At 46.4% G+C, this 58462-nt stretch overlaps 1 protein-coding gene across 1 annotated transcript; it reads left to right on the top strand.

Moving 5' to 3' along the window:
• Positions 1-5137: 5137 nt before the first annotated feature.
• Positions 5138-32167, top strand: LOC116980134 (leucine-rich repeat-containing protein 15-like). The gene is given in 5 exon segments (XM_033032245.1): positions 5138-5507; positions 5661-6388; positions 24272-24387; positions 28998-29305; positions 30397-32167. Coding segments are annotated over 5 exon segments (2781 nt in total). The 3' UTR covers positions 31656-32167.
• The last annotated feature ends 26295 nt before the right edge of the window (positions 32168-58462 follow it).

Here is a 58462-nt window from a genome sequence, read left to right as displayed (position 1 = left end):
TGTACTAACCACCCCAACTACTCCAGAACCAACAAGCACACCTGAAGTTTCAACTACAACCAGGTCTACAGGTGTAGTCACCGCAAAGATCTTTACAACCGCCCCCAGTGTCATAACTCATGCTGCAACTTGGACCACGTCTCTGACCACAACACAGGGAGTGAAGCCACTCACTAGCACAACGCCAAAGCTCAGCCTGGCCTTTGATTCAGTGAATCTTACACAATACACCTCAAACACAGTATGTGGACAGACCCCTAATCCAGAATTCTCCACAAGACCACAAGAAATTGCAGAGAATTGTGGACGCACCCAGACCATCGCACAAACCAACCTCCCCTCCATCAACTCCATCTACACCTCACGCAGCCTCGGCAAGGCCAGCAGCATAATCACAGACGAGTCACACCATGGCCACTCCCTCTTCTCCCCTCTCCCATCAGACAAAAGGTATAGAAGTGTGAAAATGTACACCTCCAGATTCACGGACAGTTTCACCCAGCTGTTATCAGGCAACTGAACCATCCTACCACAACTAGAGAGCTGTCTTGAACAACTATCTACCACATTGGTGACCCTCGGACTTTGTTTGATCAGGCTTTGCTGGCTTTACCTTGCACTAAATGTTATTCCCTTGTCATGTATCTGTAGACTACGGATGAATCGATAGTAATCATGTATTGTCTTTCTGCTGACTGGTTTGCTCACAACAACAAGCTTTTCACTTTACCTCGGTACACATGACAATAAACTAAACTTAACTCTCAACCGAGAAACATCAACATCTCAGGAAGAGACGCCCACATTCTGGCCACTCTGCGATTAACACAGTGAGACAGGATCTTGTTGCCGTGTTCAGATGCACTGTCTATCCTTCACAGTCGTGTGGAAGCTCAACGTGACATGGTCACTTCAATCTCTCTGCTCTGCACACTTCAATAAGGCAAGTACAGTCACTGCACCAATTGTTGTTTAAAGTCGGAAACAATTATAAATTGACGACTTTTGAGCTTCAGCGTGAATGTCGGATAAACGTGGGTTTAAAATTGAAAAGGATCCTAAAGTGTTAAATTCAAAACTCATTAATTGTACATTTCTGACTCTTTATAAATTCACGAATATTAATTCCCGTGGTTTGTGACTTCAGCATTTATCTTAAACATTGTGGCGGCTCCCAAGGGTCGTGCCATCATACTGTCGAACCCCTCGGCACGGGAGTGGTTCAGTCCAGAGGCGGCCCTTAGCCAGAGGGTTTAAAGGCAGGGGTTTGGGTGCCATCTTTCTCTTGTTTGGTCTTCCCTACAACCGGGAGGAACATAATAAAAGGTGCCTCTCAAAACACTGGACTTCGTGCTTCCTTTTGAGACCCACGCACCACATTGGTGACCCCGACGCTCCATTGGCGTCATGATGGAGAGTAGAGAAAGCCCTACCTCCTCACAGGCCGGCCCGGCCCTGTCTCTGGACGCGGTGAAACTGCCTAACTTCTGGACCACCCGGCCGCTCATCTGGTTCCAGCAGGCGGAGGCCCAGTTCAACCTGCGGGGCATCACGGTCGATGCCACCTGCTTCTATTACCTGGTGGGGGCCCTCGACCAGGACACGGTTGAAGAGGTCACGGACTTCCTCGCAGCCCCCCCCGGAGACTGATAAATATCTCGGCCTTAAGGAGCTCCTGCTCCAGATTTATGGCCTAAGCAGGATGGAGCGTGCTGCTAGGGTCCTGCATATGGAGGGCCTAGGCGACCGACGGCCCTCTAGCCTCCTAAAGGAGATGGTGGCTCTACTGGATGGGCACACGCCATGCCTGTTGTTCGAGTACACCTACCTGCATCTGCTGCCGGCCTACATTCGTCTGCAGCTCACAGACGCCTCCTTTGCTGACCTCAGGGCCCTCGGGAGGCGCGCCGTCGTGCTGTGGATGGTGCGCCCTGATGATGTCAGCGCGCTGGCCGTCAGCAGAGACGGGGTCGCGCTGAGGCCGACGCGACCTGATGACGTCAACGCGCTGGCCGTCGGCAGGCGCGCCGATGACGTCACCCCGGCAGCTCCCGATTTCCTCCAGTGGGGCGGGGGAGCTGTGGAAGGAGTGACAGCTCCAGCCCGACGGCCCGTACTATCGCCCCCAGCGGCAGTGAGGGGTACTGCACCTGCAGTCCAGCGCCAGCAAGCTGCAGGCACCACCAGCGGGAGCAGGCAAGCTCCAAGTAACACCAACATGAGGCGCTGGTGCTATTTCCATCAGCGCTGGGGTGCTGCAGCACGACAATGCCGCCAGTCGTGCACGTTTCCGGGAAACGCCTGGGCCGGCTGCCAATAGTCCCCGCGGCGGCCGGCCAAATTCACCGCCTCTTCGCCTGGGATCGGCACTCCGGGACCCGCTTCCTCGTTGATACTGGAGCGGAGCTCAGCGTCCTGCCCCACCTTCGCTGGCCGACATTCGTTCCGGTAAGCGGGGGCCCGTCCTCACCGCGGCGAATGGCAGCCCCATCCGCACATATGGAGTGCGCATGGTTCCGATAGACATTGTAGGGCCTCTCCCGCCGTCCCGGGGCATCACCCACCTTCTTACAATGGTGGACCGCTTCACGTGGTGGCCGGAGGCCATTCCGCTGGCCGATACTTCAACGGCTACGTGTGCTCGTGCGTTGCACTGGATTGCTCGCTTCGGGGTGCCGGCGCACATCTCCTCAGGCCGGGGGCCACAGTTCACCTCCGAGCAGTGGTCAGCCATGGCTCGCTTGCTGGGGGTGCGGCTACACCACACCACGGCTTACCACCCGCAAGCTAACGGTCTGGTGGAGAGGTTCCACCAGCAGCTAAAGGCAGCACTGAAGGCACGACTCTCCGGCCCGGACTGGATGGACGAGTTGCCGTGGGTCATGCTTGGCATCCGGACTGCTCCCAAAGAGGACTTGGCCTCATCATCGGCGGAACTCGTGTACGGGTCGCCACTCATGGTGCCCGGGGAGTTCGTGCCGTCGGCGCCGGGGCAGCAGGGAACGCCCTCATCCACCCTAAAGCGCCTTCGCAGGCTCGCACCCGTCCCGATGTCCCACCATGGGACATTTCGCCCACACGTGCCATCAGCCCTCAGGGACTGCCCATACGTCTTCCTGCGCCGTGATGCCCACCGGACACCACTCCAGAGGCCGTACGAGGGCCCGTTCTGGGTGCTGGAACACGGGCAGTCGACTTTTGTCCTGGACATGGGGGGCCGGCCGGAGGCAGTGTCGATTGACCGTTTGAAGCCGGCACACCTGGACATTGACCAGCCAGTGCTGGTTGCCCAACCTCGGCCTCGAGGGCGCCCCCCTTCACGGCTCCCTCCGCCTGTCACTCCACCTGTCCTCCCGCCGGTCCCTCGACCATTCCCTCGACCTGTCCCTCCACCTATGCTTCCGCAAGCCCCACGATCGGCTGACTTCTGCACGCGGGCCGGCCGGGTTGTGCGCCCACCAGTGCGTTTCGTGCCTCTGCTTCTGGGGGGGGGGTCCTGTGGCGGCTCCCAAGGGTCGTGCCATCATACTGTCGAACCCCTCGGCACGGGAGTGGTTCAGTCCGGAGGCGGCCCTTAGCCAGAGGGTTTAAAGGCAGGGGTTTGGGTGCCATCTTTCTCTTGTTTGGTCTTCCCTACAACCGGGAGGAACATAATAAAAGGTGCCTCTCAAAACACTGGACTTCGTGCTTCCTTTTGAGACCCACGCACCACAACATAGTTATTGTTACCAAGAAAACGACAATCTGCACTGTTAGATGCTGTTGGTGTGTAAAGTGTCGGAGTGAATGTGTACGTCCAGTAATGTGCCTGACAGTAGTCCGACCTAATCCCAGTCTACATTTGCCCACGGTGACAACCTTTACTAATTAATCTACGAGTTGGAGCTGTTCCAAATGATACTGGGGAAGATGCCATTGATGCATTAATGGTTCCCCTGTGACCTATTGATTACGGAGATCTCTTTCTTTCTTCACCTGCTTCTGATGAAGCACAAGGCCGTTGGGTTCAAAGACATTTGGCCGGCGAGCGAGCACAGCATAAGTGCCGAGAGAACAAGTGCAGGGAATTGGGAGAGGGAGCTGCCAGTGAGGGCTTTGATAAGAGCTGGCCGACAGAGAGGCTAAGAAGAAACATATAACATTGTTAAGGGCTTGGACACGCTAGAGGCAGGAAACATGTTCCCGATGTTGGGGGAGTCCAGAACCAGGGGCCACAGTTTAAGAATAAGGGGTAAGCCATTTAGAACGGAGACGAGGAAACACTTTTTCTGACAGACAGTGGTGAGTCTGTGGAATTCTCTGCCTCAGAGGGTGGTGGAGTCCGGCTCTCTGGATGCTTTCAAGAGAGAGCTAGATAGGGCTCTTAAAAATAGCGGAGCCAGGGGATATGGGGAGAAGGCAGGAACGGGGTACTGATTGGGGATGATCAGCCATGATCACATTGAATGGCAGTGCTGGCTCGAAGGGCCAAATGGCCTACTCCTGCACCTATTGTCTATTGTCATAAGTCCAAGGTGGGTTAATGGCAAGACCTTTTACACCATTGATGTACAGAGTGATCTCGGGGACCAAGTCTATAACTCTGTGAAACTGGCAGCAGTGGTAATGAAGGCATACATAACCAGGCTTTCATCGGTCGGGGCATTGAGTATAAGAGTCACGTTGCAGCTATATAGTCGAGGCTACACTTACTGTATTGTGTGCAGCATTTATAGTTTTAGCTTTTAGCATTAGCTTGAGAGTTATAGCAGTCCGTTTGACCAGAGTCCACACCAACCATCGATCACCCATTCACACTAGTTCTATGTTACCTCACTTCTGCATCCACTCCTTACACGCTAGGCTAACAGATCTTTATCTGCATTTTAAAAATCTGATTAAAACTTAAATTGTGAATTTTTATTCTATTAGCTGTCCACTATATAAATGTGAAGTATTTATTATTTAAAAAGTATTGTTTTTTTTAAAACTTTACAGGATAATGTCTTCGAAATATGTGCTGTGTGTTGTAGTTATAACACAGCTCTGTGTCTGTGGACTTTACTCTTGGGGATGTGACTTCCAGTCCGAGGTCCTTGTGTGTAATGTAGAAACCGTTATAGAGATGCTAGCCCACATCCCGTCTAACACAACGGAAATGAGCATCATAAAAACCAATGTTTCCTCACTCAGGGCTGGCGTATTCAAGGATTATCCAATGTCACTGAACAGGTTGGACTTTGATAACAATTTGTTAAGTACGATAGAAATTGGAGCTCTGGATGGATTGACAAATCTGACAGTCCTTGACATTGCCAGCAACCCACTGGAAACACTGGATGTTGGGGTCTTTGACAACCTTCCACAGCCAACGAATCTTTACCTCACCACAAACAAGATCGAGAAACTAGAAAAAGGATTATTTGATAAACTTTTCAAATTAGTGGAATTGCGGTTGTTTGGAAACAGAAGGGAGTTGCCGGATGGAATATTTGACAAGCTTACACAGCTGCAGAAACTTCACCTGGGTACAAACAAGATCCAGCATCTATCACCACAAACATTTCACAAACTTGCTCAACTCCAGATTCTCAAACTTTACGAAAATCAGATCACTGATCTCCCAGTGGGTATTTTTGACAATCTCTTAGAATTAAGAGAATTATGAATTAAGAATTAAGAGCTGTCTTTGGTAAAGAATAAAATTTCACATCTCCCATTTGACATTTTTTCAAAGCTTAACAAGTTAGAAAAGTTGTACGTGGGAAATAACGTCATCACAGAAGTTCCTGAGCAGCTGTTGACCAATTTGACAAAGCTAACTCGCCTGAGACTAGAGTCCAACTTGCTCTCAAATCTTCCTGGCAATTTATTTGCATCAACGCCAGCCCTCAAAGAACTTTGTTTGACTGAAAACCAATTGCTTGCTCTTGCTGATGATGTCTTCAGTAAAGTGCCCATCCTGACGAAGCTGGAACTGAACAAGAACCAGATCACGTTTATTGGAAAGAAACTTTTCCGTGGCCTCACACATTTGAGCGAACTTAATCTCCAAGGAAACAAAATCAGTGTGCTGCACAGTGAAGCTTTTAAAGATTTATCTAAATTGAAGAAGCTGAATCTTGCTAATAACCTTTTGTCTAATATACCTAATGGAGTCTTTGACAATTTGACATCGCTGTCTCCCTCTGGTCTCAATCTGCTGAATAATCATCTTGTTTGTGACTGTCAGTTGAAATATCTCAGAGATTGGATCAAACGGAACGTACGCAAGGTGAAGTCAGCCAACAAGTTGCTGTGTCACAGTGCTGCTCATGTCAACATGATGGTTATTGATGCAAGCGATGATGACCTGAACTATGTGATGACAACAGCCTCAACCACCACTCCACACGTTCCCACACCGACAACTTAATTGTCAACAGAACCACCTCGAGACCGACCACCACACAAGTCTCAACGCCTGTATTGTCCTCCCGCACTACCCACCCACACCTGTGACGACTGTACTAATCACCCCAATTACCCCAGAACCAACGAGGACACCTGAAGTTTCAACTACAACCAAAAGCTCTACAGGTGTAGTCACCACAAAGATCTTTACAACCTCCCCCAGTGTCACAACTCATGCTGCAGCTTGGACAACGTCTCTGACCACAACACAGGGAGTGAAGCCACTCACTAGCACAACGCCAAAGCTCAGCCTGGCCTTTGATTCAGTGAATCTTACACAATACACCTCAAACACAGCATGTGGACAGACCCCTAATCCAGAATTCTCCACAAGATCACAAGAAATTGCAGAGAATTGTGGACGAATCCCAGACCATCACACAAACCAACCTCCCCTCCATCAACTCCATCTACACCTCACGCAGCCTCAGCAAGGCCAGCAGCATAATCACAGACAAGTCAGACCATGGCCCTTCCTCTTCTCCCCTCTCCCATCAGGCAAAAGGTATAAAAGTGTGAAAATGTACACCTCCAGACTCACGGACAGTTTCTTCCCAGCTGTTATCAGGCAACTGAACCATCCTATCAGAACTAGAGAGCGGTCTTGAACTATCTACCAAATTGGTGACCCTCTGACTTTGTTTGATCGGACTTTACTGGCGTTACCTTGCACTAAATGTTATTTCCTTGTCATGTATCTGTACACTACGGATGAATCAATAGTAATTATGTATTGTCCACTTCCGGTGGCGCTATAGAGTAAGGGAGACTCGCGCCGACTAGCTCCGCAAAAATTTGTTTGAAAACGGAGAAAAGAATGGGACTTACCTGCAGACAACAGCACCGGCTGTTTGCATCAAGCGTGTGACGTCATCAGACGCGCGACAACGGTGGTATGGTTATGCAACATACCCCCCCCAAGACGAGAAAAAACGGTAAGGCCAAAGAAGTAGGCCCGACTGAAGCCACGGGCTCAGTTTTAACATTTTCCCAGGAAGATGTCTCAAAGAAGAAAAAAACAGATGTAGAAGAACTAAGAAGTTTCCTCGCACAAGAAATCACAAATATAATGGAAGAATTTAAAAAACTTTAACAGAACTTTAAGGAAGAGCTGCAATCTTTTAAAGAAGAAATTAAAGAAGAAGTCACAGCCTCTGTACACGAAGTACTGGAAGCCTGGAAGTTAAACATGGAAGAAAATCTTAGTAAAAAGATTGAAGAGGTGAATGTTAAATTCAATTCGATGGAATCCAGATTTAATTCTAAGTTGGATCCCATCTTCCAGGCACTAAATGAAAAACATACAGTTATAACTGAATTAGAGGAAATTGCCGATACAAGTTCTAAAACTACAAAACAGCTTCTCTCCGAGAACGCGTTTATCAGACTTATTGCATAAAATAACTGAAAAATGTATTGACTTGGAGGGACGTCAGAGACACCAGAATTTAAGAATCGTGGGCGTTCACGAAAGCAGAGAGGGGAACCGTGACCCCCGTGAATTTGCTGCAGATCTATTAAAAAAAGTCTTAAATCTGGATCAAGAACCTTTACTTGCTCGGGCACACAGAGCACTGGGACGCCGTCCAAGGCCGGACGCCCCACCAAGACAACTGATAGTGAAGGTGCAATATGATCATGTTTTGGAGGATACGATGAAGAAAATCGTTCGCAGCAGAAATCTCGTATTTGAAGGAGATAAGATCAGTATATTTAGAGATTATCCTGTGGAGGTCGCCAGGAAAAGAGCGCTGTTTACAGACACAAGAAGAATACTTAAGAATATAAAAGAACTGAGATATGGACTGATGTTCCCCGCAACACTGAGAGTCACCTACAAGGGGCAGGAATATTTCTTCATCAAACACACAGAAGCACTGTGTATGTCTAGGAATTGTCTTTGTTTGTATGGCTGTGGAAACAGAATTTCGTTTGAGCCTCACTGAGGCTCAAATGACAATAAATTGTATTGTATTGTATTGTATATTGTATTCGCCAAGAACATCGAGAATAAGACCGAGGATTGAACAACATGCAACATACACCTGACGGTACCGGACATCGTTACCCCGCAGAGAAGAAATTGAACTTTAAATTCCTATACTTAAGGACTGCTCAAAATTTATAATGAGATTTGAGCAGTTATTTTGCTATTGATATATATAACATTTATATTTTAGTACTAATCATTACTAATTACTACTAATCATGATTACTAATTATTATTAATTATTGTTAACTGGATCAACTTAGAATTAGCTAAAAGTATGAATTATAAGTAATATGTGATTCAGGCAATTTATTAATAAAGATTTAGGTTTTTTCTTTGATACTTTTGACTAATCTTTGATTAATATTTTTGCTATACGAGACTATTATCTTACTACGAGACTAATAATTATTTCACTAATGGAATATAACTATTGTTTCCCTTCCCCCATAAATTGTTTTTATTGAAATTGAAACTTTTCTCCTACGGAAAGTACGGAACTAGTATTATTATTTTTTTACCAAAGTCTACGGAAGTCCTTAGATGTCTAGCCACATTAGGCTGGCTATCACTAACTGCACCAACTATAGATGTAGTTTTTTTCTTTCTTTTACACTTTACTAACATAGCATTCTTTTACTCTTTCTATTTTATATTATATTATCATTTTTATTTTGAATGGAATTATAAGTTTTATTTAAGGAGATATGTCCGGGAGGAAAACCTACGAGATCTAAAATTAATCTACCTGATGTTCGGGTGTAAGGTAGGGTTTAATGTGCTGAACCATTTGCTCTATTATCGACCACCCTAATCATAAAATGCAAGACGTTAATATGAAAATTGGGGGTGAAGGAATTACATTCTGTAGCTGGAATGTTAAGGGAATTAACGAACCAATCAAGAGAGGTAAATTATTAGCTCATTTAGAATCACTTAAAGCAGATATAATATTCCTCCAGGAAACACATCTTAAAAAGGATGCGCAGCATAGATTGAAAGCAAAATGGATTGCTAAAGCGTATCACTCTTCATTCTCACACAAATCTAGAGGGGTTGTAATATTAAGAATAGAATAGTAGAATAGTCATTGTCATTGTAACATGAACCATGTACAACGAAATTAAAAAATGTCAGCCAGTCAGTGCACCATTCAAACATTTCTAAAAGCTAACGATACATACAAGGTAAAATATTAAAAAAGATAAACTAAAATAAATATCATGAAAATAGCACGCATAAACACCCAACCCCACATCCTTCTGTCGATTTCAGTGTACCACAGTCCCTTAGTATGTAACCATATAACAATTACAGCACGGAAACAGGCCATCTCGGCCCTACAAGTCCGTGCCGAACAACTTTTTTCCCTTAGTCCCACCTGCCTGCACTCATACCATAACCCTCCATTCCCTTCTCATCCATATGCCTATCCAATTTATTTTTAAATGATACCAACGAACCTGCCTCCACCACTTCCACTGGAAGCTCATTCCACACCGCTACCACTCTCTGAGTAAAGAAGTTCCCCCTCATGTTACCCCTAAACTTCTGTCCCTTAATTCTGAAGTCATGTCCTCTTGTTTGAATCTTCCCTATTCTCAAAGGGAAAAGCTGGTCCACATCAACTCTGTCTATCCCTCTCATTATTTTAAAGACCTCTATCAAGTCCCCCCTTAACCTTCTGCGCTCCAGAGAATAAAGACCTAACTTATTCAACGCCCCTGCGTTCCTTGGCGGCTACATTTAGTGTCTTTATAGCAGTGGGGTAAAAACTGTTTTTAAGTCTGTTTGTCCTTGTCCTTGTAGATCTGTACCGTCTGCCTGACGGCAACAGTTCAAACAGGGAGTGTCCGGGCTGGGAAATGTCCTTTATAATACTCTGGGATTTTTTGATGCAGCGTGAACTGTGTAAGTCCTCCAAGGTAAGGAGAGGGCAGCCGACAATCCTCTGGGCGTTGTCAATGGCCCTCTGGAGCGCTTTCCTCTGAGCCGCTGTGCAGCTGGTGTACAATACGCATACACAGTATGTTAGGATGCTCTCAATGGAGCACCGATAAAAGGACAGCAGCAGTCTCTGATTGATGTTATTCTTCCTGAGCACCCTCAGGAAGTGCAGTCTCTGCTGGACCTTTTTCAGCAGCGCAGAGGTGTTCACGCTCCACGTCAGGTCCTCCTAAATATGGATTCCCAGGAAGCGGAAATCCGCCACCCTCTCCACACAGTCCCCTCTGATAATTAATGGTACCATGTCCGTTTTATTCTTCCTGAAGTCTATTATTATTTCCTTTGTCTTTAAGGTGTTGAGGAGCAGGTTATTTTCTCCACACCACACTGTCAGCTGCTCCGCCTCATCCCGGTAGGCGTACTCGTCCCCCCCGGAGATGAGTCCCACCACCGTAGTGTCATCCGCAAATTTGACAATGGTGTTGCTGTGGTGGGCGGGGGTGCAGTCATGTGTGTAGATGGTGTAGAGCAGGGGGCTCAGCACGCAGCCCTGTGGAGAGCCGGTACTGAGGCTGAGGGCCGTGGATGTGTGATGTGTGATCCCCTGCCACACCTGCCTGCTGTTGTTACTGTCCAGGTGGTCCTCTAACTTCCTCCTGTGGTCTGATTTGGCCTCTCTGATGCCTCTCTTCAGGTTAGCTCGGGCCGTGCTGTATAAAGCCCTATCGCCAGACCTAAAAGCGGTGTTCCTCTCTTTTAACAGCCGCTGGACCTCCCGGGTCATCCAGGGCTTCTGGTTGGGGTAGACCCGGATGCGTTTGTCCACTGTGACCGTGTCCATGCAGTCCGTAATGCAATCCGTAAAGGTATACCTTTTAAACATATATCAACTATAGAAGATATTGACGGCAGAGATATTGTATTAGTAGGTGAGTTATACTCAAAAAAAGTAACTCTTCTTAATGTATATGGACCAAATTTTGATAGTCCCTTGTTTTTTAAGAGAATATTCAATACTAGAGAATATTCAATTCATACAACATAACTTAATAATTGGCGGAGACTTAAATTGTACACTAGATTCTTATTTAGACAGATCATCAACTCAAAGAAAATAAAAATCTCAGTCAAGTGAATTTCTAAACTCATATATTAACACTACCAACATCAAGGATGTCTGGAGAATTGAAAATCCATCCGGACGAGAATATTCATTTTACTCACCGGTGCATAAAACCTACTCAAGGATAGACTATTTCTTAGTAGACTCCAAACTTATTCCATTTACCTACAACTCGAAATATCATATTATAATCTCGGACCATGCACCACTTTATGATTAAACTAAACAGAATAGTAAGATTAAACGAAAACTTACCAGTTTGAAGTTTGATCTGTATTTTACGAGGAGTCACGTGAGTGACTACGTGAAGAACCCGCTCAGCACGCATGCGCGGCGGCATACTTCAAAGCAGCGGTGTGGAATCACAGATAGACAGTTATTGAAGTAAACATAGTAAAGAAAAGGAGACATCAGTTTATCAGTTTGACCCATATTATTGAGGGTGCGAGCGGAGGGCACGTAATCCCTCATCGTAACTCCTCATAAAATACAGATCAAACTTCAAACTGGTAAGTTCTTGTTTAATCTTACTATTTTACTTCGGAGTCACGTGAGTGACTACGTGAAGACTTCAAAGCTCTGTGATTTCAAACCGTGTAACAGTTATTACTTCACTCACTGCCGAAGTCCTTGAGGGAGGAAGTGTGTTATCGTAATCAACCAATCTACACTGTTTGTAGAAAAACACAAAGGTATTTGTTAACAATAACAAGAATTAAACTGCTCCCCTGGGCTTAAATTAAGTATTTGCAGTCTGTAAAATCTTTTCTGCAAATAAAACAGGTTTTGCCAACGGCTTATTATAAAATTTCTGAACGGTCTTTCCCCCGACCATCCTGCTGTAGCCAGGATGTGGTCTATAGGCACGTCCATTCTTTTAGCCGTCGACGTGGATGCTGCCCTGGTGGAGTGAGATTTGTACATGTTAGTGTTTATCCCAGCAGCTTTTAGCACCTGCTTGAGCCATCTCGCAATGGTTTGGCTCGTCACCCGACCATAAGGTTTTTTATGACTGACCCACAAGGCTTTTCATCTCCCTCGAATATTTTTGGTTGTGTCTATGTAGGATAGTAGGTGGGTCATAGCACATAACCGTGGTTCTGGCGGGTAAGCCCGGAATTCCACGACTGGATTAGGTGTTCCTGGTCTGCTCTGTTTGACCAGTCCCTGGATAACGACAGAGATCTGGTCTGGAGCTGTGAGCATGCTGTCCAGTCGCAATAGGTGTAGTGACTGGACCCTCTGTGCAGATACAAGTGCCATCAACATGAGTGTTTTGAGCATAGATTGTTCCAGGTTGAGGGATCTGGCTGGTGGCCATCCCCTGAGGTATGTCAGGACCAGACTGACATCCCATATATGGGTGTACCTTGGTCTAGGGGTTAGAGTTGTAAATACCCTTCATTAATTTGACCACCAGCGGGTGGGACCCCATGGCCTATTGTCCTGGAGCTGGTTTTAAATAGACAGGCAGGGCACTTCTAGCTGTGTTGATCGCTCTGTAGCTGAGTCCTTCATCGTGGTGAAGGTTCGCCAGGAATTCCAGTACGTTGGTAACTGTAGCGGTTGAGTGGGTGGTCCCTGTATCCAAGCAGTATTTCTCCCATTTTTGATGCTGGACAAGTGCTGTTTTTTAGTGGATGTTTGGAGGGATGCTGACATGGTGTTGACGGTTTGTTCTGATAATCCCAGTCCCAGAAGTGGTTTGTGCAGAATCTGCAACCCAGGAGTTTGATTTTTTCATGGCACGGGTGGCTTGTGCCTGACACTGGGTGTTAATAACTCTGGGTCACTGGGGAATACCATCGGAGTTTCAACAACCATGTCATGGAGTATTGGGAACCATGGCTGCGTAGGCCAGTCGGGTACTATCAAAATACCTGAAGCAGAGTCCATTTGTATTGTGCGTAGTCCCCGACTGATGAGGCAGAAGGGAGGAAATGCATAGAAGAAGAATTTTCCCAATCCAGCGCGAACGCATCTACCGCTGCTGCCTCAGGGTCTGGTTCCCAAGCGACATACATAGGTACCTGGTGATTTAGCCTTGATGCAAATAAATCGATATCTGGCGTGCCATATTGCTTGATAACTTTTGCAATTTTTTGGGGGTTTAACATCCATTCGATGTTGTCATTAAATTTACGTGACCTGGTGTCTGCCACTGTATTTAGCTTACCTGGCAGGTAAGTTGCTGATATCCAAATATGTCTTTCGACACACCATTGCCAAATTGTGTTGACCAACTTGTCGCATGATACCGATTTTATGCCGCCCATATGGTTAATGTGGGCCACCACCGTAGTATTATCTATTTTTAACCGTACATGCAAGTGATGCATATTTGTGCATATGCTTTTAAACCATAAAAGTCACCCAACATCTCTAGATAATTAATGCCCAGTGTAAGTGGTAATGATGACTCTGGGTTAGTCCATCTACTACCTGTGCTGGATATAGAGTTAGTTGCTCACCAGTCTTGAGCACTGGTATCTGTTTGGATAACTAACGTAGGGTTAGTGATGATAATAGGGCTGAAACTATGCCAAACGTTTTTTGCCCACCACTGTAGTTCTGATATTGCTTCAGTGGGTAACTTCATGACACGATCATAATGACCTGTATGTCGTTTTGGTGCCTGTACCTTTGCTCTTTGTAAGTTTTGACAGTGCAAAGGTCCGAATTGTGTAACCGGAAATGCTGCTACCATTTTCCCAATTACTCTGCTACTTGTCGAATAGTTGGTCGTTCGTTGACCATTAAATTGTTGCATGATTGTGCCAATTCAACTGTTTTGTCTCTTGGCAATGTTACAGTCACGTAGTCTGAATTAATTGTGAAGCCCAAGTAGTCCATGATTGTGGATGGCTTCAACTTAGATTTATCTGGATGTAAGACAATCCCAGGTTTTCGAACAACTGTTTGGTAGCTGATACAGCTAACATAGTCAATTCCATGGTCTTGCCTACTATTTAAGATATCATCAAGATATGCCATGACAATATGTTTTTGTCTTCTGAATATTGCCAGAGCTGGTTTTAGTATCTTGGTGAATAATCTTGGGCTGATGTGAATCCATTGGGTAACGCTTTAAACTGCCATAGCTGCCCCATCCAGGTAAATCTCAGGTATCTGCGATGATCCTTGTGAATGGTACTAAATAGTAAACATCTTTAAGATCAATGCTTGCCATGAAGTATCCTTTGGAAATTAGTTGTTTGGCAGTAACAACCATTTCCATTTTGAAATGTATATACTTAACAAACATATTTAGTGAAGTTAAGTCAATGATGATGCGACATCCACCATCTCTTTTGGGTTTAGTGAATATATTTGATACGAATTCCAAGGGTTCATGTTTTGTTTTCCCATGATACCCTTTGTAATTAGTCTCACCAGTTCAGCTTGTCCCTCTCGTTTCTTTAACAGAGAGGGAAAATACCCTCTGGGTGAATGTTGAACTGGTGGCAATTTTTCTAGTATGAATTGTATTTTGTATCCACTAATGCCATTGAGTATATACTGATCACTCGTGATAGACTCCCGTGCTTCTTTAAACAGGTGTAATCTCCCCCCTGTTAGTATTAAGCCCCTATTTTCTATACGCTGGTAGGAACCAGACCCACCTACCTCCATGGTTATGGGTATTCTTCTGTTTCCGGCCGGTCCAACGAGTCTTGCACGTTGTCTGACGTGGTGGTGATGTTGGGGGGTGGCGCATTTTCCATGGGGTCCGCTCTGGGCCCTGGTCTAAAGAAGACTTCCGGGGATAGAATGCGGACCCCGAGCTTTACACCAGTCCCATATGGTAGACGTCGACTGATGGACGCGATGGGGTGCTGCTGCTTAGGAATTATTGTTTTTGGTTTGCTCGTCCCCGGGCCTGCCCTCTTCCATATCCTTCATATGCTTTGTGAGGTTTTTGCCAAAGAGCAGTAAGTGGGTCTGGCTCAGTGGCTGGGGTATGGAATTGAAGAATGCAGTTGAACAGAGGGATCTGGGAATAACCGTGATTATAGTTCCTTGAAGGTGGAATCTCATATAGACAGGGTGGTAAAGAAAGCTTTTGGTATGCTAGCCTTTATAAATCAGAGCATTGAGTATAGAAGCTGGGATGTAATGTTAAAATTGTACAAGGCATTGGTGAGACCAAATCTGGAGTATGGTGTACAATTTTGGTCGCCCAATTATAGGAAGGATGTCAACAAAATAGAGTTGCCTGGGTTTCAACACCTAAGTTACAGAGAAAGGTTGAATAAGTTAGGTCTTTATTCTCTGGAGCGCAGAAGGTTAAGGGGGGACTTGATAGAGGTCTTTAAAATGATGAGAGGGATAGACAGAGTTGATGTGGACAAGCTTTTCCCTTTGAGAATAGGGAAGATTCAAACAAGAGGACATGACTTCAGAATTAAGGGACAGAAGTTTAGGGGTAACATGAGGGGGAATTTATTTACTCAGAGAGTGGTAGCGGTGTGGAATGAGCTTCCAGTAGAAGTGGTGGAGGCAGGTTCGTTGGTATCATTTAAAAATAAATTGGATAGGCATATGGATGAGAAGGGAATGGAAGGTTATGGTATGAGTGCAGGCAGGTGGGACTAAGGGAAAATAATTGTTCGGCACGGACTTGTAGGGCCGAGATGGCCTGTTTCCGTGCTGTAATTGTTATATGGTTATATGCACAACCCCGCAAATTTAGGATTTTATGGCAGGTCTTATGATTTGTTTACGAAGGTTGTGGTCATCTCCGTATTTGTCCACGGAACGAGCAAACGATGTGATGGCTGACGTCAGGAGCCTGAGGATCCGCTGCAGTTTTAGCTCCTGGTTCCGAATATTTACCCCAACGTGCCCCCACGTTTGGCTGTTTACAACCGGCACTTTAAGGGACTCACAGTTCTCTGGAGCTGTATATGTTTCTAAGGCCTCATTGACCACCTCTCCTGTAGGGGCCTGTTGGAGAGGTGGTTAATGCTGGCCGCTGGTTTGGCCTTTAACGGCCACCTGCACGTGGGGTTGCCACGTAGCGGTCCACCACACCTAGCAGCTCTTCCTGTTCCTGCACCCCTTGCATACTCCCGACATCTTCAGCCAGTCCTGGTCACCAAAGCTACCCTCGGGTAAGGAGGAAGTGATGGCCAGTGCACAAGACACTGTGGGGGGAGTGCCTGAACTCCCCCTGCGAGAGTGCCCCTCACGAAGCGCGTCTCGCTGGATCTCCTGCTCCAGGAGCCGCTCCATGCGGCTCAGGCGGCTGTCTCCCCTCCCCGTGCGGGTGGAGAGACGTGCCTGTCCGACAAGTCGGAAGCCACCGGCCGGACGCCTCTTCCGTGGCTTTACTTCCAGCCCGCTGCTCAGGCGCTAGCGGGCTGGGCTCGGCACGGTGTCGGGGATAGCGGAGCGCCCGGTAAGCGGTCCTACCGCCTTGTTGCTGCCCCCCCCCAGATGGAACGCTCCTCCGTGGAGTCGAGCGGGGACAGGTTTGTTCTAGAGCCTTTCTTCTCTGCCTGAAAAGCAGAAGGCTCCTCCTGTGAAAGAAAACCCGACCTCAGAGCTTACCTGACGGTCCGTTCTTTCACCCCGTAGCGGGAGCGCCTGACTCCCGATGTGGGCGCTGTTGCACTGCTGAACGCAATGGCACGCATGCGTGCTGAGCGGGTTCTTCACGTAGTCACTCACATGACTCCGAAGTAAAATGGCCGAGAAACAGACACAATGGAGACTTAACCCCCAAATTTTAAATGAAAAGGTATGTCATAAATACCTTATAAAACAGATTAATATGTTTTTTGAGGCTAATGACCGTCCTGGAACTTCTGCCTCCCTTCTTTGGGAAACATTTAAAGCATTTGTACGAGGAGCATTAATCTCCTCCCAAGCATTTCATAATAAAGAGATTTGGGCTAAACAACAGACATTAGAAATGGAAATAAGGCAATTAGACATAGAAAACGCATTAGCACCATCTATGGTAAAACACAATAAAATTGCAGTACTGAAATACAAGTTAAATAAAATATACTCAGACCAAGTTATAAAACTTTATCAACATTCAAAACAATTAAACTTTGAATTTGGTGATAAACCACAAAAACTATTAGCACGTCAACTTCGTAAACTGGACGGGGAAAAAACAATTTATAAAATTAGATCAGATAAGGGAGAAATATTAACACTGCCCAAAGATATCAATGACAGATTTTTACAATACTATCAAAAACTTTACTCAACTAAAGTGACAGAACAATCAGCAGGAATGGAAGCATTTTTACAGAAATGTAATCTTATGGGTTTAGATCTGAGAGAGAATTATTAGGTGCTGAAATAACGGTAAAAGATATCGAAGAGTCAATTAGATCTTTAAAAAACGGAAAGGCCGCAGGTCCTGATGGCCTAAGCTCTGAATTTTATAAAGAAATTTATGATCTGATCTCCCCACGCTAACAGACACTGTAGAAATACTCTTACTCAACAGAAACTGCAGATACTTTAATCAAATCTACAATAACACTTATTCCAAAAACTGATAAGGATCTTGAAGACCCAGGTTCATATAGAGCAATAGCTCTCTTAAATAGTGATCAGAAAATATTAACTAAAATCCTACCTCATAGATTGAGTTTAGTGATTAACAAATTAATACACCCCGACCAAACAGGTTTTATTCCAAAATGTTACTCATTTTATAATCTGAGACGCTATTCAAAATTATATACTCAAATAGAATTGCTAATGCAGACCTAGCAATCATTTCGTTAGATGCTGAAAATGCATTTGATCAGGTAGAATGGTCATACTTATTTTCGGTGATGGAAAAATTTGAATTGGGAGAGAAGTACTGCACATGGGTTAAAATTTTATATTCTAACCCAACAGCTAGAATATTAACAAACCAAATGTTATCAATAAATTTAATCTTTTTAGAGGTTGTAGACAAGGATGCCCGCTATCCCCATTATTATTCGCTCTTGCAATTGAACCATTAGCAGAAAATGTTAGAGGCCATCCAGAAATACATGGGAATAATACAAAAGACACCATAAATAAAATTTATTTATATGCAGACGATGTATTAATATATATTACAAAGCCCGAAACTAGCATTCCAAACCAATTAAATCTAAATAACTCAATTTGGTCAGTTTTCGGGATATAGAATCAATTGAAATAAAAGCGAAATCATGCCAATAACGGAACTCAATTTACACACACTACAACAATCCCCTTTTAAAATAGTTAAGGAAAAACTTAAATATTTAGGAATTTATGTAACTAAGACATATACTTCTTTATTTAAATTAAACTTCCCACCTTTACTGAATAAACTACATAAGAATATTCAGTATTGGAAAACACTTCTCATTTCATTGTTTGGTAGAATTAATGCTATAAAAATGATCTTTTTACCGCAATTACTGTACCTATTCCAATCGATTCCCAATTTATTTATTTTTTTAAAGTTGATTCCATTGTTACAAGCTTCATCTGGGATTATAAGAATCATAGAATAAGCAAAAGACATTTATGTAAATCAAAGACAAATGGAGGTTTAGCCTTACCAAATGTTTTGTTTTATTTTTGGGCAGTCCATATTAAAACATGAATTTCTGGCTGGAAGAAATGGATCAGCAACCAGATAGATTAAGGATGGAAAAAGAAGATTGTTTGCCTTTTGAAATTGGTTCGATTATATTTGCTCCCACAAAACTGCACAAAAAAACCAATAGGGAAAACCCTATAATACATAGTGGTATACGAATCTGGAAACAATTAAAAAAGGCTTTCAAATTGGATAATATATCACTCTGTATCCCCATTGTAAACAATCCTTTATTAAAACCCTCCATCTTGGATAAAGGTTTTACACAATCGAAAAATTACGGAATTAAAAAGATGGGACATCTTTATAGGAAAGGCACTTTTCTTTCATTTCTGGAGTTACAACAGATCTACGGGCTACACTCAAAGTACTTTTTCAGATATCTACAACTTAGAGATTATGTTAAATCTAATACACAAGATTATAGGACTAGGGAACCAGAAATCCTTGATGAATGTTTGAATAAACATCCTAATACAGAAAAATTAATAACTTATATTTATAACACCCTCTTAGATAGCGAAGTCCCATCAATGGAATTATATAGACACACATGGGAAAATGAATTAGGCCAACCTATAATGAAAGATATTTGGGATGAAAGTCTACAATATATACATCAATGCTCGTTAAATGCCAGACATGCTTTAATATAATTTAAAGTATTACACAGATTACATTACTCTAAAACAAAACTAAATAGAATCTTCCCACATATCTCTCCTATCTGTGATAAATGCCAGCGTCTAGAGGCTAACTTAACACATACTTTTCTAAATTGTATAAAAATCAAAAACTTCTGGATTGATATTTTTAGAATAATTTCTGAAGTTGTTAATACTAAATTGGATCCCAATTCAAAACTAATAATACTTGGAATATCAGAACAAAGTCTAACACTTACAACAAGCCAAAGAAACTTTCTCGACTACAGTATAATAACTGGGAAAAAAAAGAACATTAAAAATGAATATTAAAATTTTGGAAAGGCCCTATTACCCCCACAATTAAAATGTGGATTATGGAAATGTCAGAGACCCTACACCTGGAAAGAATCCGACTTGTCTTACTGGACAAACAAGAACTTTTTGTTAGAATATGGTCTCCATTTATTGACTATTTGAAGGGGTAGATTGGTTCAGCACGGGAACCTATCCGAAGCTTGAACTCAGGATTAGATGAAAAGTTATACTTTGTAATTTACGAACCTATCTCCAATGATGTAAATCATTCCATTTTTTTTTAATCTTGACATTTGTGGGGTTTTTTCTCTGTCTTTCTTCCTCTCTATCTATATAAAAAAACTAGAAGCAGAATCAATCCCCAATTGATAATATTAATAATGTACGACTGATATACATTAAATGTTTTTACCATAATTTGTGTTTGCTTCTAATAAAAATATTATTTTTTAAAAAGTAATTATGTATTGCCTTTCTGCTGATTGTTTTTTTCTAATTTTTTTAATTTAATTTTTTTATTTTTTTATTTTATTAGAAGTCAATACAGTACAAAACAGTACAGTGGCACCTAATTTTAGGTGCCAACTATGTCATACCGTAATCCATTCTATGTACAACCTCTAGTTTTATGTTATGAGAAGGAAGTAAGCAAGACAACGTGAAGTGTGTATATAAAAAATTTAAAAAAAGAAAAAAGAAAAAGTGGAAAGTAGAAATAGAAGAGAAGGCCCCTTAAAAGAGAATTTTTCAAATTTGTATTCGGAGATGTAGATCTATCCACGTCATGAACTGAAATCAGCAATCCTTATGGTACCGCTGCATCACATGATTCCAAAAAGTCGATGAAAGGAGACCAACTCCTTAAGAATTGGTCATATTTATCTATTAGTCGGAGTCTCATTTCTTCAAGGCGTGCTATGTCTATCATATTCCTAATCCACATTTTAACAGTTGGTATGGTTGTATTTTTCCAAAATTTAAGTATCAATTTCTTTCCAATTATTAACCCATAATTAAAAAAAACATTTTGGTCTTTATTTAAATTGGTATCTACTCCTATTATTCCAAATATAATCCATTCCATTTTGGGTTCTATTCTTGACTTGAAGAGCTTTGTAAATATATCAAATATATCACTCCAAAATTTATTCAACTTTGTACATCCTACAAATGAATGTGTTATATTAGCGTTTTGAAACAAACATTTATCGCATCTGGGAGAGACGTTTGGATAAAATTTATTCAACCTCGTTTTTGAATAATATAGTCTATGTAATAATTTGAATTGAATTAAATTATGTCTTGCATTAATAGAACAGTTATGTGTATTCATCAAATACTTTTCCCATCTATCCTTGGAGATCTTTATCATTAGCTCATGTTCCCAATCTTCCCTTAGTGCTTCTGTTGAAGGTGATTCTCTATTTAATATATTATTATAAAAGTATGATATTAATTTTTGTGAATCAGCCTTAATATTCATTGCTTCTTCTAAAGGGTCTAAAAATATAGTTTGAAATCTATGTGTATATTTCTTCATAAAGTCACATACCTGTATATATTTAAAATATTGATTAGCCTTCAATTTTAATTTTAATTTTTGAAATGATAGCAATTTGCCCAATTCATACATATCCCCTACTTTCCTAATCCCCAGTCTATCCCATTGTTGATATGTGTTGTCGATGAGAGAAGGTTTGAATGCGGGGTTGTTCAATAGTGGGGTTAGTACTGATAAATTATTTAATTTCAAGGATACTTTTATTTGTTTCCAAATTCTTATTATATTGTGAATAATTGGGTTCTTCTTATATATTATACTATTCAATTTTATCGGTGAGAGCAGGATCGTTCCTATATCGTGCGGATAGCACTCCTCTTTCTCCATTCTTATCCACTCCAACTGCTGAGTGGAACTATTCAGCCAGCACATTATGTTCTTAATATGCACTGCCCAGTAGTAATACATAAAGTTAGGTAATGATAAACCCCAACTTTTTTAGATTTGCACAAATGCTTTCGTTGAATTCTATGTGTTCTGTAATCCCATATAAAATTAGTGATAGTGGAATCTAGTTTTTTGAAAAAATATTTTGGAATATATATTGGGATCGCTTGAAACAAATATATTAATTGTGGTAAGAAAGTCATTTTTATAGCATTAATTCTACCTATCAATGAGAGCGGAAGCGTTTTCCAAAATTTAATCATATCATTCAGTTTATTTAATAGTGGTATAAAATTGGCACTAAATAATGATTTGTGTCTTCTCGTAATTTGAATACCCAGATACTTGAATTTTTCTGTTGCAATTTTGAAGGGGAATTTTAGTAAGTGTCTCGAATCCTGTGGTTTTAAAGACATAATTTCGCTTTTATTCCAATTTATTCTATATCCTGAAAAAGAGCCGAATTCCTCAATTAGTGTTAATAAGGTGGGTATACTCGTTTGTGTATTAGTAATATATAAAAGGATATCATCAGCATATAGTGAAATTTTATTCTTTGAGTCCTTAGTGTTATATCCGTGAATATTCGGGTGATTTCTAATCATTTCGGCCAACGGTTCTATCATAAGGGCAAATAGCAATGGTGATAAGGCACACCCTTGCCTATTACCCCTTGATAAGTAACATTTTGGAGATAGCGTATTGTTAGTTAGTATTCTTGCTGACTGGTTTGCTCGCAACAACAAACTTTTCACTTTACCTCGGTACACATGACAATAAACTAAACTCAACTCTCAACTGAGAAACATCAACGTCTCAGGAAGAGAGACGCCCACATTCTGGCCACTCTGCGATTAACACTGTGAGACAGGATCTTGTTGCTGTGGTGTTTATCGTGTGTAGTGTGGCAGCACGCATGGTCCTGGGGTAAACACCATTATCAGGAGTGTTCAGACGCACTGTCTCTCCTGCACAGTCGTGTGGAAGCTCAACGTGACATGGTCACTTCAATCTCTCTGCTCTGCACACTACAATAAGGCAAGTACAGTCACTGCACCAATTGTTGTTTAGTCGGAAACAATTATAAATTGACGAATTTTGAGCTTCAGCGTGAATGTCAGATAAACGTGGGTTTAAAATTGAAAAGGATCCTAAAGTGTCAAATTCAAATCCCATTAATTGTACATTTCTGACTCTTTATAAATGCATGAATATTAATTCCCGTGGTTTGTGACTTCAGCATTTATTTTAAACATAGTTATTGTTACCAAGAAAACGACAATCTGCACTGTTAGATGCTGTTAGTGTGTAAAGTGTCAGAGTGAATGTGTACGTCCAGTAAAGACATTTAGCCGGGGAGCGAGCGCAGCATAAGAGCCGAGAGAACAAGTGCAGAGAATTGGGAGAGGGAGCTGCAGAGAGAGGATAAGAAGAAACATATAACATTGTTAAGGGCTTGGACACGCTAGAGGCAGGCAACATGTTCCCGATGTTGGGGGAGTCCAGAACCAGGGGCCACAGTTCAAGAATATGGAGTAAGCCATTTAGAACGGAGACGAGGAAACATTTTTTCTCACAGAGAGTGGTGAGTCTGTGGAATTCTCTGTCTCAGAGGGCGGTGGAGGCAGGTCATCTGGATGCTTTCAAGAGAGAGCTAGATAGGGCTCTTAAAAATAGGGGATATGGGGAGAAGGCAGGAACGTGGTACTGATTGGGGATGATCAGCCATGATCACATTGAATGGCAGTGCTGGCTCGAAGGGCCAAATGGCCTACTCCTGCACCTATTGTTTATTGTCATAAGTCCAAGGTGGGTTAATAGCAAGACCTTTTACACCATTGATGTACAGAGGGATCTCGGGGACCAAGTCTATAACTCTGTGAAACTGGCAGCAGTTGTAATGATGGCATACATAACCGGGCTTTCATCAGTCGGGGCATTGAGTATAAGAGTCACGTTGCAGCTATACAGTCGAGGCTACACTTACTGTATTGTGTGCAGCATTTATAGTTTTAGCTTTTAGCATTAGCTTGAGAGTTATAGCAGTCCGTTTGACCAGAGTCCACGCCAACCATCGATCACCCATTCACACTAGTTCTATGTTATCTCACTTCTGCATACACTCCTTACACACTAAGCTAATATATTTCATCTTTATCTGTATTTTAAAAATCTGATTAAAACATAAATCGTGAATTTTTATTCTATTAGCTGTCCACTATATAAATGTGAAGTATTTATTATTTTAAAAGTATTGTTGTTTTTTTAACTTTAGAGGATAATGTCTTCCAAATATGTGCTGTGTGTTATAGTTTTAACACTGCTCTGTGTCTGTGGACATTGCTCTCTGGATTGTGGGTTCCATTCTGAGGTCTTCGTGTGTAATGGAGAATAGTAAGATTAAACGAGAACTTACCAGTTTGAAGTTTGATCTGTTATTTATGAGGAGTTACGATGAGGGATTACGTGAAGAACCCGCTCAGCGCGCATGCGCGGCATACTTCCAAGCAGCGGTGTGGAATCACAGATAGACAGTTATTTGAAGTAAACATAGTAAAGAAAAGGAGACATCAGTTATTAGTTTGATCCATACAATGAGGGTGGGAGCGGAGGGCACGTAATCCCTCATCGTAACTCCTCATAAAATACAGATCAAACTTCAAACTGATAAGTTCTCGTTTAATCTTACTATTTTACTTCGGAGTCACGTAAGTGACTACGTGAAGACTTCAAAGCTCTGTGATTTCAAACCGTGTAACAGTTTTATTTCACTCACTGCCGAAGTTCTTGAGGGAGGAAGTGTTATCGTAATCAACCAATGAATCTGTTTTTCGAGAAACAAAAAAGGTATTTTTTTTTAACAATAATCCGGGCTTAAATTAAATATTTGCAGCTTGTAATATTTTCTCTGCAAATAAATCAGGTTTCGTCAACGGCTTGTTATAAAAGTTCTGAATGTCGTTTCCCTCGACCATCCTGCTGTATTCAGAATATGGTCAACCGTCACGTCCATTCTCTCGGCCGTTGATGTAGATGCTGCCCTAGTGGAATGAGATTTTAAATGTATTAGTATCTATTCCGGCAGCCTTCAGTACCTGTTTGAGCCATCTTGAAATGGTTTGGCTCGTTACCCGGCCATGAGGTTTCTTGTGGCTGACCCATAAGGCTTTTTCACTCCCTCTGATATTGTGGGTTGTGTCTATGTAATGTTGTAGATGGATCACGACACACAACTGTGGCTCTGGTGGGTAGGCCCGGAATACCACTACTGGATTAGCTGTTCCTGGCCTGCTTTGTTTCACCAGACACTGTATGATGAATGTGATCTGATCTGGGGTGGTCACCATGTTGTCCAGCCTCAACTTGTGTAGTGACTGGACCCTCTGGGCGGATACAAGTGCCATCAACATGAGCGTCTTTAGTGTAGCTTGCTCGAGGCCGAGGGATCTGGCTGGTGGCCATTCCCTGAGGTATGTCAGGACCACACTGATATCCCAAATATGGGTATACCTGGGCTTAGGGGGCTTGATATTGTAAATGCCCTTCATCAGTTTTACCACCAGTGGATGGGATCCCATCGCCTGTTGTCCTGGCGCTGGTTGTTGCGTACGTTGTCCCTGTTTCCTGGCAGTACTTCTCCCATTTTTTGATGCTGGTTAAGTACTGCCTCTTGTTGGATGTTCGAAGGGATGCCGACATGGTGGTGATGGTTTGTTCGGACAATCCTAGTTCCAGGTAAGGTCTGTTCAAAACCTGCAACCCAGGAGTTTAATTTTCTCATGGCATGGGTGTTTAACTTACCTGGTAGGTAAGTAGCTGATAGCCAAATATGTCTTTCGACACACCCTTGCCAAATTATGTTGACCAATTAATCTCATGATAACGATTTTATGCCGCCCATATGGTTAATATAAGCCACCACCATAGTATTATCAATTTGTAACCGAACATGCAAGTGCTGCATATTAGATACATATGCTTTTAAACCATAAAAGGCGCCCAACATCTCTAGATAGTTAATGCCCAGTGTAAGTAGTAATGATGACTCTAGGTTAGTCCGTCTACCACCTGTGCTGGATATGGAGTTAGTCGCTCCCCAGCCTGAGCACTGGCATCTGTTTGAATAACTAAAGTAGGGTTAGTGATGATGATAGGGCTGAAACTATGCCAAACGTTTTCTGCCCACCACTGTAGCTCTGATATTGCTTCAGTGGGTAATTTCATGACACGATCATAGTGACCTGTATGTCGTTTTAGTGCCTGTACCTTTGCTCTCTGTAAATTTTGATAGTGCAAAGGTCCGAATTGTGTAGCCGGAAATGCTGCTACCATTTCCCCAATTACTCTTGCTACTTGTCGAATAGTTGGTCGCTCGTTGACCATTAAATTGTTGCATGATTGTGCTAATTCAACCATTTTTGCCTTTGGCAAGGTAACAGTCATATGGACTGAGTTAATTGTGAAGCCCCGGTAGTCCATGATAGTGGATGGCTTCAACTTAGATTTATCTGGATGTAGGACTAACCCCAGAGTTTCGAGGAGCTGTTTTGTAGCTGATACTGCTGCCACAGCCAATTCCTTCGTTTTCGCCTACTATCAGAATATCATCCAGATATGCCATGACAATATGTTTTGGTTTTCTTAGTATTGCCATGGCTGGTTTCAATATTTTGGTGAATAAACTTGGGGCTGAAGTTAGACCATTGGGCAATGCTTTGTACTGCCATAGCTGTCCCATCCAGATAAATTTTAGGTATCTGCGATGATCCTTGTGTATGGGTACTAGATAGTAAGCATCTTTGAGATCAATGCTTGCCATGAAGTATCCTTTGGAAATCAGTTGTTTGGCAGTAACAAATGTCTCCATTTTGAAATGTATATACTTAACAAACTTATTTAGTGAAGTTAAGTATGATGATGATGCGACATCCAACATCTTTTTTGGTTTTAGTGAATATAATCGATACAAATCCCAAAGGTTCATGTTTGGTCTTTTCGATGACCCCCTTTGTGATAAGTCTCACCAGTTCAGCTTGTCCCTCACGTTTCTCTTTGACGGAGGGAGAAAATACCCTTTGGGCCCAATGTTGAACTGGCGGCGATTTTTCTGACATGAATTGTATTTCATATCCACTAATGCTGTTGAGTATATAGTTGTCACTCGTGACAGTACCCCATGCTTCTTTGAACAAGTGTAATCTCCCCCCTGTTAGTAAAGAACCCTTACTCTATATGCTGGCAGGAACCAGACCCACCTACTTCCATGGTTATTGGGGTTTCTTCTGTTTTCTCATGTTCTTGAAGGCTTTGCTTGTCTGACGTGCTGGCGATGTTGGGGGGTGGCGCATTTTCCATGGGGTCCGCTCTGGGCCCTGATCTAAAAAAGATCTTTGGGGATAAATGCGGTCCCCGAGCTTTCACCAGTCCCATATTGAGGACGTCGACTGGTGGATGCCGTGGGTCTTGGTTTGCTCGTCCCGGGGGCTGCCCTCATGAGGCTGAAAGTTTTCGATTCCTCTTCCATGTCCCTTACCTTTTTGGTGAGGTCCTTCCCGAATAACAGAGCGTCCGTCTCTGCAGCTGGGGCTTTGCATAACCCAGCGAATTTGGGATTGAGGGCAGGTCTTATGATTTCCCGCCGGAAGTTTCAAACTGAGTGTTGCACATCAATGCCAGTACATCCTGCTGGCAGGTATCCATGTCCGTGCTGTCCACAGAACGAGCAAAGGCTGTGATGGCCAACGTCAGGAGCCTTAGGATCCGCTGTAGCTTGAGTTCATGGTTACGAATGTGTGACCCCACGTGCCCCCAGATTTGGCTGTTCACAGTCAGCACTCTGAGGCCTCACAGTTCTCTGGTGCTGTGTAAAGATCTAGTGCCTCAGAAAGCAACTTCCTGCAAGGGCTTATTCGAAAGATGATTTATGCTGGCCGTGTTTCGGTTCCAGCAGTCTTCCAGCACGTGGGGTTGCTACATAGCGGTCCATCACACCCAGCAGCTCTTCCTGCTCCTGCACCCCTTGCATACTCCCGATCTCGTCCGCCAGCCGCTGTTCCAGACCAGCCCAGCCCTGGTCACCAATGCTAGCCTCCAGTAATGAGGGAGCAGAGGGCAGTGCACAAGACACTGTGGAGCGGGTGCCTGATCTCCCTCCGCGAGAGCGCTCTTTCTGCGCATCCCGCTGGAGCTGCTCCAAGAGCCGTTGGATGCAGCTCAGGTGGCTGTCTCTCCTCCGTTTAGGTGGAGACATGTCCCCGTCCGACGAATCGGGAAACACCGGCCGGTTGGTTTTCCTGGTGGATTTTTCCCCCCCAGTCCGCTGTTCAGGCGTTTAGTGGGACTGGGCTTGGCTCGGTGTCGGGGATGGTGGAGCGCTCTATGAGCGGTCCTGCCGCCTGCCGCTCCAGCGGTTCAGGCGGCTGTCTCTCTCCCATGTGGGTGGAGGGACGTCCCCTCCGATAAGTCGGAAGCTACCGGCCGGATGCCTCTTCGGCTGGCTATGCATCCAGCCCGCTGCTCAGGTACTAGCGGGCTGGGCTCGGCACGGTGTCGGGGAATAGCGGAACACCGGACCCGGTAATTACTACCGCCTGTTGCTGCCCCCCCTGCAATGGAACGTTCCTCCGCTGGAGTCGAGCGGGGGACAGGTTCTTCTAGAGCTTTTGTGCCTTGTAGAAGCGAGAGCGCCCCTCAAGCAGCGCGTCTCGCAGGCACCTGCTCCGAGAGCCGCTCCAGCTGCTCAGGCGGCTCTCTCTCCATCGTGCGGGTGGAGAGACGTCCCGTCCGAATTCGGGAAAACACCTGCCTCGAACGGGGGACAGTTTTGTTCCAGAGCCCTGTAATCGAAACCCGACCTCAGGGTACTCACCTGACGGTCCGTTTCATTCTGTAGCGGGAGCGCCTAACTCCCGTTGCAGCCGCTGTTGTATTGCTGGCGTTAATGCCGCGCATGCGCGCTGAGCGGGTTCTTCACGTAGTCACTCACGTGACTCCAAAGTAAAATCCATGATAGAGATGCCAGCCCACATCCCGTCTAACACAACGGAAATGAACATCATGAAAACCAAAGTTTCCACACTCAGGGCTGGCGTATTGAAGGATTATCCAATGTCACTGAACAGGATGGACTATGATAACAATTTGTTAAGTACGATAGAAATTGGATCTCTGGATGGATTGGCAAATCTGACTGTCCTTGACATTGCCAGCAACCCACTGGAAACACTGGAAGTTGGTATCTTTGAGAACCTTCCACAGCTGACGGATCTTTACCTCACCAGAAACAAGATCGAGAAACTAGAAAAGGGATTACAGGTGCACAACCTTTTATCCGAAAGCCTTGGGACCAGACACTTCTCGGATTTCGGAATTTTTCGGATTTCCGAATGGAAGATTTTTAGTGTAGATTAGGTAGGTAGCGCGGGCGGCTTGAAAAGTCTGGAGCGGCTGCCTCCTCCCCGGAGACCGGGGAATCATTGCTTAAATGTTAGTCAGTTAGTTTGGAGGGATTTTATGTGGTGGGGGGGGGGGTGAAGGGGGAAACTTTAATTCTTAGTCCCCTACCTGGTCGGAGAGGCGGGGAGCGGGCAATGCCTTACCGGGTCGCCGTGCAGTAAGCTCCGGAGCGCTGTGGCCGCCGACTCCCAACATCGCGGAGCTGGGGCTGCGGGAGTCCGGCCGCGGGCGGCGCCGGTTGGAGCTCCGACCCCGGCAACTCTACCCCTGGCTGCGCAGCGCTCCAAATCCAGCGCCGCCCGCAGCCCCAGCTCCACGATGTTGGGAGTCGGCGCCGTCGCAGAGCTGGGATATCAGCGGGGAGCGGGCAATGCCTTACCGGGTCGCCGTGCGGTAAGCTCCGGAGCGCTGTGGCCGCCGACTCAGAACATCGCGGAGCTGGGGATGCGGGCGTCCGGCCGCGGGCCACGCTGGATTTGGAGCGCCGCGCAGCCAGGGGTAGAGTTGCCGGGGTCGGAGCTACAACCGGCGCCGCCCGCGGCCGGACGCCCGCAGCCCCACGATGTTGGGAGTCGGCGGCCACAGCGCTCCAGAGCTTACTGCACGGTGACCCGGTAAGGCATTGCCCGCTCCCCGCCTCTCCGACCAGGTAGGGGACTAAGAATTAAAGTTTTCCCCTTCACCCCCCCCCCCCCTTTCACATAAAAGCCCTCCAAACTAACTGACTAACATTTAAGCAATGATTTACAGATGTTTAAGTGTCTCCCCGGTCTCCGGGGGGGAGGCAGCTGCTACAGTAGTACAGACCTCGGTTGACCGTGGGTCGTTTCGGGTCAAGTTTGGCGCCAAACACGAGCTTTGGTGTGCAGACGACATCCTGGGAAAAATGTCCGGTTTTCTGAGCTTTTCGGATTCCGGAACTCCGGATAAAAGGTTGTGCACCTGTATTTGATAAACTTACCAAATTAGTGCAATTGCGTTTGCTTGGAAACGGAATAAGGGAGTTGCTGGATGGAATATTTGATGAGCTTACACAGCTGCAGAACCTTCACCTGGGTACAAACAAGATCCAGCATCTATCACCACAAACATTTCACAAACTTGCTCAACTCCAGATTCTCAAACTTTCCTAAATTAAGATCACTGATCTCCCAGTGGGTATTTTTGACAATCTCCTAGAATTAACTGAGCTGTCTTTGGCAAAGAATAAAATTTCACATCTCCCATTTGACATTTTTTCAAAGCTTAACAATTTAGAAAAGTTGTACGTGGGAAATAACGTCATCACAGAAGTTCCTGAGCAGCTGTTGACCAATTTGACAAAGCTAACTCGCCTGAGACTAGAGTCCAACTTGCTCTCAAATCTTCCTGGCAATTTATTTGCATCAACGCCAGCCCTCAAAGAACTTTGTTTGACTGAAAACCAATTGCTTTCTCTTGCTGACGACATCTTCAGTAAAGTGCCCGTCCTGACGAACCTGGAACTGAACAAGAATCAGATCACGTTTATTGGAAAGAAACTTTTCCGTGGCCTCACACATTTGCGTGAACTTAATCTCGAGGGAAACAATATCAGTGTACTGCACAGTGAAGCTTTTAAAGATTTATATAAATTGAATCTTGCTAATAACCTTTTGTCTAATATACCTAATGGAGTCTTTGACAATTTGACATTGCTGTCTCCCTCTGGACTCAATCTGCTGAATAATCATCTTGTTTGTGACTGTCAGTTGAAATATCTCAGAGATTGGATCAAACGGAACGTACGCAAGGTGAAGTCAGCCAGCAAGTTGCTGTATCATAGTGCTGCTCATGTCAACATGATAGTTATTGATGCAAGCGATGATGACCTGAACTGTGTGATGACAACAGCCTCAACCACCACTCCACACGTTCCCACACCGACAACTCAATTGTCAACAGAACCACCTCGAGAACCGACCACCACACAAGTCTCAACGTCTGTAGTGACGACTGCACTAACCACCCACAGTACCACACAACCCACCACCACACCTGTAGTGACGACTGTATTAACCACCACCCAACCCACCACCACACCTGTTACGACTGTACTAACTACCACAACCCACCACCACACCTGTAGTGACGACTGTACTAACTACCACACAACCCACCACCACACCTGTAGTGACGACTGTACTAACTACCACAACCCACCACACCTGTTACGACCGTACTAACTACCACACAACCCACCACCACACCTGTTACGACTGTACTAACTACCACACAACCAACCACCACACCTGCGATGACTGTACTAACCACCCACACTACCACACAACCCACCACACCTGTAGTAACTACTGTATTAACCACTACACAACCCACCGCACCTGTAGTGACAACTGTATCAACCACCCGTAGTACTACACAACCCACCACACCTGTGACGACTGCACTAACTACCACACAACCCACCACCACACATGTGACGACTGTACCAACCACCCGTAGTACTACCCAACCCACCACCACACCTGTAGTAACGACTGTACTAACTATTACACAACCCACCATCCCACCTGTTACGACTGTACTAACCACTACACAACCCACCACCACACATGTGACGACTGTACTACCATTACACAACCCACCACACCTGTGACTGTATTAACCACTACACAACCCACCACCACACCTGTGACAACTGTACTAACCACCCCAACTACCCCAGAACCAACGAGCACACCTGTCACCACAAAGATCTTTACAACCGCCCCCAGTGTGACGACTAATGCTGCAGCTTGGTCCACAGCAGCTTGGACCACGTCTCTGACCACAACACAGGGAGTGAAGCAACTCATTAGCACAACGCCAAAGCTCTGCCCGGCCTTGGATTCAGTGAATCTTACACAATACGCTTCAGACACAGCATGTGGACAGACCCCTAATCCAGAATACTCCACCTCTGCCCAAACATCAAGAGTGCACAATGTAATCTCACCGCTGTCTCAAACCGAAACCATGGCTGTCCAGAGGAAGGAACCCTGCAAGTTCTATGCTATATTTTATCTAATCATTCTGCTGTTTCAAATAATCTTTACATTCACTCTACTGTGGCATGAATGGAGACTTTATAAATCACTCTTTTACAGAAAGAAAAAGCAGGTTTCCGTTAAACTGATCAGTTTTCAAGACAACAAATCATTTTGAAGGTAGACACAAAATGCTGGTGTAACTCAGCGGGACAGGCAGCATTTCTCTGGAGAGAAGGAATGGGTAACGTTCCTGGTCGAGACCCTTCTTCAGAATGAGAGATAGAGAGGTTCAGAACAAAACAGGGCCGGTCAAACAGATGACCTCAGGAAGGGAGGAGCCCACAATGTCCCATTGTTGGCTGGGGAAGATGTGCTGATGAGGGGGACACAAGGATGCGGACAGTGGAACTAGTAGAACGACTAGGATGTGAGTGGGAGGGGGAGAGAAATGCAGGAAAACAAATTATTTAAAAACCATCTTAGAGAGTAGCATCACGTATTACATGGTTTAAAACATGATCAGAATCAGAAGCCTTCCACCACAGTGAAGAATGTTGTGGTGGGTGTTTGTGTTAAATTTTATTGTGTATTGTGTGTTCTTTTTTATTGTACCACTGCTGGCAAATTCATTTCACTGCACTTTATTGTGTATGTGATTAATAAATCTGATTGATTGATTGATTGATTGAGTTGGAGCAAATGAGTGAGACCACACCTGGAGCACCGTGGGCAGTTCAGGTCGCCCAGCTACAGAAAGGATGTCCTTGAGTTGAAAATAAATTCACCAGGATGTTACCTGGTGGGCTTGAGTTACAGGGAGAGGATGGATAGGCTGGGGCTTTTTTCTTGGGCATGTAGGAGGCTGAGGGGTGACCTTATTGAGGTGTACAAGATCATGTGGGGCATGGATAAAGTGAACGCTCACTGTCTTTTTCCCAGCGTAGAGGATTCTAAAACTAGAGGGCACAGGGTTAAGTAAGGTGAGAGGAGAGATTCAAGAGTGGTGCAGGCTCAAAGGGCCAAATGGCCTCCTCCTGCACCTATTTTCTATGTTTGACCTCAGGGGCAACCTGGGCCATGTTTTCACACAGTGTAGTCAGTATTGTATTGTATTGAAATTTATTGTCATTGTCTCAGTTAGAGACAACGAAATGAATTTCCCTTAGGCAGTATCATAAAAATAAAAATAAATAAATAATAATAAATAATAAAACATATTAAAAATAAAATAGAATTTAAAAAAAAGCACAAACACTGAAAGTCCACGACACAACATAACACAGTGGCACCAAGGTGAGGAAGGCACCATAGTCCAGCCAGCCTCCCCTCCGTTCTTCCCAGATGTTCACTCGTGGTCGAGGCCTTCCTAGCACCCGCAGTCGCCGCCCCGGGTGGCCCGATGTTCAGGCCCTCACGCCGGGCTGGTGGAACCCCGACGGTGAACATCCTCCTCAGCGGCCCGGACCTCCTGATCAGCCGCCTCCCGCAGCCGGAGTCCGCAGGCCGAGCCGGGCAGAGTCGCAGGACCCCGCGCTGTCCATCAGCGCCGCCCGCGTTGGGAGCCCGCAAACCGCAGCTCCATGATGTCGGTGCCGCAGGTCCAGCACTCCGGGCTCCAGACGGCGATCCTCGGTAAGGCATCGCCAGCCCCGCGATGTTACAGCGCTGTCCCGCCGCTGCTGGAGCTCTGGTCGATCCCGGCAGGAAAGGCCGCGCCAATCCAGTAGGTAGGCCGCTGGGGGGGGGCAAGGACGCGACTCGAATAATAGTCGCGTCTTCACCAGGAAGCGGCTGAAGGACGGTATCCCCCGCACCGTACCCTCTTCCCCCACATAAAAACACAAAAAAACCACAAAAAAACACACTTTTACATAACTAAATAAACAAAAAAAACAAAAAGATACCGGGCTGTAGGTGGAGGCTGCTGGCACCAGCGCCACCGGAAGTACAACACGTGACCACGGGTATCGTCTGTATCTGGGTATTGTCTGTATCCAGTATCTGGAGTGAGCTGCCAGAGGAAGCTATAGAAGAGGATGCATATATCCTGGAATCATTGCTACGTTAGTTTAGTTGAGTTTAGTTTATTGTCACGTGTGGCCTTTTGTTACCTGCTAACACGTTAGCGCAAAGACAATTACAATTACAATCGACCCATTCAAAGTGTATGGATACCATTATAGTCACCAGGCAGTTTTTCTTTGTGTTTTTTAGTTTGTTGTTAAATGTATGTTTTAGTGTTCTCTAAATTTGGGGGGGGTGTTGGGGAAACTTTGTATTAATCTCGTACCTCGATGGAGATGCGAGTTTTTTACTATATCGCATCTCCGTCCGCGCTGCAGCCTACCATCGTGGAGCTGGCGGCCTCTTGCTGGGAATCGCGGGAGCTTCGACCGCCCTGACTGCGGATGGTTCGCCTGCCCGACCGTGAGAGAATAAAGAGTGAACAGTTTATATGAACTTTTATGTAGTTGTGTGTCTTGTTGCTTTTTCTAGGATGACTGTATGGTAAATTGAGTTTCACTGTACCTTAACTGGTACACGTGACTTTTGAACCTTTGATCTTAGTGTACTGGGCTATCAGTGGATAACGAGTCTGATCCCAATTAAACCTCCCAAACTCCGTCAAACGTTCACACTTTCAGCTATAAATGTATAAACTGCAATTTTTAAATTATTGTGCCATTTGAAACATAATTAGCCCGAGCATCCAATTATTGACAAATTCAATGCTTATTACTTGTGATTTTGAAATTAATAAACAATTGTTAATGCACAGCCTTGTTGCCTGAGGGTTTGAATGGTCACTAGCCATTCTCTCAAAAATACACTTTCACAGAGTGCTGGAGTAACTCAGCGGGTCCGGCAGCATCTGTGGAGAACATGGATAGGTGACGTTTTGGGTCAGGACCCGTCTCTAGACTCATTGTGGTGGGGGGAGGGCATCATAAGGTCACAATGAATAAAAGTAGAATTAGGCCATTCGGCCCATCAAGTCTACTCCACCATTCAATCGTAGCTGATCTATCTCTCCCTCCTATCTTCTCCCTGTTACAGGTGAGGGGGGGTGGACAAAGGCCAGGAAAAGACAAAAAGAGTGAGATAAGAATAGAAGATGTGCGAATTGTGAAGGAATATAGGTGTAAGGGGGAGGGGGGCTAATGGGTGCGAATCCAAGTATGGTGCAGGGAAGAAACAGACAGATAGAAACATAGTTGCAAGAGTAGGCCATTCAGCTCTTCGTGCCATTCAATATGTTCATGGCTGAACATACCCTGTTCCTGCTCTCTTTAAACATCCAGTGAATTGGCATCCACTGCCTCCTGTGGCAGAGAATTCCACAGATTCACAACTCTCTGGATGAAATAATTTTTCCTCATCACAATCCTAAATCGCCTACCCCTTTTTCTTAAACTTGCGGCACCCCACTAGTCACAGCCTGCCTTTCTGAAATGGACCCGTTAATTCCTACTCTTTGCTTCTTGTCTGCCAACCAGTTCTCTATCCATGTCAATACCCTACCCCCAATACCATGTGCTCTAACTTTGCACACTAATCTCTTGTGTGGGACCTTGTCAAAGGCTTTTTGAATGTCCAGATACATCACATCCACGGGCTCCCCCTTATCCATTCTACTTGTTACATCCTCAAAAAATTCCAAAAGATTAGTCAAGCATGATTTCCCCTTCATAAATCCATGCTGACTTTGACCGATCCTGTCACTGCTTTCCAAATCCACTGCTATAACATCTTTAATAATCGACTCCAGCAACTTCCCCACTACCAATGTAAGGCTAACTGGTCTATAATTCCCCGTTTTCTCTCTCCTAAAAAGTGGATTGGCTACCCTCCAGTCCACAGGAACTGATCGAGTCGAGAAAACATTGGAAAATGATCACCAATGCATCCACAATTTCTAGGGCCACCTCCTTGGGATGCAGACCATCAGGCCCTGGGATCATCTGCCTTCTGTCCCAACAGTTTACCTAATACCATTTTCTGACTAATGTGGATTCCCTTCAGTTCCTCCCTCCCACTAGATCCTTGGTCCCCTAGTATTTCTGGGAGATTGTTTGTCTTCCTTCATGAAGACAGAACCAAAGTGCTCGTTTAACTGTTCTGCCATTTCCTTGTTTCCCATTATAAATTCACCTGTCTCTGACTGTAAGGGACCTATATTTGTCTTTTCCTTTTTACATACCTATAGTAACGGTTACAGTCAGTTTTTTTATTCGCCACAAGCTTTCTTTCATGCTCTTTTTTCCCCTCTTAATTAACCCCTTTGTCCTCCTCTGTTGAGATCTAAATTTCTCCCAGTCCTCTGGTTTGCCGCTTCTTCTGGCCAATTTATATGCCTTTCTTGGATTTAACTTACATAGATAGATAGACAGACAGAGAGTTGGAGATAAAGATATATAATTGTGATGAGCTGGAATTATTTTGGGATTGGTCCCATGAATAGGTCTACGAGTTAGTCTGAGCCCCCAAGCCCACTCTCCACAGCTCAGAGTGAGGTTTATACTTCATACACCCAATGTTAATGATGGCAGGCATGTAGACTGCGCTAACGTCACACACATCGTGTACAAATGTGACACCCATAAAACACTCCATAAAGGGCCGCAGCTGTGGCAACAAAAACTCAGCGCAGAGAGTAATGAGATCCAAAGTGTGTGGGCCTACACTCAAACCACTTGCATCGAGTCAAATCCTTTATAAATCACAGATCCCAGATCGCTAGCTCATTCTCTTGTGTGGTCTAAAGCAGTTCTGGACATCCCGCCGCACAACATGGCCAGTTGTGTTTATGAAGTGTTGGAGGATTAGTCCAAATGCTGTAACCTACAGGGACTATGGCATTGACACGGCATAAACATAATGGCCATCCAGCTACGAGGACAAGACCAGCACTTCACGTCATAGTTGTTGGGGATCCTGGAGTTGTGGCTACACACGTTGCTCATAAACCACACAAAATCTGAAGTGTATCCTCAACAAATGGAGGCGTTTGTTAGCTGAAGCGCTGACTCCTGTGATGGGGTTAGAGTTAGGGTTAAGGCTCTGTGCTGGGACCCCAGTTATTTACAATATATATATTAACGATTTAGAAGAGGTAATTAAATGTAACATCTCTAAGTTTGCAGATGACACAAAGCTGGGTGGCAGTGTGTCCTAACCATCAACCTCACCCTAATACAAGCTAATGGAGTGTCCTAACCCTCAGCCTTGCCCTTCATGCAACATACAATGGAGGAAGCCCACCAAAGATAAACCCTCAGCAAAACAAATGTTTAATTTTGGTAAATAATGAAAGAAGGATCCTGACCTTGGAAGTTTAACAAACATACTGTGGGTCGACTGGAAGATGAATGAGAATCTCCCGACAACCTGATCTTTGACACTTTAAATGCTGGTATCAGGACCTCAACGAACATGTGTCTGAGAACGACCCACCTGGTCTGAACACAGAACGGTATAGGAGACGATACAGGGTGCTGGAGTAACTCAGCGGGTCAGGCAGCATCTCTGGCAAACATGGATAATTGACGTTTCAGGTCGGAACCCCTCTTCAGGAGAGTGGGGAAGAAACTAGACCCGTTTGCCTGCATTTGGCTCTTCGACCTCTAATGTCTAAACCCGTCCTATCCATATATCTGTTCAAATGTCTTTTAAAAGTCATAATTGTATCCACTTCTACAGCTTCCTCTGGCAGCTCGTTCCACATAGACTACCTTCTGAGTGGAAAAGTTGCCCCTGAGGTCCCTCTTCAATCTCACCCCTCTCACCTTAACCCTGTGCCCTCTAGTTTTAGAATCCTCTACCCCAGGAAAAAGACTTTGAGCGTTCACTTTATCCATGCCCCTCATGATCTTCAGTTCAGTTTAGTTTAGTTTACTGTCACGTGTACCGAGGTACAGTGAAAAGCTTTTGTTGCGTGCTAACCAGTCAGTGAAAAGACAACACATGATTACAATCGAGCCATCCACAGTGTACAGATACATGATAAGGGAATCTTGTCCACCTCAATAAGTCACCCCTCAGCCTCCTACACTGCAGAGAACAAACTCTCAGCCTGTCCATCCTCTGCCTATAGTTCAAAGCCACAGCAGATGTAGTTTTGAGGCCTAGCTCTCTCACACCACTACCAGGAGTTTAGTTTAGAGGTACAGGACCTTCGGCCCACCGAGTCCGTGCCGACCAGCGATCCCCGCACACTAACACTATCCTACACACACTAGGGGACAATTTTACAATTATGCCAAAGCAATCAACCTACAAACCTGCACGTCTTTGGAGTGTGGGAGGAAACCGAAGATCTCGGAGAAAACTCACGCAGGTCATGGGGAGAACGTACAAACTCTGTACAGACAGCACCTGTAGTCGGGATGGAACCCGGGTCTCTGGCGCTGTGAGGCAGCAACTCTACCGCTGAGCCACTGTTGTACTGACACTCCCCATCTCAAGCATTGCTTCCTATAATGTGAAATAACAGATACTTTCATCATCATGAGAACTATTTGCATTTCTGACTTTACACAGCAATTCAGTTGCACAAAGGTAGTGTTTTGTCACTAACAGCAGCAACACAGTCCACACACACCAGCACTCCAGCCAGCCTCCACAGCACATCCTCCACCCACCAGAGGGTGCTGCCTGCACAACATCATCTGCGGCTGCAGATGCTGCAATCCTGAGCTAAAGTGCTGGAGGAAACTCAGCGGATCGGGCAGCATCTGTGGAAGGAATAGACTGATGATGTTTCCAGTCAGGACCCTTCTTCAGGCTGGTAGAGCAGGGGAGAGAAGCCTGGAAAATAGAGGTGGGGTGTGACAAAGCATGGCAGGTCTCTCAACTGTATTCACCATTTATTGCCCTATCATCTATCACTGTCCTGTATCCACCTATCAATTGTACCTTTCCTGTATCCACCCATCACCTGCCGTCACCTGTACCCCCCATCACTTATCTCTCATGTGTACCCACCTATCAGCTGCCCTCACCTGTCACGTGTATCACCTGCCCTTCACCTGTATCCACCTATCACTTCCCCCTCACCCGTATCCACCTATCACTTGCCAGGCTATGCCTCACCCCACCTCTCTTTTCCAGCTCCCCCCAGCCCCTCCACTCCATCAGTCTGAAGACGGGTCCCGACCCAAAACACTCTATGTCCATTCCCTCCGCAGATGCTGCCTGACCCGCTGAGTTATAACCATATAACAATTACAGCACGGAAACAGGCCATCTCGGCCCTACAAGTCCGTGCCGACAACTTTTTTCCCTTAGTCCCACCTGCCTGCACTCATACCATAACCCTCCATTCCCTTCTCATCCATATGCCTATCCAATTTATTTTTAAATGATACCAACGAACCTGCCGCCACCACTTCCACTGGAAGCTCATTCCACACCGCTACCACTCTCTGAGTAAAGAAGTTCCCCCTCATGTTACCCCTAAACTTCTGTCCCTTAATTCTGAAGTCATGTCCTCTTGTTTGAATCTTCCCTATTCTCAAAGGGAAAAGCTTGATCACATCAACTCTGTCTATCCCTCTCATCATTTTAAAGACCTCTATCAAGTCCCCCCTTAACCTTCTGCGCTCCAGAGAATAAAGACCTAACTTATTCAACCTATCTCTGTAACTTAGTTGTTGAAACCCAGGCAACATTCTAGTAACAGAGTTCCTCCAGCACTCTGTGTTCTGCCTGACCAGTTGTATGTCCAGCATTTTCATTTCAAATTTATATGGAGCTTTATTTCTTTTGTAAAAGGGATGTGACCTGCTGATTGCTGTGAACAGTGAATGGGGCCATCTGTTTATGCCAAGACATTGACACATGTGGTGCTGTGTCAAGGTTGCAGTTGGCTGCTTTTGCCACTGGATGGAGCTCCGGTTCAGTGGAAGGCTGGAGATCCGACACGACACGATACAATACGACACGATAGAACTTTATTTATCCCAGGAGGGAAATTGATTTGCCAACAGTCATAAAACACAAGATACATGAAACATGAAGTGAAAGTGACGGGTGGAAAGGATTGGGGGTATGCAAAGATTGGGGATGTGTGGGGAGGCATAGATTGGAACAGAATACTTTATTATTACACTCCTTTCCTCTCCTCAGCATCCTCGAGTCCCACATCATTTATCCCCTCTCTTTCCCCTCTCCCTTCACTGGCTCCGGTTTCCTCCCACATGTCAAAGACGTGCGGGCTTGCAGGTTAATTGGCCCTCTGTAAATTGTTCCTAGTGTGTAGGGAGTGGATGAGAAAGTGGGATAATGTAGAACTAGTGTGAACGGGTGATTGCTGGCCGACGTGGACTCGGTGGGCTGAAGAGCCTGTTTCCATGCTGTATCTTTCAATCAATTCAATGACCACCACCTTGCGCCTGATGCTTTGTTCTCACTGTGGCTCAAAGGCAAGTTGTAGAGAACTTGTTAAACTGACAAACTGTGGCTAACAGTGCAGACAGCTGGAGTAACTCAGCGGGTCAGGCAGCATCTGTGGAGAAAAGGAATGGATGACGTTTCGGGTCGAGACCCTTCTTCCAGCAGAGTCTCAACCCAATACATCATCTATCCATGATCTCCAGAGATGCTGCCTGACCTGCTGAGTTACTCCAGTACACTGTGTCTCTTTGGTTTAAACCAGCATCTGCAGTTCGTTCCTACACAAACTGTGGATCAAGTTGCTCTCTCTCTGTCTGACCAACCCATTGGCCTGCAAGGTACCTGGTTTAAACCTCCATGATGGCGTCCAACCCAGGCGACCGTCTGCCTGCTAGCCACAGACGCAGATCTATGATCACCTATTACAATCGCCACACACTCTTAAATCTCTACTCCTACAGCAACATATTTTACTAGTTCCTTATCCTGTATCTGTACACTGTGGATGGCTCAAATGTCATACGGTCATAAGGGATAGAAGTAGAATTAGGCCATTCGGCCCATCAAGTCTACACTGCCATTCAATCATGGCTGATCTATCTCTCACTCTTAACCCCATTCTCCTGCCATTCTCGCCATAACCTCTGACACCCGTACCAATCAAGTATTGTAATCATGTGTAGCCTTTCCGCTGACTGGTTAGCACGCAACAAAAGCTTTTCACTGTACCTCGGTACACGTGACAATAAAATCAAGTGTCAACTGTTACACCCTCAGGTTATATCCCCACTGCCTGTGAATATTTGCTCTCACGTTGAAAACCTTCGCCGCTAATCCTCACTTCACTGACCTGTCCTCACCTGTGACAGGCATACAACTGCTCTCCTGTAACTCAGGTGATTGATGTCGGTAACGGGTCCCCAGCAGGTATGCATTGCCCCGCTGCCCAGGTGTGCAGATTACATCTCCCCTGTGGACCTTCACCTGTGAGATAGATGAAGGTGGCTGGTGAAAGGTCAAAGGGTGACTGGGTGGACACGACCCCAGGGTGGTTTGTAGACTGCCCCCGTAGCGACAGATATACAGCACGTCATATACTCTCACATCACTCCATCAGCACAGCCTAGCTCCAACGGGTGACAGGAATTGGCCATCTACTATATAAAGGGCAAATCCATCTATCAGCAGGTGCTCTATTAGTAAATCTGCCTCGGAAAAGCAGCCAACACAATCAAAGAATTAGACTCAAGGAATTGCAGATGCTGGTTTACAACAAAAAAAGACACAAAGTGCTGGAGTAACTCAGCGGGTCAGGCAGTATCTGTGGAGAAGGTGGAGAGGTGACATTTCAGGTCTGGGCCCTTCTTCAGACTGATTGCAAGGAGCGGGACAGAAAACTGGGAGAGGCACACCTTTCCAATCCATTTACCTGTCCAAATGTCTGTTAAATGGGATAGTCCCAGCCTCAACGCCCTCCTCTGGCAGCTTGTTCCATACACCCACCACCCTCCTGTGTGAAAAAGCTCAGGCTCATGTTGAATCTTTCCCCCTTCACCTTAAATGCTCGTTAGGTTTAGACTCCTCAAACGTGGGAATGAGAGCTATTTATAGCTCTAATGGTTTTATAAATAATGTCATCCCTTCAGCCTCCGGCATTCCAGGCACAAGATCCCAGCCTCTCCGTAGCTCAACTCTCCAGACTTGGAACATGCTCGGAATCTTTGTGATTCCCATTGCAATTTGTGTGGGAACTGTGTCTGTCATTTAAGGCATCACGGTGGTGCAGCGGTAGAGTTGCTGCCTCACAGCACCAGAGACCCAGGTTCAAGCCTAACTACGGGTGCTGTCTGTACGTTCTCCCCGTGACCTGCGTGGGCTTTCACCGGGTGCTCCGTTTTCTCCCACTCCCCAAAGACGTGCAGGATTGTAGGTTAATTGCCTTGGTGTTAATGTAAAATTGCCCCTAGTGTGTGTAGGATATTGTTAGTGTGCGGGGGTCGTTGGTCGGCGTGGACTCGGTGGGCTGAAGGGGCTGTTTCCGTGCTGTATCTCTAAACTGAAACAACGTTTGTCTGAGTTTCCCATCAAGTCTGGCCCCGCACCGAGCAAGGACTCCAAGGCATTGATAGACTCGAGCCAAAGAAGGCACCATTATTTTGTTTACCTGCATTTTAATTCATGGTTTTTGTAAAACTTCCTCCAAGAACAAATAATATAGACAATAGGTGCAGGAGTAGGCCATTCGGCCCTTCGAGCCAGCACCGCCATTCAATGTGATCATCTCCAATCAGTGCCCCGTTCCTGCCTTCTCCCCATATCCCCTGACTCCACTATCTTTAAGAGCTCTATCTAGCTTTCTCTTGAAAGTATCCTGAGAACCGGCCTCCACCGCCCTCTGAGGCAGAGAATTCTACAGACTCACAACTCTCTGTGAGAAAAAGTGTTTCCTCGTCTCCGTTCTAAATGGCTTACCCCTTATTCTTCAACTGGTTCTGGACTCCCCGTTTAATATTTCCCTACAAACATTCATTTGGCCTGCAGGTGGCGCTCTGCCTCTACATACGCCCTCAAAACTAAAATAAATAAAATACTTCTCCACATGAAGGTTTGTTAACCAAACTCCTCGTGTGAATTATATCACGGTGAGTTAACCAAATCAGAAACCTGTGACTTTTCACTTAAAATAAAATGACATCTGTTGATTAAATTGGACCTTTCTATGTAAATACAAGTCACAGCAAATGGCATGGACTCTTTAGTAAGTAGAAATACTTTATATTTCCGGGAAGTCCGGGACAAGGGGTCACAGCTTAAGGATAAGGGGGAAATCCTTTAAAACCGAGATGAGAAAAACTTTTTTCACACAGAGAGTGGTGAATCTCTGGAACTCTCTGCCACAGAGGGTAGTTGAGGCCAGTTCATTGGCTATATTTAAGAGGGAGTTAGATGTGGCCCTTGTGGCTAAAGGGATCAGAGGGTATGGAGAGAAGGCAGGTACGGGATACTGAGTTGGATGATCAGCCATGATCATATTGAGTGGCGGTGCAGGCTCGAAGGACAGAATGGCCTACTCCTGCACCTAATTTCTATGTTTCTATAACTCATTGAAAATGTCTTGTTATCTCCTAAAATTAATCTGAGGATTTGAGTAGAGGAGTAAAGAGGTCCTTCTGCAGTTGCACAGGGCCCTTGGTGAGACCACACCTGGAGTATTGTGTTGAAGCGAGACCAGGCAGGTTGAGTGAAATAGTTTTTATTCACAGAAAACAAAACCAAAGCTCGTGAAAATCGCGCGCGTCCTTACAAAACGCAGCTCCTGTCGCTGGGAGGAGCGCTGATAACTGGCTAAAAGCCCGCGAGCAAACCCCGGGGTCACGTGACCGTGCCGACCAATGACGAGGGTTCTGATTTCGCAGCCCCACCACTAGGTGCCCGCTACAGGATCCCCCCCAGAACCAGAGGAATGGAATCGAGCGGGAGTCCGAATCAGGCGGCCAGACAGGAACACCAAAATGTGCTACCAAGTGGGCCGCGAGGGCCCGGGCACAAGTCGCAGCGGAGGTGTCAGGCAGCGGAATGGCCTCGGGCCACCTCGTGAAACGGTCCACAATCGTGAGCAGGTGGGTGGCACCTCGGTACGTTGGCAGAGGGCCCACCAGGTCAACATGAATGTGCTCGATCCCGGTGTTGAGGGGCAACAAAATCCTGGAGCAGCGCATGTACGTTCCGCTGGATCTGGGACGTCTGGCAGGAAATGCAGGCCCAAGCCCAGGCCCCAACCTGCTTGCAAAGACCATGCCAGATGAATTTGGCCGCCACCAACGCAGTAGTCGCCCGGATGGAAGGGTGGGCCAGCCCGTGAATGGAGTCGAGCACACGCTGCTGCCAACCCGCAGGGACGATGGGCCGCGGCTGCCCAGTGGAGACATCACACAGGACCGTCACACCCGAGGGTCTGAGCGGGACATCGGCCAACACCAACCCCAACACAGCAGTATGATAGGTTATCATCTCATCCCAATCCTGCTGAGTGGCAGCTAGCCCAGAATAGTCAATGCCCAGGGTCACAGACAGCACGGCATGGACCGCAGGATGAGATAAGATGTCAACGACCTGGTTCAGCTTGCCCGCCACGTGCTGGACATTGGTAAACTCGGAGACAAATGCCAGGTGCCGCTGTTGGCGGGCAGATCAGGGGTCGGACACCTTCATGAATGCAAAAGTAAGGGGCTTGTGATCAGTGAACGCTGTGAAGGTCCTGCCCTCCGGGAAATACCACAAATGCTGGACTGAAAAATAAAGAGCCAGGAGCTCACTGTCGAACGCACTGCAGTTCCGCTCATGGGGGCACTGGTGCCGATTGAAAAATGCAAGCGGCTGCCAGCGACCATCGATAAACTGCTTAAGGACCGTCCGACGGCAGTATCCGAAGCGTCGACAGTGAGGGCGGTTGGGGCAGCAGCCCGCGGGTGCACGAGCATGGTGGCCTTGGCCAGCGCCTCCTTGGCACCGTCAAAAGCTGCCGTGGTCTCGGCGTCCCACACCAGGTCCCGCGGCAAAAACAAGGGGGCAGATTATTATCTCATGGGGTTAGCTTAGGTAAGGGGGAGGTACACCGAGACCTGGGTGTCCTTGTACACCGGTCACCAGGTACAGCAGGCAGTGAAGAAAGCTAATGGAATGTTGGTCTTCATAACAAGAGGATTTCAGTATAGGAGTAAAGAGGTTCTTCTGCAGTTGTATAGGGCTCTGGTAAGACCACATCTGGAGTATTGTATACAGATTTTGTCTCCTAATTTGAGGAAGGACATCCTTGTGATTGAGGCAGTGCAGCAGCGTAGGATCACGAGATTGATCCCTGGGATGGCAGGACTGTCATTGACTGGAGTTTAGAAGGATGAGGGGGATTCTTATAGAAACATATAAAACATATAAAATTATAAAAGCACTGGACAAGCTAGATGCAGGAAAACATTTCCAAATGTTGGGCAAGTCCAGAACCAGGGGCCACAGTCTTAGAATAAAGAGGAGGCCATTTAAGACTGAGGTGAGAAAAAACTTTTTCACCCAGAGAGTTGTGAATTTGTGGAATTCCCTGCCACAGAGGGCAGTGGAAGCCAAATCACTGGATGGATTTAAGAGAGAGTTAGATAGAGCTCTAGGGGCTAGTGGAATCAAGGGATATGGGGAGAAGGCAGGCACGGGTTATTGATTGGAGATGATCAGCCATTATCACAATGCATGGCGGTGCTGGCTCGAAGGGCCGAATGGCCTCCTCCTGCACCTATTTTCTATGTTTCTAAAGGCCGCATGACCCGGGCCGCCGCTGGCACAAAACGATGGTGAAAATTAATCATCCCCACGAACTCCTGGAGCCTTTTAATGGTGAGCGGCCGAGGAAATTGCCGAAACACCTCCACCTTATCGGGGAGAGGCGTGGCGCCTTGTGGGGCAACGTGGTGTCCGAGGAAGGAAATGGAGCTGAGACCAAACTGGCACTGGGCGCCGTTAATAGCGAGTCGGTGGTCCTGGAGCCGCTGGAACAGCACCCGGAGGTGCGCACAATGCTCCTGGCGGGAGCAGCTGGCAACCAGAATATTGTGCAGGTAAATGAACACAAAGTCCAACCCCCGGCCAACCATATCCATAAGCCGCTGAAAAGCGTGCGTGGCATTCTTAAGGCCGAACTGCATCCTCAGCCACTCAAACAAGCTGAACGGGATGATGATGGCAGTCTTGGGCACATCATCGGGGTGGACGGGGATCTGGTGGTACCCGCGCACCAGATCAACCTTGGAGAATATAATAATAATAATAATAAATTTTATTTATGGGCGCCTTTCAAGAGTCTCAAGGACACCTTACAAAAATTTAGCAGGTAGAGGAAAAACATGTAAGGGGAATGAAATAAATAGTAGAGACATGACTAGTACACAAAGTAAAGACAGAATTCAATACAAAACACAATATGAGGCAATTAATGCACAGATGAAAAGGGAGGGGGACGTGTGGCTAAGGATAGGCAGAGGTGAAGAGATGGGTCTTGAGGCGGGACTGGAAGATGGTGAGGGACACGGAATTGCGGATCAGCTGGGGGAGGGAGTTCCAGAGCCTGGGAGCTGCCCTGGAGAAGGCTCTGTCCCCAAAACTGCGGAGGTTGGACTTGTGGATGGAGAGGAGACCGGCTGATGTGGATCTGAGGGACCGTGAGGGTTGGTAGGGGGAGAGGAGGTCAGTGAGATATGGGGGGGGGCCAGATGGTGGAGGGCTTTGTAGGTGAGGATCAGGATTTTGTAGTTGATCCGGTGGGAGATGGGAAGCCAGTGAAGTTGTTTCAGGACTTGAGTGATGTGATGCCAGGATTTGGTGTGGGTGATGAGTCGGGCGGCTGCGTTCTGGACCAGTTGGAGTCGGTTGATGTAGGTGGAGCTGATGCCAAGGAGAAGTGAGTTGCAGTAGTCCAGTCGGGAGGAGATGAAGGCATGGATGAGTCTTTCAGCAGCGGGAGGTGTGAGAGAGGGTCTGAGTTTGGCGATGTTGCGGAGATGAAAGAAGGAGGTTTTAATGACGTGGCGGATGTGAGGCTCAAGGGAGAGGGTGGAATCAAAGATCACGCCAAGGTTGCGGGCCTGGGGAGATGGGGAGACAGTGGTGCCGTCGACGGTGAGAGTGGGGTTATTGATTTTGCTGAGTGTGGCTTTGGAGCCTATGAGGAGGAATTCTGTCTTATCGCTGTTGAGTTTGAGGAAATTATGTTGCATCCAGGTTTTTATAGCTGACAAACAGGAGTTGATATGGGAGAGCGGGGGGTTGTGGGGGGATTTGGTGCCGAGGTAGATCTGGGTGTCATCAGCGTAACAGTGGAAGTCCAGGTTGAAGTGGCGGAGTATCTGACCAAGGGGGAGGATGTAGATGATGAAGAGGAGGGGGCCGAGTACGGAGCCTTGGGGAACGCCTTGAGTGACTGTGGCTGTAGCAGAGGTGTGGTTGTGGAGAGAGATGAAGTGGGATCTGTTGGAAAGGTAGGAACGGAGCCAGCTGAGTGCAGAGCCTTCAATGCCGAGGTCTTTGAGTCTGGTGAGCAGGATGTTATGGTTCACTGTATCGAAGGCTGCGCTCAGGTCGAGGAGGATGAGGATGTTGAGGGAACCAGTGTCAGCAGAGGTGAGGAGGTCGTTGAGGACTTTGAGGAGAGAGTTTCTGTGCTATGGAGGGGGCGAAAGCCAGATTGGAGGGGTTCAAGTAGGTTGTACGCAAGGAGATGGGAATGAAGTTGCGACGCAACGATACGCTCCAGGGTTTTTGAAAGAAAGGCGGTTTGAGATTGGGCGGTAGTTAATGAGAGAGGAGGGATCAAGACCAGGTTTCTTTAAGATTGGTGTAACAGCAGCAGTTTTGAAAGCGGAGGGGACAATTCCTTGGGACAATGAGGAGTTGAAGAGATTAGTGAGGTAGGGGCAGAGAACGGGGAGGCAGGACTTCAGCAGGGGAGTGGGGAGAGGGTCGAGGGAGCAGGTAGTGGGTTTAGAAGAGCTGATGAGTTTGGAGATTTCAATAGGGGTGACCAGGTCAAACTGGGAGAGGAAGCAGTGTGGAGGAGGGGTAAGAAGGTCAGTGGAGATGTTGAAAGGAAGGGCCTTGGTAGGTGGTGGAGTAGATGCTGGGGAGTCGGGTACAGGGGATAAAGATTGATAGATGGTGCTGATTTTATCAGCGAAAAAGTGGAGGAATGAGTTGCAGAGATCCGGAGTAGAGGTAGGGAGAGTGTTGGCTCGAGGCTTGAGCAGGTTGCCCACTGTGGAGAAGAGGGTAGCCCCGTCCAAATGGGCCGTGAAGCCCTGGGTGTGCGGGACTGGGTAGCGGTCAGCGGTGTTAAGGCGGCGGTAGTCCCCACAAGTCTCCACTCGCGGACGACATGGGAACCATATGGAGTGGGGAAGCCCATGGGCTGTCGGAGCGCCGCAAAATCTCCATAGTCCTCCATCCTCTGGAACTCCTCCTTAGCCAAACGCAGCTTGTCGGGCGGCAGCCTGCATGCCCGTGCGTGAAGCGGAGGGCCGGTGGTAAGGATGTGATGGACAATCCAAGGCTTAGGGGGCCCGAACGAAACTGAGGGGTCAGAATCTCCGGGAACCTGGCCAGAATCGGAGCGGCACCATCCGCATCCAACACAGATCCGAGATTCAGGCCGGAGGAAACCACGGTCCGTGGTGACGCAGGCTGGGGGGAATCCAGAGGAATGAGGCGCTGGCCCCAGACCTCAACCAGGAGGGAAAAGGCCTGTAAAAAATCGCTGCCTAGCAGCGGCTGAGAATTGTCTGCGACCGTGAACGGCCATGAGTAACGGCAAGAGTCGAAGACGAGGGAAACTGTGTCAGTATCATATGTGCGGATGGGGCTGCCGTTGATGGCGGTCAGGGTGGGGCCACGCTTACCAGCACAGGTATTGACCCCAGATGGAGGTAAGTTAAGCCAGTGTTTCCACAACTCAAAAAAAAAATTCCTGAAATAGAATCCCAAATTTCCTGGAATTTGATGGTATTTCCTGAAATTTTCAAAATGCTTCCTGCGTGCTATTTGTTGTTAGGTTTTTTCACAGGCACACGTTAACAACATGTAGAAGAACAAGGCAAAATAGATCTATGTAATTCACGGTATCTGCCTGCTTCTGTTACTCACTTGTACAGTGTGATGCAAGGCAGCTTTCGTTGCCTCCAACACCTTGTTATCTTCGTTTTATCAACCTGCTCTCACGGGTCTCAGTCTCTGCTCTCTCCCTCACTCTTTTCGTCTCCCTCCCTCGCTCCCCGTTTCCCTCCCTCCTTCCTTTTTTTCTCCCTCCCTCTCTTATTCACTCCCTCCCTTAGTCCCTCCTTCTCCCTCCCCTCTCCATCTTCTCCCTCGCTCCCCCCCTCCCTCTATGCCCCTTGAACCTGCCCACTGTTCTGTAAAATCAAGGCCGATCCCAATGTAACTGCAAAAGTGCTTCCACACCTCAAAAAAAGAATTCCTGAAATAGAATCCCAAATTTCCTGGAATTCGATGGTATTTCCTGAAATTTTCATAAATGCTTCCTGCGTGCTATTTGTTGTTTTTCTTTCGCGGGAACACGTTAACAACACAAAGAAGAACAAGGCAAAACAGATCGATGTAACTACACCGTATCTGCCTGCTTCTGTTACTCACTTGTAGTGTTACGCAAGGCATTATGCACTGTGCATATATGATGCAGCCGAGCCTGCATGGAATGCATATTGTGTGTTCAGTGCAGTGTGTGCCTGGAATAGTGTCACAAAGAACTCAATATAACAATCAATCACATTATTTATATGTCACATGCACCAATTAAGGTAGTGAAATGTGAATTACCATACAGCCTCTAATTAGCCTCAAACTCAACTACCTCCCTTTCCCCCTCCCTCCACCTCTCCCTCCCTATCTCTCTGTTCTCTCCCCCTCCCCACCTCTCCCTCCCATCCTTTTCTCCTCCTCCTCCCTCCCGCTCCTCTCTTCCCTCCCCCGCTCCCTCCCTCCCACCCCCCTCCCCTCCCTCTCCCGCAGCGTTGAAGTGCCCGCGGCGGGGGGAGGGGGGAGGAGGGGGTTGCGGCCGAAGCGGCGCCTGGTGTTTGGTCACTGCCGTTGCCAGGACTGGGTTCAGTCAGTCGTTCCCGCTCCCGCCCGGCGACGGGAGAACGGTCTCCCCGGGCCGGGGCGAGCGGGCAGGCACCGCAGCGCCCCCCCCCCCACCGCGGGCCCGGGGAAGCGGGCACTCCATTTATTTTGCCAAATCATCCCGCGGGCCGCATTGGACCCCTAGTTTGACACCCCTGATATGAAACAAATCGACTTCCCCTCCCTCCCCCAACGCAACATTCCCCGGCCCCACTCACCCAGACTAGGCCCGAGGCGGCGAGGCGATGAGTGACTGTGCGGAGTTAAAATGGCGGGGAGCTGTTCCCGCCACTGCGCACGCGCGGGGAGACGGCGTCATGTTGCGTCCCCGGCCTCCCCAATTGCGCAGGCGCAGATGGTCGCAAATATTTCCCCCCCCCAAATCATCCGGATTGCGGACATTTCCCGAAATTATTATTCAATTTCCCTAAAATTACCCGAAGACATCCAGAATGTCGGATAATTTCCTTCAAAGTGGAAACACTGTGCTGAGCTCGGCCCCGGTGTCCACTAGGAATCGGAGCCCGGAATGGCGGTCGCGGACGTAGAGGCGATGTTTCTGGCCGACCTCGATGTCCTCTACTGGCGATCGGCCGAGGCATTTCCCAGATACGAGCAGGGGCGCGGCATCGACGGGCCTCCGCACCCCAGCGTTGGTGGTAATAACACCACTGGCGCTTACAGCGATGGTTGGCTGTGGTACGGTGCCATTGGACGATGGTGGAACGGACCGTCGAGGCTGCTGCGGAGGCACGGACACCCCGCTGATGGAAACACTATCCTGCTGCTTGGCGAGCCGCAGCTCGTCCGCCCGTTCAGCGTGCTGCAGGGGGTCAGCGAAGTCGAAAACGGCGAGGAGCAGGCGGATGTCATCAGGCATCTGCTCCAGGAAAGCTTGCTCGAACAGGAGGCAAGGCTGGTGGCCGTCCATGAGGGACAGCATCTCGCTCATTAACACCGACGGCTTACGATCGGCGAGGCCGTCCATGTGTAAGAGCCGAGCCCGAAGGTGTGCAGCAGGAGCGCCTTGAGACCCTCATATTTATTGACGGCGGGCGGATTCTGCAGGTAAGGCAGCAAACGGGTGGCAGTCTCCAGGCTGAGCGCACTCACCACGTAGAAATAGCGGGTGGAATCCGTGACAATCTGGTGGATCTCGAACTGGGCCTGAGTCAATGTGCTGAAACCACACATGAGGCTGAACCGCCCAGAAAACGGGCAGTTTGAGTCGAGGTTTTCGGCAGCGCTCATGCTGAAATCCGAAAAACGTTCGGATCGTCAGAGTCACCAATGAAGCGAGACCAGGCAGGTTGAGTGAAATCGTTTTTATTCACAGAAAATAAAATCAAAACTGGTGAAAACCGCGTGCCTAACTGAGCTTACAAAACACAGCTCCTGTCGCTGGGAGGAGCGCTGATAACTGGCTAAAAGCCCGCGAATGAACCCCCACGTTCACATGACCGTGCTGACCAATTACGAGGGTTTTGACTTCCCAGACCCACGACTAGGTGCCGCTACAGTGTGCAGTTCTGATCTCCTAATTTGAGGAAGGATATTGAGGCATTGTAGCATTGTACACGAGGCTAATTCCCGGGACTGACATACGAGAAAAGATTGGAAAGACTGGGCTTGAATACACTGGAATTTAGAAGGATGAGAGGGTATTTTATAGAAACGTATAAAATTCTAAAAGGACTGGACAAGCTAGATGCAGCAAAAATGTTCTCAATGTTGGGGGAGTCCAGAACCAGGGGCCACAGTCTAAGAATAAAGGGGAGGCCATTTAAAACTGAGGTGAGAAAATACATTTGCACCCAGAGAGTTGTGAATCTGTGGAATTCTCTGCCACAGAAGGCAGTGGAGGCCAATTCACTGAATGAATTTAAAAGAGAGTTAAATAGAGCTCTAGGGGCTAGCAGAATCAAGGGATATGAGGAGAAGGCAGGCACGGGTTACTGATTGTGGATGATTAGCCACGATCACACTGAATGGCGGTGCTGGCTCGAAGGGCCAAATGGCTTCCTCCTGCACCTATTTTCTATGTTTCTACGTTGCAAATTAATACAGTGTGCATTATTGATAAACTGCAGTCAAGTGTATAAGCTCACCCACACAGCATCAATACAATTCTTGTACTTTAGATATATGGACCATTGGGAGAACGTGTCTCTCTCCTGAAACTGCAAACACAATGGCCTAACTGCGACCATAATGGCAGCGAGCATCTCCGACAGGCCATTAAGTTGAAGTGCTGGTCACACATAACTCTGCTGCTTAATTATGGTAACAAGAAGCTGGAGCCAAGAATCTTTATAACTCATTCAAATTACCTAGATGCACAGAGTCTCTTGCTCAGAGTAGGTGAATCGAGGACCAGAGGACATAGGTTTAAGGTGAAGGGGAAAAGATTTAATAGGAATCTGAGGGGTAACTTTTTCACACAAAGTGTGGTGGGTGTATGGAACAAGTTGCCAGATGAGGTAGTTGAGGCTGGGACCATCCCATCGTTTAAGAAACAGTTGGACAGTTACATGGATAGGACAGGTTTGGAGGGATATGGACCAAACACAGGCATGTGCCTAGTGTAGCTGGGACATTGTTGGCTGGTGTGGGCGAGTTGGGCTGAAGGGCCTGTTTCCACACTGTATCACTCTATGACTCTGTGACCTCTGAGCCCATCTTCTCTCCCCGACCGCCAGCTGTCACCCGTAGACAGACACAAAGTGCTGTCGTAACTCAGCGGGGCAGGCAGCATCTCTGGGGAGAAGGAATGGGATGCTGCCTGACCCGCTCAATTACTCCAGCATTTTGTGTCTATCTTCGGTGTAAACCAGCATCTGCAGTTCCTGTAGTAGTGTAGTGCAAAGCCTCTGTCCAAATAGTGGGAACTGTCCATACTTCAGGTTTCCAGTGTTTTAATAGCTCTTTGTCAAAGTCCAGTCATACTCAGGGCAGAGCTTAGAAAGAAAGGCTGCTGTTATTACCTTCTTGTGAGAGCAGGTGGAAGAACTCAGTGGGTCAGGCAGCATCTGTGGAAGGAATGGACAGACCAGATTTCTTGTGGGAACCTGGTTCAGGTGCACTACATTGTTGGAGGCACTGGGTAGGATTACATAATGTAGGATAGGATGAGGCCAGGGCAGAGGAGTCTAAACCAGAGGGCACAGCCTGAAAGTAAGGAAAGAAGGGTTTGGAGAGTAAGGTTTGATAACAGGGTCTGGTGATGTGACGGATGGAACTGCAGATGCTGGTTTAATCTGAAGATAGACACAAAAAGCTGGAGTAACTCAGCGGGACAGGCTGCATCTCTGGAGAGAAGGAACGGGTGACATTTCGGGTCGAGACCCTTCCTCACTCTGAAGAAGGGTCTCGACCCAAAATGTCACCCATTCCGTCTCTCAGAGATGCAGCCGGTCCCGCTGAGTTACTTCAGCATTTTGTGTCTATCCTGAGTATGGTGGAGCGTACTTTCAAACGTTGGTACCTTGTGCCTGAGGGGAGAGGAGGGAATTTTGCAATTTTTGAATAGAAGGCTTTGGGGCCTGTCCCACTTAGACGATTTTTTAGGTGACTACAGGCGACTAGGCTGTCGCCACATCATGGCCGTGGTGTCGCCTGTATGGTCGTAAGTCGTCTCCTCAAGTCGCCCAAAGAATCATAGCATTTTTCTGATCACTGTTGGATTTTGAAATGTTCAAAACATTTTGGTGACAGTCGGCGACAGGAGGCTTGACGCCAATGAGCATAACTTGACTTCCCCTGATGTAGGTGTTGTCGTAGGTTGTCGCCAGGTGACGTAGGTTGTCGCCGGTGCTGACTTTGGTGAATTCCATTGGCGACTACCTACGTCAACCTACGTCAACCGCGACAGGTACCGGCGACTGAATTGTCTTCAGTTGTTGCCGACATGGTCGTACCTTGTCGTAGCTTGTCACGGGTGGACGTAGGTTGTCGTAGCTCGGAGCTCGGATCTGGCCGCTGGACTTACCATCACCCGGCGGGGTCCCAACATTGGAAGCCTGGATCGCCTCAACGCAGAGGGAGAACAAGGAGGGAAGAGACAAGGACTTTAAGACGTTTGCCTTCCATCACAGTGAGGAAGTGCCCGGTAGACTCACTATGATGGATGTTAAACTGTGTTAAGTGTGTATTTTGTTATTTTATTCTATGTTATGACTGCAAGGTATACAATTTCGTTCAGACTATATAGGCGTGGTCGTAGGTGGATGTCCTAATGGTCGCTGGTTGTCGGTAGCTTGTCGTAGCTTGACGTCAACTAGGTGGTAGCTAGTCGTAGACATTGTCGTGGGGGGGGGGGGTCCAGTCGCCGTTTTTTCAGCGACCTACTACGACTATGACAGCCCCCGACAGTCGCCGAAAAAATCACCTAGTGGGACAGGCCTATAATGTATTTTGTTTTAATTTAAATTGATGAAAAGTATCTCTCTATCAATCTATATTACTAAAATTTTGATCTTGATCACTTCCTGTTGTTCTGTATATTGATTTTAGAAAAAATGCTGCCACTTATGGCTGTGATTTTTGGCCATCTTACTCAGAGTCCCCCTCCGCTGTGTAGGACAAGAGGATTTTTCCCATCGATGAAAAATAAAAGGGTTATTAGTGTTTAAAAAATGTTGAGATTCTCTTCCCTGAAGGCAACGCCCCTTCCAGAGGGACAATAAAACCTGGAAGTGTTGAGTGCCTCAGTCAGCTCTGTAAGATAGAGGAACGAGAGGGACACGTCTCTCAGTCTGAGATGTGAATAACACTGAACACATGTCTACTAAACTGTGAGTGTGGTTTTACTGACCTTGAGTGCCCTTAATGTGGTTTGAAAATGAAAATGTGGTTGGTTTGAAATAAAGCACAGCAAATGTTTGGTGGTGGTTGGTTTGAAATAAAGCACAGCAAATAGTTGGTGGTGGTTGGTTTGAAATGGCAAATGATTAAAAGTCTAAACTTGACAACTTCCTATTTGCGCTGAATTTCTACTGAACTGTGAATGTGGTGTTTTTGTGGTGTTTTTTGTGGTTTTATGGTGGTTTCACTCTGTTGAAGTGGTATCAAACTGCATTTGAATGTGGTGGCCTTGCACCCTGCATGAAATGATATGAAACTGCATTTGAATTTGGTGGACTTGGAGCCTGCTTAAAGTGGTATAAAACTGCACTTGAATAGCAAGAATGCCCTTCCTCAAATTAGGGGACCAAAATTGCACACAATACTCCAGGTGTGGTCTCACAAGGGCTCTGTACAACTACAGAAGGACCTCTTTGCTCCTATATTCGATTCCTCTTGTTATAAAGGCCAACATGCCATTCGCTTTCTTCACTGCCTGCTGTTACCTGCATGCTTACTTTCATAGACTGATGTACAAGGACCCCCAGATTCATCTTTTATAATTGACCAGCAACTTCCCCACCACCGATATCAGGCTAACTGGTCTATAATTCCCTGTTTTCTCTCTCCCGCCTTTCTTAAAAAGTGGGATAGCATTAGCTACCCTCCAATCCACAGGAACTGATCATGAGTCTATAGAACATTGGAAAATTATCACCAATGCATCCACGATTTCTAGAGCCACTTCCTTAAGTACCCTGGGATGCAGACCATCAGGCCCTGGGGATTTATCAGCCTTCAGTCCCATCAGTCTATCCAACACCATTTCCTGCCTAATGTGGATTTCCTTCAGTTCCTCCGTCACCCCAGATCCTCTGGCCACTACTATATCAGGAAGATTGTTTGTGTCCTCCTTAGTGAAGACAGATCCAAAGTACCTGTTCAACTCATCTGCCATTTCCTTGTTCCCCATAATCAATTCACTTTTTCAGTCTTCAAGGGTCCAACTTTGGTCTTAACTGATTATTTCCTCTTCACATACCTTAAGAAGCTTTTACTATCCTGCTTTATATTCTTGGCTACCTTACAATGGTACCTCATCTTTTCTCCCCGTAATGTCTTTTTGGTTATCTTCTGTTGTTCTTTAAACATTAACCAATCCTCTTGCTTCCCACTCATCTTTGCTACGTTGTACTTCTTCGCTTTAATTTTTATACTGCCCCTGACGTCCCTTGTCAGCTATGGTTGTCCCTTTCTCCCCTTGGAATCTTTCTTCCTCCTAGGAATGAACTGATCCTGCACCTTCTGTATTATTCCTAGAAACACCTACCATTTTTGTTCCACTGTCATCCCTGCTAGTGTATCTTTCCAGTCAACTTTGGCCAGCTCCTCCCTCATGGCCCCATAGCCCACTTTATTCAACTGCAACACTGAGACCCCCGATCTACCCTTCTCCCTCTCCAATTGTAGATTAAACCTGACCATGTTATGGTCACTGCCTCCTAATGGCTCATTAACCTCGAGGTCCTTTGTCAAATCCGGTTCATTACATAACACTAAATCCAGAATTGCCTTCTCCCTGGTCGGCTCCAATACAAGCTGTTCTAAGAATCCATCATGAAGGCGCTCTACAAAGTCCCTTTCTTGGGCTCCAGTACCAACTTGATTTTCCCAGTCTACCTCTTTGTGTCCTTTGAAGGCGCTGGAGGTTCACCCTCCTGCCGGCCCTTGCTCCTCACGTCCTACGTCTCCAGCTTCCTCCCGTTAACGCCGACTGACCGACGAGCCTTTGGGTGGGCTCCTGGTCACCGAAGGACAAGTCTTTGGGAGGGTTCCCGGTCCCACCGACTGACTGACCGACTGACCGACGAGACCTCGGGCAAGGTCTCACTGACCGACTGACCAATGAAGGGTGTTTGGCCGGGAACCTCACCGCGGCATGCCGCATTTTCAGTCGTTGTGATGCTCCACTTGGGTCAGCCATCGTCCTCTGCCTGTTCCACCGTTGAGGTCTTGGTTGGATTGTTCTTTGTCAGGCACCTCGCCCAGCAAATCAGCAAATGAGGCTCTCTTCATCTGTCAGAAGGAACTGCAGATGCTGGTTTAAACTGAAGATAGACACAAAATGCTAAGCGGGACAGGCAGCATTTCTGGGAAAACTCTCTTGTTACATTTGCAAAGACGAGAACCAAGACACATTTCTGCATCAGAAGGACACCATTATCAAGTTAAATAGTGAAGCTAAAACGTGAGAATGTAATTCAGCCCCGGCACATCTCAGCATCGATCTGTGTCTCTGTACTAAAGAATAATCAGTGAATTTACCAATTAGTTCAAAGATAATTAAAACTGCTTGAATGACACATGGGGGGTTCTGTGTCGTGATGTGGAGATGTCTACGTTGGTTTTGTAACTAATTCATAGTTTCTCTGGCTGTACTCCTTCAAACTGCTGGAGACACGCAGCAACGCAGCCTAATTACCAGATATAATTTGTCGGCTCCTGAGGAGAGGTTAAGGACTAAGAGCACAGATTCCTTTGAGTTGCTCTCTGCCACTGTGTCAGTTGTCCAGGACTAATCAAGTTATCATATCAACAGCTCTGGGCAGTCACAGCGGTCGGTTAGTGTCTGCCCCTTTGAGGGGAATGTGCTGGTAACAGCACGGACAAATCTCCAGCAGCAGGGAGTTGCCGCTCTCTGCCCGGCTGTGACTGAGAGAGGGACCTGTACCGTCCGCACAACCTCACGCTCACTCACACTCACACATCCCTCCTCCCCGCTGCTCTCTGCAATCAGTCAGCGGCTCTGATTACACCAGTGTCAATGGCCTGAAGGTAGATAAAAATGCTGGAGAAACTCAGCGGGTGAGGCAGCATCTATGGAGCGAAGGAATAGGTGACGTTTCGGGTCGAGACCCTGTTCCCTTCATCATCATTACATTTTTGCATATCTTTCATTCATTGTTCTTTATCTCTCCACATCACCGTCTATATCTCTCATTTCCCTTATCCCTAACCAGTCTGAAGAAAGGTCTCGACCCAAAACATCACCCATTCCTTCTCTCCAGAGACGCTGCCGGTCCCGCTGAGTTGCC

The sequence above is a fragment of the Amblyraja radiata genome, chromosome 13, assembly GCF_010909765.2.
Source record: "Amblyraja radiata isolate CabotCenter1 chromosome 13, sAmbRad1.1.pri, whole genome shotgun sequence".
Lineage (NCBI taxonomy): Eukaryota > Metazoa > Chordata > Chondrichthyes > Rajiformes > Rajidae > Amblyraja > Amblyraja radiata.
The sequence above is the reverse complement of the archived record's forward strand: the minus strand, read 5'-3'. Positions and strand labels throughout refer to the sequence as shown.